The sequence below is a fragment of the Lepeophtheirus salmonis genome, chromosome 6 (assembly GCF_016086655.4).
Source record: "Lepeophtheirus salmonis chromosome 6, UVic_Lsal_1.4, whole genome shotgun sequence".
NCBI lineage: Eukaryota > Metazoa > Arthropoda > Copepoda > Siphonostomatoida > Caligidae > Lepeophtheirus > Lepeophtheirus salmonis.
The window spans coordinates 5,674,263-5,746,351 of NC_052136.2; the positions used below are offsets into that span (position 1 = coordinate 5,674,263).

The window sequence follows — 72,089 nt, forward strand, 5'->3', positions numbered from 1 at the left end:
AATATTGTATTCAGGTTGATTTTTGAGCGTGACATCAAACATAAAAAAAAAAAAAAAGTCATATTTGTATATTATTGAGGTGTACAATAAGTTAGAAGACCCATGAATCTTTCATGAATTCACAGGATGACTCAATCCTTCCAAATTCTTACTTAAATAAATGCATGCATATTTTACCGTGTCAATTAGAGCCATTATTTACTTGCAATCGATGTAGGGTTATTGATAAGAAATTGTTACAAAATGGGTCAGCTGGTTGCAATGCGACAACAAAAAACGACAATGAAGGCGAAAAGACAAAAGATTGCAGATCTTTCCCGCGTCCATCACTTATGCGTATATTGTAAATTGCTCTGTTAAACTTGCCCTTAAGACCAGAGGTGTGATACCCCCTAGACATAGATATATCAACATGTAAATATATATTAATATGATGAATAAAGAGATCAGTCTGCTCTAAGTAGGTACTTGAAATAGATACACTATATTTAATTGTAAGATAACTCAGTATTCAGTAGAACTTCGAGAAAACCTACGTACAAAATTATGTATTAAAAAAGACACCGACCAAGAGCTAATTGGAAATGATAAATGATTGATTTTCCATTTCAAAAGCTAGAAGAAAAATGTAGATGTGTCAAGGAATCTGCAATGTAGAAACGGTATAATTGAAATATAATAGACAGGAGGCTCATAAACAACAGCTTCCGGGATGACACGAATTGGAAGACACAACAAAATTGTCACTGAAGACTTCTTGACCTTTGTAGGTATTGAAATTGAAGCCTAGCCAACCAGAATGTGATGAAAAACGTTGTGAAGTCCTGGTTGGATACCAACTACCCCGAACCGGAATACTTTTGGCAACAAAATCAGCATCTGGCCTAAAGGCCATAACAACTCAAGCTCGTGAAATGACAATCTCATCAACTTCTGTTCTCCAAATTTGTAACCCCCTCATCACCGGATTGCACCATCACTCGGCATTCCGGAGAAAAAAGCCTGCAAAACCTCTCCAATTGCAATGTTGATTCCCCGAGGGCCTCGATTGAGAAGGAGTGGCCTGATATGCTCAATGACGAACTCATCTAGGTGTGCAAGACCTTTATAAATAAATTATATCTTGTTTAAGATATAAACAATTCAATCTGTTCAGATTTTAATGGAACACTCGATATATGAAATAAAAGAACGAAATTTTCTCATTTTCTATATTTTTTAAGTTAATTATTCGTTAATGCATCATTTGACTTAAAAAAATCATGATTTTTAATCAAACTTTTACGAATACAAATTTTAATTTTATAGTGTAAGTCGGATGTTTTCCTTCTTCGTTCTGAATTGTTATTTTTGAAAGCAAATCTGGTGGATGGAGAGAGACTGGGTTTAGTTATAAATATGTTTGTCGGGTTAAAAGGTACGAACCTAATATTTTTTTTTTTTCTATTTTGTAAGTGGAAAGTAGATAAACATTGGAGGGTGGGAGTTTGAAATCCAAAGCCTCTTAAAAACATGGAAAAAAACTGCATTTATCACTACGTTATCCCCCAAAAAGTAAAAGAAAATAATACTTTATTTTTTTGTAAGCCGTTGATTTTTCTATTACAATACTTAAAAGTATTCTGAACGTGGATTTCGTAGAGACATATGTTATTTTTGTTGGAAGTTTGACAATGTAAGGCAGATATATTTTTGAATATAAACCTTGGGTAGTAGAATTCAGCAACTATAAAAAGAGATTACGTAATCTCTGTGGTCTGAGGAACAAGTAACATCTAATCAACGATAACTCTACTTATTAGGTTTATTACATCAGCTGAGTTAATTGAATTGATTAAATTATTGGGGGGAAAAATATCCCAAAAGGAAGACAAAAGTTACTTATTTGAAGGGAGTTTTAACTGGTCACGTCATAAGTTGCATTATCATCGAAGGGACTTCAATTTGGGGGCACATAGTTGATATTTTTACTATATAAAATGGAGCATTTACAATCAAACTTGATGAAACTCCATCAAATGGCTTTGAAAATAAATAGAAAGTAGGGATGTATCGGTACCAAATTTTCAGCCGATTCCGGTTCCGATTCCAATACCCTCACTATGGACGACTTTGATTTCTTATTATGTATCAAATAATATCAAACACAAATGGCATTTTTTTTTTACGTTTTTTAATGTTTAACTTTTTATTCATTACGAATAGGAAAAAAACACATAAATATATCAATCCTAATTAGCTGTTAATAAATTTAAATTTAAAAAAGTCAACTATTCTCCTCAGAAGTACATTAATTTTCGTTGGATATTTAAAGTCAGCCTTCTCACCCCTGAGTAGGCCCATGATCTAATTTCAACTGCATCGGTGAACCCCTAATACAAAAACTATAAACAGTGATATTTAAATTAAATTGAAGTAATATATGTATATTGGATATCCCTCCTATATTAAACCTCTTGGAGATTTTGCAGTATTGCCTTCTTATATTATATGTTCGAACTTTACCTTTGTTGTATCTATTTTTTTCTTTCTCTTTATGCAGGAATGGTTGTAAAATTAATAAAAATCACATCGTATAATTAGGATTTGAGTAATTTTGAATAGGGATTCAGGGGTGTCCGCAAGAGTATATATATATTTTTTTTGGAGGGGGGGAGGCTTGGTTTTTGGAATTTTAGTATTAAATTTTTGTGGGGAAAAATCAAAAATTGATGGCTATTCTGAAGGGAAAAAATTTCAAATAATAGATTTTGGAGAAAAAAAAACCAAAATTGATAGGTATTCTCAAAGAAATAATTTTTTTGGTAAAAATATTTAAAAAATTAATAGCTATTCTCAAAAAAAATTCCAAAAATTATATTTGAAATATTAAATTTTTTGAAAAAAAAAATCAAAAATTGCTAACCATTTTCAAAAAATTCCAAAAATTAGATTTCAAATATTAAATTTTTGCGAAAAAAATTAAAAAATTGATAGAAAAAATTAATTGTTTTGAAAAAAAAAATCAGAAATAAGATTTCAAAAATAAAAATTTTTTTGGAAAAAAATACTAAAATTCACAGTTTCTCCAAAATTATTTTAAAATAATAGATTTAAAAAAAAAATTATATTTTTTTTAAAAAATTCACAACTGTTTACAAAAAATATTTATTTGGGAAAAAAATTTCAAAATTAAATTTAAAATTTAAAAATATATATATTATCTCTCCTACATGGCTCAGGTTTGAAAATCTAACAACAAAAATGTATCATTGTAAAGACCTCTTACAATGTTCCATATTTTGAATGTTTTAATCAATGAATACATTGAATTAATATTTCTACTTTTTTACAAAAGTGTGTACAATTCCTTCTAGTATAAAAGTTTAGAAGGATTATTATTTGGAAGGAGGGGATCTGTTTTTATTAACCTTTGACAATATTGAAAAAAATAAAAAATAAAATTTCAATAATCTTTCCTTAGACAAGTTTAACAAATGACCGTTTTTAAGAAGAGACTAATTTGACAATTTAACTTTTTTTAAAGAAGACAAGTTGGACAAATGACCTATAGAAAAAAACAAATTTGACTAATGAATATTGTTAATTTCAAGTTTTGATAACAAAATACAACAACAAATTTTGTAACTATACATTCATTTTTTGACAAAAAACGTTGCCTTTTCGATAAATATGACAAATTTAGATTTTAGCCAGGCGAGTCAAAAAATGTTCTGTATTTTAAATATTGTTTCGAACAAGTAGGGGAATGTTTCAAAGGATTTCGATAGACAGTTCAGCATAGTAAGGCTGTAAGAATTTTCGTGTCGGTCTTTATTCATTCGGACCAGTCCAGTCTAAGGACTGGTCCTTAGGAATGTCCATCTTTGGGACCAGTCCTTAATTATCGGTCCTTGTAATATTTCATAAAAATGTCGATGGTTTCTTAAGCCAAATAAGATATATCAGGCATGTGTTAAGATATGTTCACATATCTAGCCAAAAATATTCATATTTTCATTATAATACAGCATAATAAGGCAATTCAACGCAAATTTAAAATCTGTAACATTTACAATACTGGGTACTTTGTCACTTCTCTCAAAATCCAAAGGGTCAAAACATTTCATATTGCAGGCTTATTTTCATCCCAATATGTGTAACTAAAATATGTATATTCTATTATTGCGATTCAAATTGGCAATGCCTTGTCAATGTTAAGTTTAGTTTCTCTCTGAATATAACGTCCATAATGCAGGAATAACCCAATCAGATAATTTTATATTGTTACTAAGTTATAATATCATGTGTTATATCATATAAAAACATACTTTAAAAAAAAGAAAAAAACCCTTAATGACGTCAGGAGGGATCGATTTTTCCTTCGTTAAGGGGTAACAAGTGGAATTAGACTGGACCAAGGTCCTAAATATGTACTTCCACAACACTAAGTTGGTTAAAATTTTCAGTTTGCAGTATTGAACATCAGCTATGACAAAGGGAAGAAACAGAGCTACAGTAATGTTTTGAGATACGAGTGAAAAAACAACGTAGGAATTTATATGGTCCTGCATAGAGTGGGGACCCAAAACTTGCAGTAGTTTTTAATTACGCTTGTATCCCCGTTATTTTGAATTACAATTTTTAATTGTACAACCAAACGACAGTTTAAAAAACAATTTATGCTATCCCCCGTGTCTCCAAGTATAAAAACGTCGGAGCAACAATAAAAAACGCAATACATGTGCGATCTGTCAGAGCCGAGGCGGCTCCAAAGATGGTTGTTAGAGATGCCAACCGTCTTTGCATCCCCATACAGCCAAGAAGAACACAAACTTATGTAGGAGCAATATGACTAACTTCTGGCTTACCTGCATGTGGCTGTACTCCAGCATTGACCTCAACCCCCCTAGTTTTTACAGTTCGAGGTGTCTTGGAGAAGAAATTCTGCCGCACCTCTCATCCAAATTTGGAATCGCTCCATGCCGTCATCATGACAATGTGGTTCCCAATGACACGGCCGTCATTGTCAAGAGCTGCAAATCTGTTCCCCGGGGTGATGAGGCTCTTATTGATTGTGAAGGAGGAATTTGTATTACACAATGTGATTCAATCAGAATTGAATATCATTTCTCTAGTTAAAATGGTCGATTATTCATGAAAGAAAATAAACAAAATTTGATGTGATATTTTACCCCTTTTTTCCGTTGATACCTTTGCTCAATAATTTGTACTGTACTACTTTCTCTGTGGGTACATCTCATAGGAATTATGAGGACTAAGGGTATTAAGCAAACATGGTGTTTTTTTACCGTATCAAGCCCTATGAATTTTTACTAAAGGTCGCTAAGTCTATAAAGAGACATAAAGTTTCACTCATAGATAGATAATCCTGTCGTTTATTGATCCATAACTACATAGTATAATATACGTATAGTATCTACAATAATTATCTCATTTCAAAAAGATAATCTTTATCTAAAAACCATAGTGGTCAAATTGCCCCTAAATATGTAAATAGGACGACAAAAGGACACATTTGTAGAGGTTCTAGGACACTTTACTAGAAACCTTTTTGCCGAATGTTATTTTCCTGAAAGGATCCCTTTGCCGGATAAGAACTTTGACACCAAAAAATCAATAACCTCATCTTGAAGATGCCTGATTGTTTTTGCAAAAATGGACTAAATCGAGTATCGCTCTAATAGCACAGTTCAGACACAATATATCTGAGTTAGGGTGCCAATTAATTACTGTATTTGAAACTTGGATACACCGTTATACTCCCGAACCAAAAATACACTCCAAAGAGTGGACAGTAAAGATTTTTTTTTCAAATGAAGAGTTAATCAGCTTCGTGAACAATTGCAAATTACTATTTGGTCGGGTTACAGGGATGAAAGTATCGCTGGGAGAAGTCTGTATAGTTATAAGGAGACTATGTTGAAAAATAAAAACTCAGATAAAATGTCTTGGATATTTGTTAGGTAGAAAACTTTTCATACCACACTCGTATATTTGATGATGATTCATATTGCAATACTATTTAATAATTATCTATTAGCCTTTCTTCTAATGACAAACACTTCTTGATAATTATAAGGTCAGAGACAACCTCGGGATAAAGGAGTGTCAATCAGGACTCTATCAGATACATAGGATAACAGATTCAATATAAACGATTGATTCATTTCGCAATGTCTATTGAATCTCAGTCATTGATTAACTTTTTCCCTTCTAAAAAAAAAATTTCTCATTCAAATTTGTTTGTTTAATTAATTATTGGACAGTTGTCATGATTTTTGTTCTAATAACGGTTTGAGCCAACTGATGAAGGATCCGTATAAAGAAATGAATTAAAGATGAATCAATCAACACTTAATGATTACAATTTGTGGCAAATAATTAATTATTTTGTATTTTAAAATTTGTGAATTTATTTTACAAAAAATAAAATTTTTGAATTATTTTTCCAAAAAATTGTTTGTTTTTTTTTGTGAACCGTTGTAATTATTTGATTTGTTTTTTTCTAAAAATAATTAATTTCTCAAATTTTTGTGAGCATTTCATATTTGTAATTGAATTTTTTAATTTTTTGTATAAAATTCTTAATTTATAATTAAATTTAATACATAAACAATCCCCCCCCAGAAAATATATGTTTATATATATATGAGTCTATTAAGTACGCCAAATTTCAGCACATAATTCTTAGTCATTCATGGGACATACATACTCGTCTTAGACCAAAATTTTCAAACTTCGCTATGTCTTATTACAAGACATACTTTTTTATCCAAAGTAGTTGTCTCGTGAAATTTGATACTTAACTATTTTGAAGTGTGAGGATTCCAAAAATGAAGTCAAAAGTAGAAAATTTAAATTTCTTATGAACTCCATTTTGAATTTTTTGTAAATCTGAAATTATCTAGCAAATACTCGACCAAGAATTTAAAAACTTTGGCAAAATGTTCTCCGTAAGTAGGGATATCACTATGCTAAAAATCGTGTTGACTTTTTTATCATAGCTTCCAGGGTGGGATTTCAAAGTTAGGTTACTTTTCACCGAAAATTTGGTGTTTATAACTTAAACTTATTTTATGATTTATATACATATACTGAGAAAAGAAAAATGAACTACAGTAATTCAAATTATTGATTAGAAGTTGACAAATTAAAAAAAAATATGAGTAGTTTATAGTCCATCACTTGTTTATAATTTTAAAATTGTTTGATCATTCTTTTTTGAGACTTAGAACTTGTTGCTGCTCTTATAACGATGGCGTGCTAGCCTCTTTTTAGGGGGTTCAAGCCCCCAAATGTTTCATATAAAAAAATCTATATAATCTTTTTCAGGAATGTTGTCATTCGTCAAAGTGTCCGAGTCCCAAACTAATGTTTTCATGATAAGTATAGATTGGTTTAGGGCACACGCAAGACTACAAAAATGAATTCATAAAAAAGATCGTTGAACGCTCCGAACAAGATGTAAAAAAGAAGATATATTCGGAGAACAAGGACAATCATATTTGAGTACTCGATTGGATAAGGAATAAATCAAAGTGCACTTACTGTTAGTCCAGTAAGTAGAAACTCCAATTTCTTTCAATTTTTGTCAAATGAAAAGTGTTTCTTTTTGGGAAAATAAATGAATTATATATTTACTATCATAATTGTTTTGTTTTCTCATAAAGAAATAAAACAGTTGATTTGAAGGTCTATGTTTGTTTACTAATAAATGATGAAAAGATTAGTAAGAGTTTAAAGCTCTTACTAATAATAAATCAGTCTTAAATCAGTAATCACACACAATGGAGTGTATGCAAATGACTTTTTTTTGTCAATAATTATAAAGTCCATAGAGCGTTTTTTACTGACGTCGTAAATTGCATCATGGTTCAAAGAGACGCCATTTTGGGGCTCATAGATATAAGCTACCATATAAAATGAACATATTTTCAATCAATTTTCGATAAAACTCCATCAAATGGCTTTAACACGTCTGTTGTCTTTACTTTTTATACACATCCCTTGCCTTGCGGCTCAAAATGACCCGCTCTTAAATATTTACTATAAAACACCGTATTTATCTTAGATTCAAGATAAATAATATTTTATGAGATGAATCAACAATTAAATGAATATTAAATTTAAGTATTTATTGATTATATTTGAGCAATTACTATAAAAAGCAAGATATAATTCTAAGTTGCATTTAAATTTTTCTAAATGTCTTTAATTTATTTACAAACAATATGAAAAAAACAAAAAAAAAACACAATTGAAAATGTACAACAAAACTATAAAGTGCTTGAACATGTTGGACAATATATATACTGTCGTTTTTGAAGATGCGAAAATTGATGTCATTGAGTATGTTGGCCTACTACTCTCTACAGACTAGGAGTAGTCTCACCACAAAATTGATAGACGCATGTCAATGTCAATTATACAATGTAAGCTTTAAGTTCAGTCTTTTCAAGGGTTGTTTAATTCTCGCATATCTTGTAAAATCTTCCAAATTAGTCATTTACAATATGATTCGTTCAATATTTAGAGTGATGAATAAGGAAAATGTTGAAAGGATGTCCTTTAAATGGGCATTGACATATCTTCTGGGCCCAGAAGTCATTGTTGTAATGTTATAAGTATATAATTCCTACCATGGTTTCTATTTTGTTCCAATGAGGACAATTCAATATTACCATTTTTGACAAGGAAATATCACATTCAGTAAAAATAAATGTCTTCTTCATATGAAGATGAGGATAGTATTCATCGACATCAACTCACTCAAACAGCTGTTACATAACAACTACGTCTGCAAAACGGCTGAAACTTTGAGTAGCAACTGTCAACAGATGCTAAATAGATGTGAATAGTTTTTATTTAAGAGTACTGCCATCTTAGCTCACGTTGAGGTCGGAAACTTTTCAGAACACCCTCGTATATCCCATAGTTCACTAAATTCGTTAATATAAATGAAAAAAAGTGTTTTTTTTTTTTTTTTTACAAAGCTTGATTCCTTAGACCCCCAAAATGGCCGACGTCAACATGCTGATGTCACGCTCTGTTATGGAGGTTCTCAACATTTTCTTCTAATCATTCATCTTCTTCTTTCACCTTTCTATTCATTTTTCTTCACAAATGACAATATCCATCGTAAAAGGTTGGTTTTAAAGAAATGCAGCTTATCTTTTGCTTATTAAATACTCTTTTTGTCTGTGTTTTTTTTTCCTTAAAAATATATGTAAATGGACTTTTGTCATGGTATCTCGTTCATGACAGTTTTTAAAGAAAAGAAAACACTGGAAATTTATGATCTTATATCCTTATTAATTACACATTTGCAATTTATCAAAAACCTCACCATGGACTCAAATAAGGAGGAACACGGATGAATATTTTATAGTACTTTAATGCTCTCCCTTCAAGAATAAAATAATTTTGAAAATTTGTAGCTTTGGAAAATAAAAACTACAAAAAATATCGTACACGTCCAATGTCATACTTTTTACAACTATAGGTATGAGGGTGTCATTTACTTATTAGTACCCAAGGATAGTGACGCCATCTTGCTTTGATTAGTAGTTTGTAAACATATTCGCGAATCAAATCTAAAACTGAATATCTCTACACCATCTTGCAGATGTTTAATTTTTTTTTAGTTTACTCATGTTCTAAAGAGTAGCCCACAAAAAATTTTTCTTTTGATATTGCTATAAAAAAAAGACGGATGGATATTTTCCAATATTTTTTTTTTATTTGAAAGCCTCAAGATTCCGGTTAATGATGGAACACCACTTCATTCAGATGGCCGCCGTGGGTGGCCTTACAGTAGCCCAATCTTTCGACCCAATTTTTCAATACATTTTCGATTGTGTGAGCTGCAATGGCGACTCCAATTTCGTGTTTCAAATCGTCAATCGTCTCTAGATGGTTGGCGTAACATTTATCCTTGACAGTTCCCCACAAAAAATAGTCCAACGGAGTCAAATCGCAGCTACGAGGTGGCCAGTTGACGTTGCTGTTTCGGCTTATGATGCGATTGTCGAAGACAATGCGCAAAAGATCCACTGTAACGTTGGCTGTGTGGCACGTAGCGCCATCTTGTTGGAACAAAATGTCGTCAATGTCTTCCTTTTCCATTTGGGGAAACAAAAAATCTTACAACATGGCCCAATAGCGCTCACCATTGACCGTAACGGCAGCTCCTTGCTCGTTTTTTCGCTTTCGGCAACAGTAGCAATTTTTTCGATTGAGTGCACTGGATGAACATAGGAACGCGTTGTTTTATCTATTAATGTACCAGTTTTGTGCAACCGCTTCACAAATTTATCCTCAAACTGCCTGGAAGGCGCTTTATTTTGACCGACGTAATTTTCTTGCAGTTTCGTTTCAAGACTCTCCATTTTGGAAGTAAGTCTTCGGTATTTCCCAATTTTTTCGAGCGTAAACTTAACCATTTCGTAAGCCGGAGACCTTTTACAAAATATTAGACACAATGAGAATGTTACTACAGCTGTCAGACGTCAAAAAAGGGGTAGTTTAAAATGCAACCGCTAGATGGGCCACCCGTTATTTCCAACAATTTTTGAATTATCATTCCATACCACGTGCGATAGCAAAAATGCATCATGTATTAAAATTTAAATAAGTTCCTAACAAAATAACGTAGGGCAGTGAAACATTCATTCTTACAAAGAACAGTCTTGACTCATGAGACCTTCCTTTTTACGTCATACTTTTTTATAAACAAAATCAGTTTCGTGATGTCGTCAAAGAAACGTAGAGTGCCTTATTTGCTCCACGAGGGAGTTCCTGTTTTTGAGATATATGGTCAAGATTGTGGAAGTGAACAGGTCCACTGTTTTGAAGATCAGGATGTCGTTTGAGGCTGATGACAGCTATGAACGTAAGCCTGTGAGTGAGGGCCACAACATAATACTATTGGAGGAGTTCATGAGTGCCTTGGGGGACAGTATTGAGTCAAATCTTCAAACCCTAATGCGCAAGCTTAAAAAAACATAACGTTAGTGAAAAGAATGCCGTGAAAAACATCGGAATCAAGAACTTTGCTGTTATGAGCTGGCGTTTTCGGTAGCAAAGGTAAAGGCCACCAGTCCAATGCCAAAAACTGCTGCGGAGAGAATTTAGTCAATTGCTGGAGCTGGACATTGTGGTCTACTTTCTCAACAGACCTGAACCCACTTGGACGTGGGATTGGGGCTTAATTGAGGCCAAGGCATGTGCTGCATCCTCAGAAATACTGTAGAGCTGAAGGCATTCATTCAGCAGGGGTGGATGGTCATGGCTGATGATTATGCCATCAGAGGCCTTCCGAACTAGGGTAGAGGCTGCAATTGAGGCTAAAGGTTGACATTTGAATTTTAAGGAACAATGATGGGTTTTTTAAAGGTTAATAAATTTAAAGGTGTTTGCCTTAATCACGTTTGAGCTCTTGGTGATTTTATTAATTTTGTCCGCTATGATAAATTGTACACAAATTGTAGTTGAAAAGAATGGGCTAAAGTTATCAATTAATTTTGGGTATTTTTCCTGTTTATTTTATTTTTATATATACATATATATTTTTAGGATAGGTTGGGAGGTACAATATAAGTTAGAACGTGGACATGTGCCTATTTACTACAGCTCTAGACATGAGCATACTAATATTCATAGCTCCAAGATGGTGGAGAGATCCTGAGTCCTAGGTTTAATTTGCACATCTAATGACCTTGTAGAATGTACACGTCAAGATGTATTCGAGCAGTAGATAATTAATTTCTAAGAATTGTGCATATGTTGATCTTTAGACCTCAACAATCATCTCTCTAAAAATGAAAATGCCACCCAAAATATGTCATTCTATCAGTATAATTTTTGTTTCATTAATTTTCCTACTAACAAGAAACATTTGTGTTCAAAGAGTTCTTAAACACGTCCAACGTCGTTATCGTTATTGTATCTCGGAACCTTTCCTTCAAAAAGTGAAAGAAAGGGGTTTACAAGTTTGCCCACGTGTAATAATAATCTCTTTCCATCTCAAAATTGGAGAGCGCGTAAGCGGAAAGTTGAAATTCAATTTTTGCAACCTTTTAATAATAAGGAAATAACTGGAGAAGATTGTGAGTTTGTCTCGGGTGGAGTATTCGAGGGAAGGGAGATAGGATTGAGAAGATTGAGGCCAAGATACAAGAAAAAGTAGTAGTCCCTTACATAATGAGATGTGGTCTCCTCCACCCTCATCGACTTCGAGCCCCCCTTAATACTCCATAAGAAACAACCTCCTCGACATAATGAGACCTTCCATCTTACTTTGATGATCCCCAGTAAAGTACTGAATATCTCAAACAAGTTCAGATCCCTCTGATCCTCCTCCAATAATATATTCTTCCCTTCACTTAATTTAGTTCTTATTATTTAAAGGTTGCCATAATTGAATTTTAACTTTCCGCTACAGCTCAGCCAAGGAGCCCTCTGGAGAATATTCTACTCCCAGGCACATCTCTTTAATATATATATATTTTTTCTTAAGCTATTATTATTTCATTTTTGAGGAGGAAACATCCAAGTAATTGGGTAAATACGTGTGAGAGTGCTTATAAAAAATAGAGTACACCACTGAGGATTTCTTCAAGAGTTGTTTTTACATTATCAAACAATGTATATCTGTTTGTAGACTCAAAAATAGCACCAGACAATACTTGTAGATCTAATTTTTATTTCAAAAAATATCAGTTCAATATAAGTAGGTATTATCAAATTTTATGTAAGTTGGACCACAATTCAGAGTCCTTAATTGATTTGATTTTTTCAGACATATCTTTCTTAATCTTACTACATTTGTAAGTAATATTCAGGGACTTTTTAGACTTATAGATCCATTTTTTATTTCAAAAATTATCATTTCATGAATAAGTGTTCAAATTCGGGAAAAGAATCAAACTTTCATGTCTACCAATACTATTAATTAGCTGTAGCTAATACCCCCCCCTTCTTAACGGGTTATAACAAAGTTTGTCTGATATACATGCAGAACAGATTTACTAAAACGAACTAAAATATCCAAATTACATGTAATACATAAAATTAAAAAGATAAAATATGATACTAAGACAAGATTTTCGTAAAATTCTTAACTATTCTGTTAAAAACTCATCCTTTGTTGGATCCCATAGATGGAATAAATGCATTACTTATGATCCTGTCGACCCGTTCCTATGTTTAGAATTTTCAGTGATAAGGCTAAATATCTCGCAGATGCAGCCAAAATTATACCCCTCTCTTCTTCCACAACAATCGGTTCATATTACGTCAGCCTGCTCGCAATAAGAGCTTTTGAGTTTAGCAGAGCAATGTCAATTGCTTTGGTTTGTGTAAATCTCCTTTTTTCCTTCGTGAAAGTCCAAATAGGACAATTGCTTTCTGAAACTTTTCATCTTCATCCATCAAACCTTTTACATTTAATTTAACAAATTGTTTTAGAATGGTTAAAGACGGGCAATCTACAAAAGCATAGACTGTGTCATTGAATATCTTACTACAGTCCTTACAAGACCTCGAGAAAAAAATACAAAAAGCAGAAATCTATAATTGAACTCTGATTTTTTTCCCGACATTTATTCCTCTCAACGATGACTTGATTCTGCTCTTCTAGTTTGCAGAGAGACTCAATCGTCTTCTATGTATATAACATAGTATATCCATCTCACCTTCAAAATTAGGCATTACCATTTTCAAAATTTCAAAGGCATAATATAGAGACTTGAAGTCCTCTCTAGAGGAAATTTGAATCTCCCGTAAATTATTTTAAAAATACATAATAAAATAAATAGATATGAATTTAAATGGAATGGTATTAATTCCCCTAAACTTATACTATTTTTAAATATCGAGGGTTTTTCTCTATATAGCAGTATTTTATTTTCTCCTTCCAAAAATATATAACAGGCAGCTTGTTTATTAACTAAAATCACCCGCATAATGGCCTGGAGCAGTGGGACCGGAACCATAGAGGCAATTAGTAAAACGAACATATGTTATATTAATAAAATTGTAAGGCTGCATGACTATTTTTTTTTTTTGAGGTTGGGGGGGACTTTAAATTTTTTTGTACCCCCCTTCCAAAAAAAGGTCTGGAAACGCCACTAGTTCTCATTCTCAAGACAAATAAATCAACTACTGAAAATTCTCTTTCCAGGGGCGTCTGCCGGGAATTACGTACCATCCCCAAAAAAAAATCCAAATTTTCAAAAAAAATAATTTTCTATGAGTAGGTATGAATTTTTGAAAAAAATTCCAAAAAAAAACTTTATATTTCAAATATTTTTTCTAAAATTTTAAGATTTATAATTTAATTTTTGAAATTTATTTCCCAAAAAATTTAATATTTAATTTTTTTTTCTGAAAAATTAAACTTTTTGTGAACAACTGTGGATTTTTGAAATAGTTTTACAAATAATCCTAGCACCCCCCCCGAAAAAAAAAAAAAATATATATATATGTATACATATTCCTGCAGACTGCTTTCTGATTTTAAATTAGTTTTTTATATCATAAATATATGAAAATAATTCATTTGTAGTATGTCAGAATTTTCGCAAGTGTAAAAAACAAAGGGATCCCGAAGGACAATCTCTAGGTGACATGGATGTTGTTTTTTTTAAAAAGAAGCTTGGAGATACAATAAATATATTTATGGAATATTGAGCTTTGCACCCTTGAAGTTGAATAGTTATCACTTATTAGTTGTGCAAACATTTACTAATGATACAAAAAAAATATTCTAAATTTAGAACCAATTATATTTTAAGGAGCAATTTATTGCTTTTTTTATCTTTTTGAATGTGAGGTTATTTACTTTTTTGCCAATAAGAATTAACAAACTCAAATAATGATGATATCACATTTTTTTAGTTAAATGTCCCTGAATATATATATTAAACTATTATTTAATTTCCTATGAAGCATATATTTCAAGTCAAAGAGAGGGTCTATTCATTGACTTGAGCATTATCAAAACACATATCACTATAAGTGTTTTAACACTCTTTGTAAACAATCGTTTCACCTAGTGTTTATTAGTAATATTTAAATAATAATGAATAGGATATACATTTGTTAGATATATACACAGCGTTCTTGTATCACCACTCATTAAAACTCAAAGCGTGAAATTATTGCAGCAAATACTGATTCTTAATTCGTTGTATAATTAGCCACATATTTTATAAAAATTATATGCACATCAAATATCGGAAGAATTAGCAAAATGAAACACACAACCTATTTTCGATTATAATAATTTAGTTTTTGTCATTGGTGTATAAAATATGTTCTGCTGGTATCCCAAAATAAAAGACATCGAAGATAAACGTGGTAATCTGGAATAATTTGAAGAATGTTTAGTCTTTATTGTATCACGTAGCCTTACATGCGAAAATAAACATTTAAAAAAACCATAATCAGTTGGTATTTAGCCATTAAGAAGTGAGTAAACTAAAAAAATATACTTTCCCAAGGTGGTGTCACAGTCTGTAACTTGGGTTTCTAATATAAATAAATTAAAAGGGGTATTCCTTTATTTAAACTAGTCCCTTCTCCCATTCTAAAAGATATATCCTGAAGAAGCCTCTGTTAGTTTTTTTTTATTATTATTCTAACTTAGTAAATAACTCATAGTTATATTGAAATAAAGGTAAAAAGATTTAACATAGCATTGGGTTACCCTAAGGTTATAGAAATACAAGGTTATACTATTATGCATGTACAACTGATGTTTGTCTTCGACTGCGCTTTTAATATTGACGTCATAGTAGATGAGTGGTTGCGTGTTTTGTCAAAATCTGTTTTCCTTGCCCAGTAGTCGGTACGGTACATTAATTTGAAAATTCTAGCAATAGTGACGTCATAGACTATGAGTGGTTGCGTGTTTTGTCAAAATCAGCCTTTACAATCAATCAAATTGAAAATTCTAGCAAGCCAGATTACATGATGGTATAACCTTGTATTTATATTAACCTTGGGTTACCCCATTGTATTTCGTTGTCAGCTGTCGATTTTTCGACTTCTTTTAATCAAACGTGTCATTGTTCTGAACGTTGATCGGCTGCACTAGAATTTGTTCTTATTAAGCTGTGAGCAATTATCTGTGTATGACTATTTTGTAAGAATAGTCCCCCCACATTTGAGAAAAATAGGGCATGAGCACTATTTACTTATATTCGTCTGTAAACAAAGCACAGAGGGTGGCGACGTTTTGTGGCAAAATAATACAACTCCTTGAAAGAGGATATTATTTAATAAAAAATGACATGTACGGATGTATGTTTCTCACATTCCCTGTCAAAATTATTTTGAGTATGCACCATTTTTAAACAACAAGCTAAAGACTGTCGCACCACCTAGCAGATTATATATATTGTTTAGTTTGCTCATGCCCCATTTGTAGTGTTGGATAGGTCTAAATAAACATAAAAGACTGCAGTTCTATCAGTCCGCTCCTAATAAAATTTGTCAGTCCTAGGACTGGTCCGTACAAGTCTTTTATGGTAACTACTACATGTGAAATGACGTAGTTACTAACTTTGTCCTTTCAGGTGCTCAATATGACCTCTTTCAAAGGTACAAGATAGTTGAAGTTTAAAGTTGGAAGTGTGTTGCTATAACTTATTATTATACTTTCTAGACATCATTTATTATTTTCTTCGTTTTTACATTATTCAATTCTAGCTATGAGTATGATTGAAGAATAGATATAAAGATAGCTAGGACCGTAGGGCTGAAGCTATATTATAGGGCTCTGGACTGAAGGGCCGAGGTATCGGTCCTTAGGAAAGTTGAATGGTAAGAAGGATCTGATCGATAAAATCAAAGACTGAAAGGGAGGGGGTGGGGTATAATCGGTCCTAGGACTGATCCAACACTACCTGTTTGTAAGCTATCAACAGATTTAGTACCTTTTTCTGTTTCTTTTTGGATGAAAGGTTGCGATATACAATAAAGGTAACGAAGTGATATAAATACTATATATTGACATAGGAGTACACTTGATATCCTTTTCATGACCCCTTTCAATATAAGTAGATATTTAAACCCTTCGTATAGGATTTTACAACTATAATAGTATTGAAATGGGAAGTATATTGCATAGGTGGATTACCTGATTAATATGATGTTAAATAACAAATTATGTTTATTCCTAAAGTACCTATGTTGTTATATAGTTACATTGATGTGCTTACATAATGAGAAGGTAATTACAAATGCTTTTTAGACCCCGCCCTACCAGCTTTTTCCACTATTTTGCATATTTGTTTTATATGTACTCTGTAGGATGAGACATGTATATTTTTATCAAATTGTTATCCGATGTCAATAGCTTTAAAGGTCCATGGAATTGTTATCAATCTTTTGTTTAATTTGTATTAATTACTATCAGTCATATAATAATTATCAATTTAATTTTCTTGCGGATCGTAAACAAACAATACACATGCTTAACTGCATAGTAAGCAGAGTGGCTTGTAGATATATAGGTCCGACTGAAGTTAATATTTGTGTTACAAACACATTTGGCTCTACTCCATCTATATAACTCCTTTTTATAGCACAAACATGTTGCGATAAGTTCAAAGTGCGAAAATATTCGGGCGAGCATAAATGGACTTTCTTTCTCCGTGAGCAATTTTTTAGTATGAGTGTAGTTGTAGTATATCCTGAGTACCGTGCTATCCTAGTTGTCTGCTCCATCATTCAATATGTTTAAAAGGAATAAAAAGAATGAGGCGAAATTTTATAGGACAGTTACAGATGGGTTAAAAAAAATTTACAAGAGTAAATTATACCCTTTGGAAGATACGTATGAGTTCCATGATCTCATCTCTCCAGCTTTAAATGAGTCTGACTTTGACGCCAAGCCTATGGTTCTTCTCATTGGACAGTATTCTACGGGGAAAACAAGTTTTATTCGATATCTTTTGGAGAGAGATTATCCAGGACTTCGCATCGGACCAGAGCCTACTACAGATTGCTTCAACGTTGTCATGTATGGAGAGCAAGAGCAGGTAATTCCTGGAAATGCTCTTGCAGTTGACAACAAAAAGCAATTCCGCCCACTATCGAAATTCGGAGGTGCTTTCTTAAATCGCTTTCAATGTTCCACACTCCCAAGCCCAGTTTTACATAGTTTGACCATGATTGACACTCCTGGGATTCTTTCAGGTGAAAAGCAGAGGGTGGATCGTGGATATGACTTTGTGGGTGTGCTCAAGTGGTTTTCTGAACGTGTAGATCGTATTATCCTATTGTTCGATGCCAATAAACTTGATATATCAGACGAATTCCAACGTTCCATTCAGGCAGTTCATGGATATGAAGATAAGGTGAGAATTGTATTAAACAAAGCAGATCAAGTAGATCAACAAGAGCTTCTCCGTGTGTATGGTGCATTGATGTGGTCCATATCAAAAGTACTCTCAGTTCCTGAATGTCCTAAAGTTTTTGTAGGATCATTTTGGGACCAACAGCTTAAACATGATCACTATAGGCGACTGTTTGAGCAGGAACTTCAATCCCTCTTTGATGACCTTCAAACCCTACCACGGTATTCAGCTATTCGCAAATTGAATGATTTCATCAAAAGAGCAAGAATGGCGAAAATTCATGCAGTCATTGTAAGCTCATTGAGAAAGGAAATGCCAAAGTTTTGCGGCAAAGGAAGAAAGAAAAAAGATTTATTAAAGAGACTACCTGAACTACTGGAACGCGTTCAACGAGAGCACATGGTTTCTGCCACTGATGTTCCACCTCCAGAAGTACTCAGAGAAAAATTAGAAAACTGGGATTTCATGAAATTCCCTCTCCTCCGTGAGAAGTTAGTTGCTACTGTTGATGAAATGTTGGACAAAGACATTGCAGAGTTGATGACAATAGTTCCGGCAGATGCTAATGAGCCCCTCATCACAGGAGGAGCCTTCAATGACGTAAAAGACGTCAATTCTCCATTTGGATACAAAAAATGTGAGGGGGTGGACTTGGGTGCAGGAGAACCCGAGTGGATTGTAAATAAATCTCGAGCTAAATATGACGCCATATTTAAAGAACTTAGTCCGATTAACGGTAAAATCACTGGATCTTCTGCCAAAAAAGAGATGGTGAAATCTAGACTGCCTAACCCCGTCTTAGCTAAGATTTGGAGACTAGCGGACGTTGACCAAGATGGAGCTTTGGACTCTGACGAATTCGCCTTAGCCATGCACCTTATACATGTTAAACTCGATGGATTTGACCTAACTGATGACCTTCCCGAGCATCTCATTCCTCCATCCAAGAAAAAGTATTTGGAAACCGATGTGACTGCCATGTCTACAGGATTAGACAAACTGCCTTATATTGACATAAACTGAATTCTATAATATTCTTCCCCGCTGCATTTTATCTACTCCTAAGACTAAGGTTACTGCAGACATGTACAAAATCCGTCGTCGCCTCTCTCTTCAATGACTTAAAGAGCAATAAGTATTTTCATTTATTGCATATTTTAACACTAAAATCATACAATATTATTTCTTTGTACAGACTTAAGTCATCGTTGTTTTTGATCGTTCAAACGCATATTTTAATAATGGAAAAATCATGAGTCACTGCATCCTCAATTGACTGCTTGCAAAAACTATTAGATTACATATAGCCTAGATCTGTCAATTTCATTTGTAATAAAACTGCTTGACTTCCATGGTACATCCTAAATAGCATAACATGTCAAGAAGCTTTATACTAGCTTATTGATCTAATTGATATATTTAGACTGCTTGCCAGTATGTGCATTATTCATACTAAAAATTAGTGTAGCATTAAGCAAACTTCATAATATTTCTCTTGTCGACAAGACCCTTCTCAAAAATTTGTATTCGATTCTTCAAAAAGTTAAATTAAAACGATAGTTAACATAAAAAAAATGTATTTAACAAATTATATTAAGAAAAAAATATATAAAGGTGTATAATTTAAATATATTTTAGATTTGTTTCTCTTTCATTTCTAACTGCGCCTCGGCCCAATGACTAAGTTGTCCTCTAATTGTGTGTAAATTAGTTTTCCATCCATTCAAGAGGCTATGCAACTTATTCCAATGTTGTTTAGTGAATGTACGATGCATGGTGGAAGAAACGTGAACTACCTTGTTGGCTTGATCCAGTTTGGCTCGAACTAGTTTAGTCTTTAACACTACAAGAAATAGATAGTATAATATATATTATTAACCTTCGCAAAATAATACACAATTTTTTTGAATACAGTCCAAGATAAAAAGGGGGAAAAAAGGAAAAAGAAATATTCAATTACTTTTTAGAGGCAAGATGAATCAGTGTACTCATATCTTAGTTATCTACAAACATATGTGATTGATATTTTATACACATGATACGATATGCAAGGATGATTAATCCAGTTTGAAATATGATAAAAATATATTTTCAAACTGCACAATCCTTCGATGCATTTGTAAGAACATAATCATAGTATTGGGATCACACTATACTATTCACCTCCCTCACTCTTCCATAGTTATTTGATAGAGCATAGATATTAATGTATAAAATATGTCTTAAGGGAGCTGGAGTAACTTTTGTAGTTGCAACCTGAAAGAACTTTTGGGTACACTGTATAAGTTTGCCCGCACGTTATACTTTTTCTTTCGATCTCAAAATTGGAGACAGCGACAGCGGAAAGTTGAAATTCAATTATCAAAACTTTTTATTAATACAAAGATAACTTTGCTAAATGAAGGAAAGTGAAAACTATATTATTGGAGTAGGAGGAGAGGGACTAGAAGTCGATCCGTGGACTGAGGATGATGCCAGAGGAGATCACACCTCATTATGTTAAGTACTACGACTATTTCTATGATGTGATCTCCTCAGCCCTGTTTCCTCAATTTATGGATGGACTAAGAGTTCTTCTTTTCCCTCCCCTCCCGCCTGTATACTCCATCAGAGAGAAACTCATAAACTTCTCTACACATTGAGACCTTCCATCTACTTTCATGAACCTCCAGTGCTAATTGCCTCAAAAAGTCGGGGTGCCTCTCCACCTACTCCAATGGCAATAATATATTCTTCTTATATTTCCTTAGCATTTAGAGGTTGGAATAATTGATTTGTAACTTTCCACTGTCGATGTCTCCAATTTCGAGATAGAAAGAGAAAGTATGAGTGTGGTAAAAGTCATAGAGTATACCCCAAGCTTTTTTTATATTTTCAAAGGCTGTAATCATTATTATTTAATTCTTGAAGACAGAATATCTATCTATAATTTACCGGGAGGACATATTGATGCACCATTGTAAAATATTCCAAGCAGATATGTAAAAATAAAAAAGAACGTAGTAATTCTGACAATTTAAATGTTTGGGAGGAGAACAGGTTAGTTGTCAGGATATTTTATTATATCAGCCAGGAAAGGAAGGAAATAAACACAAATCCAACTTCTTATATAGGAAGGAATTACTCAGATGCGATCCACAATTCTACACCAAGTCACACGAGTACTTACACTTAGAACTCCCGTCTTTCATAAAACACATGCAATAGTTATTACTTTATACTTAGGACGTTCAAGAATGAAGTAAAAATAAAAACAGCTTTGGAAAATAAAAAAGCTTGTTCAGGTCGCAACTTACACTTCTAAGCATAGATATGGGAGGAGTAAAAAAAATATTATAACAGTAAGGTCATAAGGGAAATGAGTAATAAGGTAAGTTACAAATATAATTGTAGCTTGAATCTTTTAACCATGTACTATAGAAGTACATAGTTATGAAAAAGAATCAGCAATTTAATCTAGCAAACGTAAAAAAATTGGACCGAACTATGGAAAAAGTCCGGCACAGAGTGCGGTTTGCATAATACTATAATATTAATAAAAATAACGAGATAAGAATACGTGTAAAATGTATTCTTAAGTTAAAAGTCACCGCTTGAAAGACAAGTGCTCAAAGCAATCTGCTCCTATATTGATCTAAGATATAACTATAACTTTTGGACTCAAAAATACATTAACAAATTACGGGATTGTATACTCACAGTCAATAACAAAGAGTTCAACCTCATCTTCGTTTAAATTTAAGTGAGTTTGGATTTCATGGAAGGAGAGTTCCGTTTGAGTTTCTGCTAATTGCATAAAGGTTAGCAATTTCATTTTGCTCAAGTTATTTTCATGTTTCAATCCAAGGGAGGTTACGAATTCCTTGTGGTTCTTGTAAAAATTTTCGTAGGCATCCAATTTTTCAAAAACAAAGATTTTGAGCAAGTCATGAATGACCTCACCTATAAAGAAAGGGGACGATATAATTCATAACATATATAAGCATGTATTGTATTTTTGTAGCTAAATCCCATAAATGACCATTTTATAATAAAAAATACAAAATGGAAGTATTATGGGATGTAGCATTTTACTCTAGCAAACGTTAAAAATTGGACCAAATCATGGAAGGATCTGGCACAGAGTGCGATTTGCAATGAGCTAGGGGGGAGTAATTATTAACCTTCAAGAAATTTGACGGGAGTAAGTTGGAGTAAATGATCCAAGAGGAAGGTATGTGGATCCGCAAGAGACGCAATGATACATCTCTGCGCTTCTTCCCGCGCTTGGCTTGCGTTGTCCATTGTATATGTTCTTAAAAGTTCAACCATGACTTGAGAGGCTTCATCGCTTTTCTGGGCATTGAGGAGAGCTTGATGGAGGAGACGAAGGAGCTCTTGGAGCTGTTGATCGTTCGCCTCCGCGAATTGGGACTTGAAATCCTCAATGGAGGTATATACGGTCTGAATGGCTCCCACGCGATCCGCAAGGGACAGCACATGGAGATAGACGCAGATCCTCATGGGGGAACAAGAGGTAGGAAGGGCTTCATAGAGGGACCAAAGGACCTTGAGACACGTGGACCCAGCTCGCTCATCCGCCTTGTTCAACTTATCGCAAAACGAGAGGATGAGATTCTTAGACTTCTCGGGAGAACCCAGACTCAGGAGCGAGAGGATTCCGTTTAAAACAGATTCCACGGAGCCTTCCTCTTCTTCCGCCTTGAAACTCACGTCGCAGACGCCAATTATCTTGTGGAGATCATCGTCCAGGCCCTTGCCAGAGTTCTCTAACGCGATTTCGGCTCCAAGGCCGTGGAAGTAGGCGCGGAGCTCCTCGGCTCTCTTCTCGGGAGATATCTCTATGAATGCCGGCACGTTCATCATAGTGAGTCAAGGAGTGGGACCTTCTATGAATATATAGCTAGTAAGTGAGTAGCTTGATACCACGTCCAACGTGGGCAAGTAGTGACACAGCTACTACTCAAGCAAGCGCAAACATATCAAAAAGAAAAAGACTCAGGAGGACCAACATAAAGCTACAAAAACAGCCTTTTCTTACCACAAAAATGACCCAGTTAACAAGCATCGCATCACTAATCATGTCTACCAAATGGTTTTACTCCTGGCCATTCCTAAATAGCAAAAGTACCACGTGATCAATATTTGTACAAAGTAGTCGTTGTGGCGACATTTTTTCTTGTCCGCTAGGACTGTTGAATATTACTCCATAACTAACTGCGTCCCCTCTTTGAATTTACCCTTTTAATTAATTGAATATACAAGGTAAATTTTGTAAAGGGAGGAAATATTCTCCTTGACATAGTAAGGGGAAATGATGCACGTCATCAGTGGTTTGATAAAAAGCGACATCTGTTCTGGGAAAAAGATATTTCTACGTCCAATATCGTCGTATTTCCTGAAGATAACAGGCGCTACTAATTTGTTTTAAAGCACAATTGCAAATTGAATGTTTATTACGTAGAAAATCAAATTTATAACTTTATCTTTTAATTTAAATAAGGTCACCTATTGTGAATTCCAAATTCAACACAATGTGGCCCCAATCAGTTTCAGGGGATGGCGTTAATATTTTTAAAATTGTGTAATTAATTTTGATTCTTTTTTGAAAGATAAATTAGACCTTTTTGTATTTTTTTAATTCAAAGTTGAAGTTCAATTGTTAGTCCACATAAAAAGCAGACATTTTATGAATTGATAAAAAAAAAGTCTCAGAACGACGGCCAGATAGGATTTAAACATAGGACAATAATAGTTGATAATTTTAATTTAATAATCTAAAATAAAGGGATCGTAATATTATTTGTTGAATTGGAGAGAGCCGTCATGATATGATTTATTTAATTAATTTGGAATGGAGTAATAAAATATACCAAAGATAGCCCTGATAAAGTAGATGTTACTATGAGCCTGAGTTTCTAGTTGGTAGGCATGCTCGTAGCCACGTGCAAATCCGACAGATAAAGTAGCAGCAAAAAGCTTGAAGCTGCAAGAAAAGCATTCATAATGAAATCAAATAAAATATACTCTATACAAGTTGCAATGTCTGTACAAGTTACAACTTGTATAAGAAAATTTTATTATTTGCAATTCCCTCGTCTTAGATGTATTATTCAACGACAACATTAATACTATTATTTTCTTTTTGGAATTTAACTGTGGATATTTGAACTTTATAATGTGGCACATGCAAGTTATATTTTAGTAAATTGTATGAAAATAGGCTATAGTTTGACGGGTTAATATGTTGAGGATGGATGTTTTATCCTAAGGACTTGTACAAGTAGGAACTTGTACAAAGTGTCAACTTGTACACAAGGCATATTCTGAAGTGAAACAGATTAAGAGTCAAGGAGTGAGGAATGTAGTAGGCTTAGGCTCCGCCTCCGCTCGGAATTCTATTTTTCCTTTTCTTTTTGTTGTTTCTTGTTTCTCGTTCGTTGTACGTTGGTTGATTCCTTGGGCTTGTGTGTGATCCCCTAGCTCTTTTCTCCTTCCCTGGATCTGGCTTTTGGAACTACTTCTTGTACTACTACAGGAACGGGCTACTAGTGACTTACTACAAATCCAGAAGAGTGAGCCAGAATGGATCCGGCTTCATCGGCCAGCCTCCTAAAGCGGACTCTGGATCCTAATCTCCGCAATGAAGCGGAAGCGGAATTGAGCAAGATCCACAAAATCATCGGTTTCACTCCCGTGATCCTGCGCGTGATAGTGAGCCGTGAGTATGAGCTCCCCGTGAGACAAGCAGGGGCCGTGTATCTGAAGAACATAGTGAGTTCAAGCTGGCAGGAATCTGGAGAAGAAGAGAATGAGTTCAGCATCCACGAGCAAGATCGTGCCCTCATCCGTGAAAACTTGGTGCGGGCCATCGTGTCCGTGGAAGAAGTGCTGCAGAAGCAGTTGACAACGTGCCTCTCCTCCATTTTGAAGGTGGACTTTCCTGGGAAGTGGCCCCAGATCGTGGATCAGATAGCAGTGCACCTCCAGGAGGGAGAGGGCTCCATGATGGGCTCCCTCCTCGCACTCTATCAACTCGTCAAAAACTACGAGTACAAGAAGAAGGAGCAGCGAACACCCTGTCTGGACGCCATGAATCTTCTCCTTCCCCTTCTTACGAATCTATTTACCAATTCCCCACGCTATCTCCAAGATCCAGACCCCATACCCTCCAACATCTCCAAACTCATGCTGAAAATATACTTTGCACTTACACAGTACGTCCTTCCACTCCAAATCATTACCAAAGAGACCTTCACCAAATGGATGGAGATTACCCGTACCATCCTGGATGCTCCCATTCCACCTTCTACTCTAGAGGTGGAGGAAGAGGAGAGACCCTCTCTCATTTGGTGGAAACGAAAAAAATGGGCACTTCATATCCTTACACGTCTCTTTGAACGTTTTGGATCACCTGGAAAAGTGGGGAAAGACTACGTAGAGTTCTCTCAATGGTATATTAAAACATTTTCACATGGTATTCTTTCAAGCCTTTTTACTTTGTTGGATCTTTATAGAAGTGGGGTCTATGTGTCACCCAGAGTCATGCAACTGACTCTTAATTATCTCAACACGGCAGTTGCTCATTCTCTCACATGGAGAATCATGAAGCCATATATGCTTCAAGTTATTGAAACTGTTATTTTTCCCATTATGAGCTATTCTCGCCGTGATGCTGAACTATGGGAAGCAGATCCTTTTGAATATATTCGAATTAAATTTGATATTTTTGAAGATTTTGTTTCACCAGTCACAGCAGCACAAACCTTGTTGTATTCTGTTTGTAGAAAGCGTAAGGATATGCTTCCTAAGACAATGACAACTCTCCTTGGAGTTTTACAATCTTCTGAATCTACTCCTTCTCAAAAAGATGGTGCCCTACACATGATTGGCACCATGGGTGATATTCTTCTCAAGAAAAAAAATTATAAAGATCAAATGGAATCATTCTTGGTCAATGTTGTATTTCCAGAATTTGCAGCCTCTGAGGGTCATTTACGTGCAAGAGCCTGTTGGATGTTGCACTATTTATCAGATGTTAAATACAATAATTCTGACATCCTAGCTGAAGCCATCCGTCTGACTATAGTTTCACTCCTTGAAGACAAAGAAGTGCCCGTCAAAGTTGAGGCCGCCATTGCTTTAAAAAATATTCTTTCTAATCATGAAGCCAAGTCTAGACCTTATGTTGAGCCCAAGATCAGGGAAATCTCCCTTGAATTGCTTAAGGTTATACGCGAAACGGAAAGTGATGATCTTGCAAGTGTCATGCAAAAATTGGTTTGTACTTACACCGATCAACTTACTCCCGTGGCTGTGGACATATGTAGACATCTCGTTGAAACCTTTGCAAAAGTTCTGGAATCTGGAGAGAATAGGGATGAAAGAGCCATGATTGCCATGGGCCTACTTAATACAATGCAAACCATTCTTTCTGTCATGGAGGACAAAAATATCCATGATTCTTTGGAACCAATTGTGTTAGAAGCAGTGCATCATATATTCAAAAATTCCATAATGGAATTTTATGAGGAAGCATTTTCACTCACTTGCGACTTGACCAGCCTTAAAGTGTCGCCCAATATGTGGAAAATGTTGGAAGTAATATATGAGGTATTTAATCGTGACGGCTATGATTACTTTACGGATATTATGCCTACTCTGCACAACTATGTAACAGTCGACACGGATACCTTCCTTTCCAATCCTGACTTTATCACAGCCATTTTTAACATGTGTAAAAAGATGTTGGAAACTTTACCAGGAGAAGATCCCCAGTGTCACGCTGCTAAAATGCTAGAAGTTTTAATTCTTCAATGCAATAACAAAGGAGGTGGCATTATCAATAAATATCTTCCAGCAATTATTCAAATTACTTTTACTCGATTGGCTACAAATATAAGGACTTCCGAACTTCGAACCATGTGTCTTCAAGTTGCTATTGCTGCCATGTACAGTAATACAAATTTGTTCTTCGAGACCCTTCAAGGCATGACCCTGGCATCTGGTAGTAATCGCTCTTTTATCGAACAATTCATCGAGCAATGGATACATGATACAGACTGTTTTATTGGATTACATGATCGAAAAATTTGTGTGATTGGTCTATGTCAGCTTCTTACAATGCCCACGGTTCCTGGCGTAGAAGCCCAATCATCCAAGCTAATTCCAAGTCTACTTCTACTCTTTGACGGGCTTAATAGAGCTTATGAAGCACGTGCTAATAAGGACTCCTCCGATGACGATTCTGATGATGATGACGATGATGGAGAGGACGATTGTGATTTATTAAATTCAGATGAGGATGACATGGATGATGAGGGAGCCGCATACTTGGATCAAATTGAGGCTAAAGTCAAATCAAACTCGAGTGGTTTTGATGTAGGAAGTTTATAATTGTCTTCTTATTAATTCAGAGTTTAATTTAACGACATTTCTTTTTTATATATTATAGATCCAATGCAGTTTAGAGGATGCCCTAGATGACTCTGATGACGAATACTACTGCTATGAGGATACCCCCTTGGAAAGTTACACAACTCCATTGGATGAGGAGGACTCTGTAGACGAATACATATTTTTTAAGAACGTTGTCTCATCTTTAGAGAAAAAAGATCCAGCTTGGCATCACAAGCTTTTTTCTGAGTTGACTCAGAGTAATATAGACTCTTTAAATGAAATATTTTTACTTGGAACTCAGAGATTGGCATCGAAGGAGAGCGAAAACATTAAAAAAGCTGGAGGTGTGAATATACATGTATATTTTTGTTAATTTATTGATTCATAATTTTTATTTATATTTAGGCTACAATTTCAATCAGATGACAGTTACTGGGCAATTTAACTTTGGAGATTCTTCGCAGTTTCCATTCGGAAAACAACAATAAATACCCAACAGCGCGCAACACCATTAAGATTATTGAATCTATTGTTAAATGATATCAGCCCGTTTATATTTATATTAATATACATAATCAAGGGAGAAATTAACTATTATAAAATGCAGAAATGGAGGAATATAGTTATATTTACTAGAACTTCATGGTTTGGATTCTAAATTATTTTTTTAATTAAAAGAAAACGACGTGAAGTTATTTTTTTATTAAAAATTATACTACGGTTTTTTCTTGTTGGTGGTATTGATACTCTACACAAAATGAATATTTGTGTATGTTTGAGTGTTCCATAGTCAAGAATTTTATGAAATATTTCTTAAAATGATACGCTTCTTTAAATAATTATGTCAAGGTTTTGCGAATAGGAATAATAGCCAATATCTATTTGAGTTTATAACGATTAATAAAGCTTGTAGAAATCTACATAGTACATAATTTATCATTTTCTTTCTTGAGTTATTCGACTTCCATCATGAGAAAAGAAGCCTAGTCTTATATATTATTCTCTAGCTCTTAAATCTCTGGGGTTAGTCATGTAGGTAAAGGCCGCTGAATAGATGCGATAAAACCCTGACAAATGTGTACCGCTATATCACTCATTGGTGGTGTGGACATCTTCAATGTACATGAATCCTAGTCTTAATAAATGATATGGGCCATAACAGCGTGGCTTTTAACAACCTCCAATATATAACTAGTGATAGAAAGTTTTCTTGAATTCAATTATATTAGAGTAGATAAGTACTGCCAAGGAGTATTTTTAATTATAGGGTTGAATTTTCATTCAAAGGTTATCCCCTTGACTTTTGAGTAATAGAGTATAGTCTTCTTTAGACTAGATTATTACTAGCCTAGCCAGGATGAGGATAGATTAAAATATCTCTAGCTACGACGGCGCGGAAATGTATGTAGCACTACAAAAAAAAAGAGGAAAAAAGAAAGTGTTTGATCAAGAGAAAATAAGATGAGAAGAAGAAGTTGATATATCCAATGAGCGAGTGACAGAGGAGTAGCTGACCTATAGAAAGAAAGAAAGAAACTTGGTTGACTCTAATTGACTGGCAAGTGATTCCCGGTGTTACCTTTTATCGATTTTCACTTTTGACGAGGAAAAATAAGCCTTTTCTTATTTCTTGCATTTGCTGTTCTTTATTAAGATAGTAGATAGAAGAGGACTCAGGGTTTCTGAAAGGGAGAAATGAATAACGGAAGTCGAGGTAGAGGAAGAGGCTCAGGGGAACAGCCTGGACGACGAGAGTTGCGACGACCTATGGATGAAGTCGTTCGAGGTATGGCTAAATTGGATCCATCATTTGGAGGTAAGAGAATTGTGATTGGGGCTGTTTTGTTGATCCCTAATGTCTTGGTGTTTGATTGCATGAATAGACAATTTAACTGCAACTCCGGCGCCCAGTGCCGATGGGTGGTCTTCAGGAGTGAATCGTGGAGAAGAGGAAGCAGCCGTTGTGGTGAAATCTCGATTGAATGTCTCGGCCCACGAGTTTGTTCCCAAGTGAGAGTCCCTTTGATATATTGTATTAGTCTGAATCAGGACTCAGCGTTATGTTTCCTGCTTTTTGGATTCCTTGATTCAAGATAATAAATAAGAACCTGCTTTTGATTTCTTGATAGATCTACATTGAACATAACTGCTCAAGAATTTGTGCCTCGATCTCTGGCAAGAAATACAAGTACATGGGCCTACAACCAACAGCATCAACAACAGCAAATGTCTTCCAATGCAAGCTATTCAGCAGAAGCTGCACTTTCTGAAACTATAGGCACACTTACATATTCTCCTGGCATGTTTGACGTTTCAGCTGGTCACTTGGCAGATATAATCAATGCAAACCCAGATAGAGATTCCCTGGAAAAAATCGCGGATATTATCGTGGAAACGAGTATACGGGAAATCAATTTCAGATATACCGGTGCCCGTTTGTGCCATTATCTTTCCGCACTTGTAACTTCTCCTACTGAAGGACAAGGATTTCGAGATATTTTGTTGAAAAGGTAATCATGACAATGATTTCATATTAGTATCCTTTTCATATCGTATCATTCTTTCAGGTGTACGGACGAACATGCTAAACTCCATGATATTATTAAAACCAATGTGGTTCGCGTTAGGGCCTTCACATCATTTCTCGCTGACCTTTTCCTCCAATTGTCTTACTTTGTAGGAGATGTTCAACGACGCTATACATTCCTTGGAGAAGCCGTTTTAAAATCCTTACAAAAACTCTCAGAATTTAGAGAAAAAGAAAATCTTAAGTGCATAGCACAGACTCTTAAGGTAATTTGATTATGAGTATGAAAAATCAATTAATTCACTCTCCTTAAATAGATGGCAGGAAGTGTTTTAGAGTATGAAGAGAAGAATAGCGAATCATCAGATGGAAAAACACCGCTAATTGATAAGCTTATGGACTCTGTTATAGAAACATCCAAAGACCCCAATGTTGAGCCTCATATAGCGACAATGATGGGCAAGTTACCAGATTTAAGGCAGGCTAATTGGGGGCTTGGAGCCAATGGACAGGTTCCAGTTCCGCCTCCACATCCCGTGCCAACATATTCAGCTCCTCCAAATACAGCAGTATACAACTCTTCCTCGAGTTACAATCATAATAACGTCACTAAAAATGGAAATAATCAGGTTATTTCCTCACATAGATGCTTTAAGGGATTGCTAATTATATTTATATATTATTGTTGTTTAGGTTGACGCTGGAACATTTTATGCTCCTGATGGAACAGAATTAACTCCAGAGGAATATGAATTTATGAATGCTCAAATAGAGGACTCTGAATTAGCTGATTTTCCATCTGAAGAAATGCCGGAGGACATAGAGAAAGCATATGAGGAATTCCTCAATTCTCAAAACAAACGCTAAAATTGTTTTGTTTTGAGGTAGTACCAAACTTGCTTACTTACTTACTTCATTAATTAAGATAAATAAATGTTCTTCTATGTATTTGTATAAAAAATATTAGTAAGTACAATATTATCCACCAAAATGAACTTGTTAGTTTGGTTCCTTGTTTAATAAATTGTAAACAAATAACTAAACGAATCTCAAGATCCTACTGCTATATATGTACTATGTTTTTTTTTTCTATTTTTCGCCCCGTCTCCTCCTTTCTCTCATTTCATTTACATAATCAAGGACTGGAGACATAAGTGAGTCAGAGGTTGACTGTAGCACTTAATAAAAATGAAACAAGAGCTATCAAAGAAATGAAGTAAAAATAATAAACGAATTGAATTTGAGGACTGCAGTCAACTGCTGTCTCAATGATGTGCCCATCACTTCTCTCTTGTAGTCCTTGACATAAGATACCTAAGTTAATTTTGTTTTTTCATGTATATGCATTCAGAGTTTAAAAATCGCCCTTGATATATAGAAGAAGGATGCAAATGTTCCTGGTATTAGGAGGAAGATGCGATTCATGAATTTGCATCAGATTAATTAATTACTTATGATGATTGATCAATACTATAGTATTATTATTTTATCTCAAAGTAAAGATAATATCCATTTTAATACGGATTTTTTAAAATTTATTTCTTCCTACTTTTTTGCATAATATAATTATAAATAATTTCCTTACTTTTTTTTACATTTATTTCGTAATTAAATAGATTGTATAAAAAATAGTGAAATATATTATTCTTTATTTATGTAAAATATAACTCTTTTTCTTAATGTCCATAATATACAGCGTGAGTAAGCAAAAATGCATCATAGTGCATTAACAAAATCATCAAGGGCTCAAAAGTGAGTAGCACCTTTAGATGTATTAACTATTGAAAAAACACATCTTCATTCATTAAAATTCTAAATTTCCACCTTTAGCCTCAATTGCAGGCTCTATACGAGGTCGAAAGGCCTGATACAATCTCAAGGGAGTCCGTAAGACTATATAATATATATATTTTTTTTTTTTTGGGGGGGGGGATTATGTTTTTGGAATTGTTTTGAAAAAAAATTCAAATATTTTCTGAAAATTTCAAAAATCCTGTTATTCACAAAAAAAAATCAAATATTACATTTTTTAGTAAAAAGCAAAAGGGCGACATCATCTCCAGCCCATCCCCTGCGGACTATGATGACATACTTATCAGACATGACCATCCACTCTCTCTCAATGGAAGCTTTCAGTTCAACAGTATTTTTGTGGGTGACAGCATAGGACTTGGCTTCAATGGCCCCCCAAATCCTATAGTCAAGTGGGTTTAGATCTGGCGAGGAAGGACACCACAATATCCAGGGCCCGAAATTGGTTAAATTTTCCCTGAACCAGTTTCTTGGCATTGGTCAATCTAGAGGCCTTTACCTTTATGATGAACTGGTATTTTCGGTGAAGGTAGCTCTTTCACGGCATTCCTAATCGTTGTGCTTTTTGCGAGCTTGTGTATGAAGGTTTGAGGATTTGCCACAATAGTAGTCTCCCAAGGTACTCATGAACTCCTCCAATAGCTTGATGTTGTGGCCCCTTGTCCCAGGCTTCTGTTCATAGCTGTCATCAGCCTAAATTGCCTTACTGATTCTCAAAACAGTGGACCTTTTCACTTCCACAATCTTGACCGCCTAACCTACAGGAACCCCCGTGTGGAGTAAATTAGGCACTCAACGTTTCTTCGACGACATCACCATACTGACTTTGTTTACAAAAAATTGTATGACGTTAATTTGTTTAAACTTTAATGCATTTTGCTTACACACATTGTATATATATTGTCAAACCTGTATAAAGTAGTCAGGCAAGGGAAACTGAAAAAGTGAACGCTGACCTCTTAAACCAGATTCGGTATTTGAAACAATTCAAAAGGAGGATAAAATGATACAATCTACGTCTGGGCAGTAATGGAAAACATTCTTCCTCAGATAAAGAGGAAAGACAGACATATGAGAAGACCACAGAGCTGTCCCATTGATCTTCTAACAACAAAAAATAGACTTGAGATAAATAACCAATACAAGTTCAGTTACTTACACTTAAATGTCAAAAAAATATTACATTTTTGATGTTGAACAGTCTCTTCTTTATCCTCATTAGTCATTTGTGGAACAATATTAAATATACTTGGAGCAACAGTTCCAATCTCACCGATGACTACATAATTTCTTAGTGCAACACTTCGACATCTTTAAATAGGGATATTTTTAATTTAGACATGCGGTAGTACATGGCATTGCCTAGAGTTATTAGGCTTCGATAAATAGACAATAAAAATAGACTTTGGAATTTTTTTGTAATCTGCTTTGGTGAGTACCTTAGCTCGTTGCAAAAAACTCATCTAAAGTCAAATTATATATCAAGTAGTTCCCTTTCATATATGAGTTGAACTAAATCCCTGCGTGATTTAATTCATTTTTACATGGCAGTGTTTCCTATTTATGTCACTCTTAATCTGATATACATACAGTATATGTAAATGAATTATGCATGACATTCATCAGAGAGCAAACTTTACACACACTCGATGCTCCATCCCTGCAAGATTTCCTTTATTTGACTACGTTGTTATTTCTTGGATCAAAAATGGTGTTTCTTTTTTAAAACATCGAAACATACAGATAAACTTTGCCTTATTAATATAGATAAGTAATACTCAATGAATTTGTTCAGAATAACTAAGAAAAAATGTTATGTAACATCACTGTTAATCCATTCAACATTCACTACAAAAAAGACACCAGGCAACTACTAATACGTAAAGTTGACATGTTTGTCAGACCCCGTCTGACCTCACTTTTCAGACGTAAATTTTTGTGAGTCTTGGTTTTTTATGTTGTATTATAGTTATGCAAGTTTTGTCTATGTACCTTATGGGGTGAAAAATGTAAATTTTACGGTTTTTCGGGTTACTTTTTGGGGTTGAACTAAAATTGCAAAGTTTCACTACAAGCAATACCATTGAATGGCTTTAATAATTGAATTTCAACAATCCACTGTCACCAAAGGACGTGAGGGCAAATTCATACAAGTTACACGGATTTTTTCATGATTATCTGATGTACCGAATGATCCATTATAATCTGAACACTTTGGGTTTTAAACTTCAACAAGATATAATTTATTAATGAACAATAGAATTGAAACAAAATTAATACTATAAATGGATGTGTGTCTGAGCTCTTTTAACCATTAATGTTGCAATGAGGGCTTCAGCTGGCAGCAGAAGATCTGGCATCCGCTGCAGATGTAGTACTCTGTCATAGCGTCCCAGTGCTGGCTGACAGTGGCTTGATGACCTAGATGTTTGAATGAAATACACTGTAGTCCTTCTCCTCGACATGCACCACCCCTAAGGTAATGTGAAGGGGGTTGGCATCAGCGATGTAGGGGGCCGAAAGTATCAAAAAATTACATTAGAAAATAATGATTGACAGCAACGACCGTGGTCAGCTGAAGCTCAGCGCCTCATACAGGCTCCTCCGTCAAAAATACAACACTTTTTAAAAATTACAATAATTGTTATATTTAAAAGAATATCATCAAATTTGGACACCTTATTTGTCTGTATAGCCACCCTTTCGCATTATTGACTAGTTATAGCCTGGTGCAGGACTTGGCACAGCAGTTATTTACAAAGCTTGGGTCTAAGTAGACTCAAGTAGGGATTATGGTGGCCTTCAGTTGGTCTTTGTTGTGTTTTTGACACCCGAAAGCTTCCCCTTGAGGTGAGGGAAACAGACGGAGCTGTGAGAAGGCAAAGAGTCTCGATTTTCAAGCTTGTTGAGGATGATTTTGCACCGGATTACACGCTTTACTCAGTTCAAGCTCTGAAGAAGAGTTCTCCTTTAAACATTCAATTTTAAGTCTTGCTTCACCAATCAGTGTATGGTTGTCTGCCTGCTATCAAATTCACGAGCAAACCCATTGACGGTCAGCTAGCCTCTTCTGCTTTCAATGGTGTCTTAACTACCTCAACCAATTCTTTGGCCTTGACATGGACCTTGTGGAAGCTTTTGGTGTGCCTCTCGTGGTCAACCTGTTTAGAGTGAAGTGGTTACAGCCCAGCACTTTAGAGATCTCTGTGGGTAATTTTCCATCCACGGATAACTCTGGAATTGCTGCTTTGTGTTGCTCCATGTTTTTGGTTATGAGTTATGACGCTCTTATCTATCGGTTGACTTTGCTTAACTTTTTTTTTTCAGTTTCTGTAGACAATTTTTAACAATAAATTATTAGGGTTAAGCATCGAACATTGCATTTTAGACAGAGGGCTCTGCATTAAAAAAGAAAAGAAAATATGAGTCTACATATTTGTTTGGCTGTAAATCCTAAGCATTTTTTAGAATGCGAGTTTTGTTGTTGTGGGCAACCTAAACAATGTTTTTATTGCAAGGTACTACCGCTAGGTCTTATTAAATGTCAGACAAATCAGTAAAAATAATGATGCTAAAAACAATGATGTAAGTCTTCGATATATCCATTTATAAGATTTGTTCCAAGCATAATGACTTGACGTTATCATATATCTCCATTCCTTTTGGGATTCTTTGTTATATGAACTAAAACTTTATACTAAATTTTTGTGATTATGTCCACAAAAGATTTGAGCCCACTACTCAGTCGATTTTTAATGGTAAAATTGTGCCAGCCTTTGATAAGATTACTGATTTTCTTTTTTAGTTCCAGCCAACTTAATTCTGAGGGATCGGAGCCCACCCATATAATGCCTAAAACAGTTATCAGTTCTTTGATAGAACAATATGGCATTTTCAAACCTCTTTCCGAATGTCATATGCAATCTGGAGAATTGCAGTCTCTGATTAATTGATTTTGAATCCCACTTTTTTTCCCCGAATATTTAAAATAAGAAAAGACAATTTCGATTTTTCTTTGTAATTGAGCTTCCCAGCTCGGTTCTATCTCATGATCATATAATCGGCATGAATATCTATTAGATGTTCGATATTTCCAAAACTGACACCGTTTACTAAATAATTTTTTGTCATGACTCTTCTATTGCAGCTACAAAGATTAGGACCGAAGGACAACCTTACCGATAACTTTTACTCAAGTAAATTGGTCTGCTCTCTTAACTTGCAACAATCACTTTCAATGATTATGTTGCTAGCAGTGCCCTGATCGGGTTAAAAACGGCTCGGTAATAGTATTTTCACCGGTCTCAAAATGTAAGAGTGAGAAAGGGAATGGAATGCTTTTGCAAAACTATCCCAATAATAGCTCCAAAACACTTGATCCTATCCACTACTTCAATCACTGTTTTCAAATTCCCGGAAATGTCAGATATTTTTTTTTAAAGAACCCTCTTCTTGTTATTTAGAGTAGGTTCAATCTAACTTTTAAGCACCCCTAAAAGTATTCTGTATGTTTGATTTCGTGTAGTGATCGACTTTCAATTGTCAAGGTTTATGTCATCTCTCTGTAAGGGGATCAGACAAATTAGTCATTTAGTTATAACTTGTGGCAGATAGATATCCCTTCTTTTCCATTTTATAAAGATACGGGACGATCTCTTCCCTGTATGTCGTAAATATCTTTCTCCCCAATCCCATCTGGCTCCGTGGTCTTGTTGTCTTTAAAGTTTGTTCCAATGTGTTCAAATTAGTGATGGGATGATTCCACAAAAAATTCCCAATGCAGTTTCCGATGCAATTCTAGTAAAAAGTCCCAAAGCGATTATGATTCCTTAATATTCTATATTATACATATTTAAAGAATATTATTTAGCTATAAATTTATGAGAATTACATACAGTTGATAAAATAAATCGTCTTCCTTTAAATAATCTTAATAATATTGATAGTGAGCTTAATTTTGCTGCATGAGTAATTTCGAGTTTCTAAAAAAAAACACCAGAGGAATTAGGAGCTTTACTCGTTACTCGCTTGAATACTCGTTACTCACTTAAATACTTGTTAATCGCCTGAATATTTGTTACTCACCCTAGCACTTTTGCTCGCTAAAAAAACTTGTTATAGAAAAAATCATATTTTTTAAAGAATTAGTGAAACTTGCAATTTAAAAATTGTTTTCCTAATTTATTTTCCAAGATTACCTTAAAAATTAGTTAAACTATTTGAATCATAGTCATAAGTGTAATTCAACATTTTATAATGTTTACACATCAATATTTTACGGTATCTCAACACTAATGTAAATCTTGCAATACTGACTTCCTTTTTCTGGGAAATTTAGAATTCAGATGTTTTCCCAGAGGCAATACTATGTAGAAACTGGTATCCGGAAAATTCCTACGTGGAGAATTCCTACCTATATTAATAAGCCAATTTCAATCAAATAAAAAGACAAAAAATAAAATAAGTCAATTTTTTTCATATCTATTTACATTGTATATTCTAAATTTATAAAATATAATATATACATATATAAACAAGAGATAATAAAACAAAACAAAAAAACATGTATTAATTTTTGTTTAGTGTTAATCCTATAGTCCAAGATTTTCCATCAAATTGTGGAATATGTTCGATCAAACGAACGAAGGATTACCACGGACAAACAAAAATGTGGAAAGATGGCTCTGTCGGTTTTACTCCAAAGTTGTTTGATGCCATCCAGTTCTCTGAAAGTTTACCGAACTTTAAAAGATGAAGAAAACTTGATCCTTCAACATCTTACAAGTCGCCCTCTGCCTGTTCAAAGCAGACAATATTGTGATTTGAACCAACTTATTGCGACTATTTTAATGAGCATGAGAATAGTTAAAATTTTGATTAGTTAGGAGTTATTGCTCATAATATTGCATTTTAAATATTTATTTCTTTTAAAATGGATATATGTTGATGTTTTTTATTATCCCATGTTTATATTGCCTGTTAATTTAGAAAATACAATTTTAATAGAAAATTGATATGCTTAAAAAATGGACTCACTTTATTTTTTGTCTTTTTATTTGAAATTGGCTTATTAATATCAGGTAGGAATTTTCCGGATTCCAGTTTCTACATAGTGTTGCCTGTGGAAAGACATAAATTCGGAATTCTAAATTTCACAGAAAAAGGAAGTCAGTATTGGAAGATTTACATTAGTGTTGAGACTTGGTCCAGCATAGAATTTTTTTTCGGTTCGGTCTGAAGTGATTTTTTTAGACCGATTCTTCGGTCCAGACCGAGGTCTAATACCGTAGACGGATTTTTTTTTGGTCTCACGTTATGGACAAATTTTTTTCCGGTCTTAATTTATGAACCGATTTTTTTTGGTCTTACCCTGTGGACCGATTTTTTTTTGGTTTCATATATAATGAGAGGCCGATTTTTTTTTAGACCAAGCTAGACCATTGATTTTTTAAAAAAATATCAAAACTACACCACGATATGTTCTAGAACAAATTGTTTCTTCTCAGTTTTGGAGCATTTATTATTATCAATTATTTTGTTACAATATTTATAAAATCATAAGATCCAAGTAATAAATTAAAATGGTCGTTTTTTATATCTTGACGGATATATTTAATAATTTTTTCTTATTAACTTTGAAAAGTAATAAATAGTTAAATACATGTGATAGATAATAATACATAAGAATCGTAATCGCAAATTAAACATTATTTCCCCGATGCCGATTCCAGAAAAAAACTCCCGATTCTCCGATTCTGATTAATCGTCCGATCACTAATTCAGATTATATCTCGTTAGAGAATAAATATGTTCTTTTCCTTTTCTTTTTAAGGAAATTACTTCTGATCCAAGCAACAAACTTCTGGAAGGTTTTACAAAATGCCCCTGCAATGTCCTCTTGCTTTTCTTAAACTTTACCCCCATACTCTATTCTCTTTATTACTGAGGCTGAGTAATTATTTTTTGTTGATAAGGTTGTTAATTCTAGGAAGGGGATTATTCTATTTCGGCCCTCGCTTCTAACTCGACGATCTCTGCAATCCGGAAGGAAACATAAAACTCAGACGTTATATTATCTTGAAAAAGTGAGCCCATATTCAAAGTCGTGACCGGTAATTTCATTCCCTGTAAAATTCATTCCCGGATATTTCATTCCTACTTTGAAGATGGATAGTTAGTGACGTCATACGGTTAATGTTTCTACACTAGTTAGAGGGAGGGCTCGAAAGTGGGCAGTCGGTACTGGATAGGAGTGATGACTCGAGATGGATATGAATGAGTTATGGGGATTATGGATTAGAAATGACGTCATGATACATCTTAAATATTGAGTAGGGATGGAATCCCGATCCGTGGATATTATTTATACCTTGGGAAACAGAAGTAAATCCCGTCATTACTCTTGTCCTTGTTCGTCGTCTATCACTACTCGCTCCTGCTCATCCATCGACCGTCATCAATTTCATAATCTTCCCTTCCTCTTTTCACAATTCAAATCTATGTAAACAATAAATAAGTTTTCTCAGGCCCCTCAGGATCACTTACTCTCCCCTGCTTCAAGTTCAGCTCTGGATTGAATCCTACAACAATCATCATCATTCGACATAGGAGCATGCTGGGACTCGTAAAAGAACTTTAGAATATATCCTTCATCCCCTTCTCATCCAATCACAAATGCTCAAACTCTAATACGTAGGTTTCAAAGCATTTGGAAGGAATCGGGGAATACTGTTGCTAAGGTACGTTGTGAAGAATAATTGAAATTCATATGCAGTCCCTTTCTTCATCAAAAGGTCATGAAGAGGATTGTATTAGAGTTATAGAACTAGAACAAGATGGGGATCTCGTCCATACGTCTTCATGCATTTGTGAATATAATATATAATATTTACCGAGTGTTCCATTGAAATCTGAACACTTATCCTTAGTATCAAGAACCCCTTCTAATATGTTATAATATACCCCGGTTGTACAAGGGTACTACTTGTCCAAAAAGTGGATCATTACCCACCACGTCCTGAGCATCAAGGACTCCTTTTGATATCCTATAATGCACTGTACCCGCAGGTAGTGCAAAATAACCGATGGTTCCAAAAGTGGGTCATTACCCCCTTACTTCTTTGAGCATCAATCTCCTCTTTCAATATCCTATAATACACGCCAGCTCATGGGTTGTGCAAGTGAACGCTGGTCGAAAAAGGTGGGTCGTTATTCGCAGAACTTATAAACTTCTTTTGGCATTATTCTTATTGGTGTATGTAAAGGTATGTGTAACTTTGGTAGTGGTTTATGGCCGTCATGTGGCCCCTCTGCAAATGGAGGGTTCGGGAGTTTTTAAATACTAAAATGTAGGCGAAAAAGGAGAACAATTTGAATGAACATGATAAAATTTGGGTATATCAAGATGACTACAGCAACAAGTAAATATATAATAAAAATTTACATAAGAATTGTTGATCCTATTTAACAATATTCGAACTACACGGTTATATATTTCATATAAATATTATTAGTGTGTTCAAAATAGACATAAACAAAAAACTGATTTAAATATACTTTTAAACATCGAATGTAATACTTTTAAAAAGTCATCTTTTTTAATATACCTAACATATCTGATATTACCTTAATACATCCTAAACATAAACACATTCACCAAATAAACTACTTTTTCAGCATGTTGTGCTATTATGGCATTTGCTATTACAGATGTGTCCCTTTTTTGCAGATGAACTTATTTGTTTGAAGTCTGTGCAATTGCTCCACTTAAAGTCTTGTTCATTTCCATCCGATAGAATTGATGTGGTCAGTCGCAATGCAACTTCCTTCTCTCTGGAACTTCATCAACACTGAGGAATGACTCCTTGCAAGGCTCAGACTGCTTACATTGAGCTGTTTTAATACATCATTTTTGTCTCTAATCTATAATATCCGATCTCTGCTACATGGATCACAACAGCCAAGACATAGTGGGGATCTGCTTTTCCACGGTCGATACTTGGAACTTGGCATACTGAACCAACCACTATATATAAGCCAACTTGCTTGCCTTGGTGTCACTCTGCTACATCCAAAGAATATCTTGAATGTCTCCATTTGCTCTCTCATATTATTTTAGAGATTGTGAGTGATGGGAATTTTCATACACAAGTTCAACGCGTCGTTCCAGGGTTGTAATATACTATTAGAAGGGATTCTTAATGATCAATGAAGTGGTGGCGGTGGCTAATGGCCCACTTTTTCGACCAGCAGTTCAATTGCACAACCCATGGGCTGGGGTGTATTATATGATATAGAAAGGGTTATTGCTCAACCTGTGGATAGAACAAGTAAAAAGAGTCTCGAATGAGGGTTTCCATTGCCAATGATTTGGTAGCGGGTTATGAGCCTACTACGGGCCATATTGAAATATTTTTTTGTACTTTAATATCTTATTTTTCAAGCATTATTTATTACTAAGAAAATATAAACCAAACTAGAAAAATTGTTTACAATGCAGGGAAACTGACGAAACTTTGACGACGACGAAAATTTGACAAAAATCATAATGAAAACGAAATAAAAGATAACTATGACGAAACAATGACGATGTCTGACAAATACAATATTATGATGCAGACGAAACTCTGACGAAGACGAGACGAGACTGAAATTAGCTGACAAAGTTAACACTGCTTTCCATGGAGCTCTTTTTGTCACTTTCCTCACAGCTATGAGCTGTTCTCACTCATTGGATTGCCAATCAAAAGTCTTATGTAGACTTTATTTATTCTCTACAGACACACAGAAAAATTGTAAAGACAAAAATAGAATAATCATTCGGAAGCAAACACATATAATTTATATTATTGACCTACACATTTTACAAATGAATCCCAACTGCTCAAGTGAGGGAAATTGAAAGGTTTCGTTAAAAATACAAACAAGTCGGTGAGTAAAAACTGTATATATAAAAAAGAGGAGAGTCACAAATTTCTATGTGAACTGACACTAAAGTTTTTATTCTTTTTATCATATCTTTGATTGAAGGGGGATTAAGAAAACATAAAAGGTTATGTGATTTTATGCTATAAATGCTGCGTAAATTTAAAAAAATAGTGTCATCCATGAATTTCTCAAAGGTAATTTCAACAGATGGTTGAGAAATCCATGTATCATCTTAGGTTAATAAAAATATTATTTAGTGTTATTATATTAAATAGTATTCTATCAGCCTTGAGTTTAATCTCTTTTGGACTTATTAATGTTATACTATTATCAATAATATTTGTAAGTTTATCTGTTTTTAATTGTCATTCTATAATTTTAAGTTGTTATACAGAAAAATACATCAATTCATTCAATACTGAAAGTATGTTGTTCAAAATGATAATATAGATAAGTTAAATAAACAACAAATATTTTGAGGAATGAGTAAAAAATTAATCGCCATGATATATACTCTCTATTTATTGTTATAGATAACCGATATTATCAAGCATAATTAATGTTTTGCAATGACCTTCATTAAAATAGGACTTCGTCTAAAAAATATTTAATGAGCGTACATAAATAATTCTGAATGTTATTTTGAACAAAATCTCAAACTTCAGAGAAGTTATTTTGAAAATTTTACTTTATAATAACAGTTTGAATCAAAAATACACTTAATGTTTTCAGAGTAAATAATTAATTAAATAAAAGATTTAAAATTTTATTAACAGAATTAATACATATTCATACGAAATTTAACTTATCACAAGTTTCACGTTGGCATCTCCATATAAAGGGTTATATTTATCATATAATTCCTTTAAATCATTTACATAAATGCGATGAAGATTTTCAATCATTTCAATGGAGGGGTTTGGATCCATTATCACAGGTATTGGCTTACCAATTACAACATGTAGTGGAACACGGAGAGGAAGGAAACCGAAAGAATATTGGAATATCCCTCGACCAAAAAATATAAGTGGAACAAATCCAAATATTCTTTCGAAGAACAATTGAATTTTCTTTAACAGTGGATGTTCAAACTGATGATAAAGTTTATTCTCTCCAAAAGTGAAGGACGGGATGAGATCAACACCAGTACGAATAGCCATTTTAATAAAACCTTTTCTTTTCTCCAAATAGAGTGTATGTACGTCCTTATGATCTCCGAGATTCATTGCTTCCATAGCACCGCCAACGATAAGTACATGGATTAAACCCTTCCCATTTCTGTAAAATAATTATTGGAGTAAACAAAAGGAGTTTATGTAAAAATCCCTATTCGTCCCAACGAACCTCAAAGCAATTTCCATACTCTCTTTTGAACAAGAGACGGATCCAAAGGACGTATTTAGTTCTCTAATGAACGGTATAATAAAAATACCGGATGTAGCAATTACTCTAGATTTTATATTCGGATAAATATCTATTAAATCCTTGTCATTCGTTCCAAATGCTGCAAATACACCTGAAGCCATAAAACCGTGCGGATGACTTCCAAGCAAATAACCTAAATAAAAATACGTATTATAATTATTCAAGGCATCTTCAGTTACTCAAATTTTGCATTAATAATTTTCCTTCGTGCAATACATTAGGAGATTTGATAATAAATCAAGAAAAATCCTGGTGAGTGTGTAGTTGAAATGAAATAATAAATAATAGGTTTCAAAGGCTTTAGTCACTCTATTAGTAGTCCAAAATGTGTATGACGATAACAACAGTTTAAAATTGAAAACAAGGTTAGTGCATACTGAGTTTGCACAAACAAATACGAAGTACTGACATAAAATTAACGTACCTTTATTCGGATCGAGATCAGTGGTTTTGATAACTTTGACAGGGAAATAATCCTTGAAATACTTCCAAATCCGCCAATTTCGAACATTGAGACATATACTTCTAAGAATTGAACCAATGGAAGATTAACTCTGAAAAAACCGTAGCAAATATCTACCCATGAATATTCCGCCCTCCATTGAAAGGAGTTCGAATGTCATAGATTAGCCATGCGATGTACGGCCAAAATATCCATTGTGCTCGAGAGGTCCACAAAAGATACAAAAAGAGGATATAACCCAGAGGAAATCCAATGACAATGATGCTGGACCAAATTAAAGCTGCAATTGTTTGCAGACGGCGCTCAAATGGAATGGAAAGTGGAGCAAATTTAATGCCTAAAAGTTGAAATGGCTTCTGGGATCTTGATTTATCTTTGTCAAGGAAACTGAAATTGAATTATCATTGAATGAAATATTATTCGTTTAAATAATTATTAATGTTTTACCTCATATTAAAAGGTGTTCATAGATCAAGGTCTTATTAGTTACTTTATAAGCTATTACTTAGTACTAACACAACTGTCATTGAACGTCAGAATATATGTACTATTGTATAAGATTATGTATATGTGTATTGCAACTCGGAAAGAAAACTTATATACTAATCTTTATTAGGCAATACTCACAAAGAAGTATAGAAGACCAACAAATATGTAATTTAAAAAATATTTTATGACTAAGTATATAAGATAAAAAAGATAATTATATTAAAAGCGATTATTAAATAATATATAAATAGAACGTGCAAATATCATTGCACGTTTTACTCCAGTGTCGTTCTTTTTTTTAATAACAATATCTGCTAAAACTATAGCTAGTTAAAGAAAAAGACTTTTAATAATACAGATAGCTTTTCTATCTACACGCAACCTCGACTGTCGAGAAGAAAGAGAAAATTTTTTAAATATATATTATGTAGAGTTGAGTAGTTTATAAAGAAAGAAAAAAAGAACGCGAGGAGAAGGCCCTTTTCTTGCCCCTCAGTGGGTACGATACATTAAATTGAAAATTCTAGCAATAGTGACGTCATAGACTATGAGTGGTTACGTGTTTTGTCAAAATATCTTGCCCAGCAGTCGGTATAATACATCAGATTGAAAGTTCTAGCAAGTCCGATTACATGATGGTCTAACTTTGTATTTCTGTTAACCTTGATGTAGACAAGGTTTTTGCAAAAACACTTTTCACTCAATATGGACACCTATTTTATCAATCACAGCCTTTACAGGTCACCTGAAGGTCATTCAGAAGTTGATGAAAAACTCCTGAGACAAGTTGTACCATGCAACTACTATAGAGGACTTCAGTGTGTCCTTCATTTGGTTGTGAGGTCCTGTTGGTTTCCCTTTTCAAAGTGCCCCGTATAGAAAAGTCCTGTGCTTTCAAATCTGGAGAGGAAGGGAGCCATATATCTTGTGACCAGAATCGAGCTATGTTATCATCGCAGAACTTTTGCACTTGATGGACGTGGGAGAGGTGGTGCCGTCCTGAGTCCACACGTAGTTACACTCAAGGTAGTTGGTCTTCAGCCATGGTAAGATGGTGTACCTAAGGACCTTATAGCAGGCATCCTGGCCGATTTTCTGTCCAGCCTCGAAAAAGAACAAAGGTATCTTCTTTCCATCAGAGGCCACAATGCCGAGGACCATTGTTTGGGCCGGATATTTGGGGTAGTAAACTCTTTGGACCTATTCCTTTGTTTCCGCAATTGACCCATTTGCCTTAATTAATGTAAGGATTTTCTTGCACCTCTCGAGCCTCCTGGCTTTCATGCCCTCTGTCAGAAGTTGGCATGGGGTCTTTGTGAAATAAACTAATACCAAGTTGTGTTTTGTACCATCGAAATTGTCCTAGATACCACAGAGCCGATTCATCGATTTAGTGGGATCCTCCTTTATATTCTTCTCCAAACTTAACTTCGTATGCCTTCCTGACATCCTACTAATGTCTTCTCCATTTTTTATTTATTTTTCATTTTGGCCTACTTAAAAGCCAGGCTCATAGAACACTTAACAATGTCCGTAATCTTCATCACATCAACTCCAGTATCTAATAGATCTGCGATGCGCTTCCTTTTTCCGTTTTACTTGCTCATATTAATAACCTCTTGAATAGTCCAACTCTAAAGTTTGCCTGCAGAGTGAAACTATGTGTGTTTTGTGTTTGCATTTTTTTTTTCTTACTCTAGGTATTGAAAGACAATCTGTTTTTTTTTTTGTGGTTTAATATTTCATTTTTTTTATAGCTTCCAAATAAAGAAACTTAAGGACTTTTTGATATTTCAATTTTCAATGCATCACAAGAATGTGTAAGCAATCTTTCTACAATATAATGTCTACAAGCAAGCTACAACAACCCTCCCTTCAACAATTGTTGAATATACAGGGTTCGGAAGCAAAATGTGGACTATTAATAAATGCTAATTTTGTAATTAAAATAGAGAGGCTTTATAATTTTCTCCCGCATATTCCGAATTTCCTGTCCTTTCTGCATTAGTAAACAAAAATAAACATTTCTCAAATCTTTCATCATGAGTGAGCAAGAAGCAAAAAGGCAGAGGATCTCAGATCTTCTGGATGCCAAAATTAAGGGGGCAGAGATTAGGGACATTGTGAGTGCTCCATATATGAAAAAAAGGGAAAATACCTCTCAAAGAAAGAAGGAAGGGGGGGACACAAATTGAAAAGGGATTCTGAGTTTCTGGGTGACCTGAAGAAGAAGATCAAGAAGGCCCCCACAAAATCCATAAATCGCCTCTCTAACGAGTTTGACGTGGACTAGGTGACGATCAGGAGGACTGTGAAGGAGGACTTGGGGTTGTCCTCTTACACAACAACCCCACACCATTTGTTGACGGACACTCTGAAGGAAAGGAGACTGCAGAGGTGCAAGAAAGTTCGTACGTGGATCAAGGCAAATGAATCCCCAGTAAAAACTTTTCACCGTGGACCAGGTCTACAACCGTCGGAATGACCGTTGGCTCGGGGGATCACCCGATGAGGTCAAGGGGTGCTCCATGCAAAACATCCGCCCACAACAATGGTCTCGGGGTCGTGGCGTCCGACGGCAAAAAGATGCCTCCCTTTTTTCTAAGACAGGGGAGAAAATCGGCCAGGAGGCCTACTACAAAGTGCTGAAGTTCACCATACTGCCATGGCTCAATGCCACCTACCCAGAGGACAACTATTTGTGGACCAAATATGGTGCACCCTCACACATATCGGCCAAATGCCAGAAGTTCTGCGCCGACAACATGGCTGTTTTTTGGGACAAGGACATGTGGCCATCATCTTAGACTGATTTGAAACCGTTTGACTTTGCTGTGTGTGGCACTTTTGAGAGGGAGACTAACCGGTCATCTCACCCGAACGTGGACTCTCTGAAGGCCGCCATTGTGAAGAAGTGGAACAACTTGTCCGAGAAGTTCATCATTAACTCCTGCAAGGCTTTTGGCCGCCGTGTGGTGGCTGTTAATACTGCTGAGGGCGGCCATATTGAGTGAACTTGTTTAAAAAGTTTGTGTCTCATAGTTTTGTTTAAAAAAATTTTAAAATTATTTATGAAAATATCAAAAAATTGATATTTTTCTAAAATCAGTCATTCAGCCCACGTTTTGCTTTCCGACCCCTATATATGCAAGCAACATATAGTTTCCCAGTGTTCGATGCTGTTGTATCAAAAACAATTTTCATAACATTTTTTGTTCATTTTAATAAATCATATGTGACCAGAAACCTGTATTTTCGACTTTGGCACATAGTTGAGGGGTCAAAAAGTATACCAAAAAGAAAACAAAGAAAATTGGATTTTTTGTGAAAGAACATTGATAAAAAAAAGAATGTGCCAACGCTAGATATTCGCCAACTTTTATGAAAATTTGGATTCAGTCTCAGTATATCAAACTACAAGACTATTCAAATTGCGAGCAAGATCGAAAGAGGTTGGGACAGAGCAATCATCCTAATGCATGTGTCATACTTATAACTCGAATTTAAAGTTGAAAATAGGTACTGTTTTTTAGAGGCTCATAGCTTCAAGACAGATATAGTCCGAAAGTTTAAAAGTATCTCATTTGATAGCTGAAAGTTTGAACTTTAATTTCTTTTTAAAAAAGCCTTCTCAAAAACGTTCTATAAATTCTTGTTAATTTGAGATAAGACTACCCCAATATTTCAAGAATACAGCTTATTTTTTTTATCATAGATGAAAAGTCCATATATTTGTGTGCTATAGCTAAGAAAAGAAGAAAAGTGGAGGAAAGAGAGAGAAAAATAAAAGGAGGCGGTAGAACTTAAAAAAGTGTCTTGAGAAGAGGATTAGGTACAACCATCAAACTGTTGATGAAATTGATTAAAGACTATATTAAAATTTTAAAATAATAGGAAAACTATACTATATTAATATGCTTTAAAGTCAATAACATATTTACTTATTCATTATCTAGATTTTTGAAAAGTAAAACTGCTGCAACCAAAGAGTTGCATAATCCAGATCCATTTATATAGAATGAAGCTTAATGTAATTACTAATTAGACAATATATCCTTTTCTTCATTGAAACAATTACATACATATTACAATTTATAAAAATCTACAACATATACATTACAGGGTAGAACAGCAAAACGTGTACTGTTAATTAATGTTTATTGTTTAATTAATATGAAAAGGTTTAGTGATTATATTTTGATATTCTGTTTCCACCGTCCTCTTTACATAAACAAACTATACCAATAATTTATTCAATACATCATCATGAGTATAGTTGATAATATTGTAGAGAATAACGCGTGCAGTAGAAGGGGGAGAAAGACATATGGTATTATTGTTTAAATACTGATGAGATTATCATCTGCCTGCTGTATTATGATTATTTATATATATTATTTTATTATATGATTTTTGAGGGTATAACGGAAGAATTTATTAGCAAAATGTTTAATAAAAATATACTACGTATAATTGACTTAGACGGTTTTTATCCGTTACAGTGGATTTGAAAACGTCACATTCTATGAAATTGTAATTCATTATTAACCATATTCTCAGAATAATAACTAATAAAACGACAAAGTAAGAGTATTTCGAAATATATTTGAAGTTCCAAGTTCAAAATAGAAGGCTTAAATTAAATATAATCTACATACTAAAAAATAAACCATCATACATTTAAGTTAAATATACAAAATTAAACAATTAGAATCATATAACTAATAATAACAATAAATTATAAACACAGAATATTGAAATAATAGATTGATCCAAATAATATTTTCTTGTTCTAACATCGGAATTCAGTTCAATATGTCATAACTTTAGGTTGCAAAACACAAGCCAGGCGTGGGGTTTAATAAAAATATCATCATCCTTTTTCCTCATGTGCAAGTTGCATATACAATTGTGCACAGGATAGAAAAATCTCTACCGATAATATCTTAATTATTAATAATAAAGTAAATGTCAAAATCATAAAATAATGTTAGATTTAAATCCATATCTTCTTCCAATCTTAGTACGAACAGCTTCAAGAATCCCACTTTCATTTATTTAATGTTTATCTAGGAAAAAAAAGTTAATCCATGCAGTCAAATTTTAAACCTTAATTACTTATCTTAGATATAAAAATTATGTAGTAATATCCGGCGATATTACTCCTTATTAAGAGCATCAAAAAAAGACCCCTGGTGATTTATGCTTGTATAACAACATACTATTCCAATGAAGGATACACACAATTACTAATTATAATGCTACACCCAATGTAACTACCTCCGTTGTTGTGACCATTTAAGCCGTTGTTTTTGCCTTTTATGAGTTTTTCGAACATCATTTCTTGGAGCTTATGAACCATAGCTAATCCTTAAGTGACAAAAAAGTAATATTTATAGACTATGTAATATTGGAAAACCTAATGAGCATACCAAAGTATTAAAGCGAAGTAAGTAGTCTCAGACAAACTAGTTGCAAACCATCCAAAGCTACTACCCCCGTTGTTGTGACCATTTAAGCAGTTGTTTTTGCCCATTACTGAGTTGTGTATCATAATTCTTGATATGTTTAGCTAAAATAAAATCATATTTTATGGTTAGATTTAAAAAAAAAATTGAATACTTACTGTGAGATAGTACAAAATTCAGAGTTCCATTTCGATATTCGTAAATACTTTTTACTGATAACATGATCATCATTTGGTGTGGATGACTCAAAACATTTTTATATGTACATCAGTACCAACATCCTCCATTAATTTAATGATGGTTCCTCGGGAAGGGATATGTTTACCCTTGTATTTCTCCATAAATTTTTTGAACGTAGATGATTAGCAATGGATAAGGTTATATTACATGCAATAAGCATCGTTGTGAGATCAAAGTTAAAGTCTGACTTGATGTATTCATCGTCAAATTGATTTTATAGATGAATATCCATACTGTTGTTATGAGATGAGGATAATGAGTGGCGTGTAATTCTAGACAGGGGACTAAAGGCACATTTATATCGACAAATCCGACAAACCATCTGTTTCTCATCCGGTAAGTATTTTCCAAATTCCTGGGCCTCCATTTTCATAAATCCAGACAGAAGGCGACGTCATTTTGGAGATTTTATTCAGTTCTCTATCGACTATCACCATCTCATATTATATTAATATTGAATAATAAAGGCGGGAATGATAACGTTCATGATTGATAGAAGAAGATGTATATTATTTAATCAATGATGCCATAAGTCATTCTTCTTTTCTCCTCGCACGCTTTTCTATTCTTACCAAAATTATCACCCTTAGCCATAAGTAATTCTTCTTTTCTCCTCGCACGCTTTTCTATTCTTACCAAAATTATCACCCTTAGTTATTATGAAGAAATAATTCAGCTCACACTTGTTTATCTTGGTGAAGCACCTCTGAAATTAAAAAAAATAATCAAAGACTCTCAAGGAGCTCTTCAAAATGCTCGGTGTATGGCAAAAATGCTACACTTGCTTAAAACAATACTACCATAAGCTCGAATAAATGTATTGCCTCAAGGAACAGTTTTTTTATCCTGGAAAATTGAAAAAACTAAAACAATTTGTACTTTTCTTTGTATATCGTTATATTCCTTGGTGAATGACTGATCAATCTTCAACTTTTGCTCCTATAAATGATTTAAATCTAATTCCTACTATCCTAGAATATCAAAATGTAAAACCTACTTTGTCAAGAGTCGCTATTAAAACAATGCATATGTTTGAAAACCTATCTGTTGTAAATGATGCCATAGAGAGGAGTGAAGCCTTGCAATGGCTATATAGGCAAATCAAAAAATGAGCAAAACTTTCAAAACATAGAACAATTAGTCGATAATTATCGTCGTCGCATACCAAACCAGCGAAAATATAAATGATGGTATCTAACTCTATGTGAATAAGAGAATCCTTTATTGGAAATATAAATTATTCAGATTTGTTAAGCACTACATGATTGTTTATGTCATTGAATAAAATTAAAATAATCCAAAATGTTTAATCCAAATGTGCCAATGTAAGATATTGTCCAATTTTCACTAAATTTTGGAGAGTTGCTCTGAAGGTAAAGTCTCAAGACCAGAACAAAGGCCGATCACATCTTGTAACTTTTTGAAAAAAGATGGGGCAGTGCGATCCCCCTAACATACATTTAACAAAATGGTTATATAATTTATCCCTATCTTCAACACCGAGCTCTCAAAAAAACTTTTTATCTTTAAAAAAACCATATTTTTTCTTAAAATTAGATGTACAGGGTCGTCCGAAGGGAATGGGAGACCCCCCCCCCAATTAGGCATTTTTGTTTTTTTACTAGAAAATTTAATTTAATTTTTCACATTTTTTTTCCAAAAAAATTAATGGCTTTTTGAAATTTTTCTCCAAAAATTTAATATTTGAAATTTAAGTTTTCAAATTTTATTTTTTGTGAACAACTATTGATTTTGAATAATTTTTTCTTAAAAAAAATAAATTATTAGAAACTTTTTTCCAAAATTTCTTATTTTCTGTTAATAGCTGTGAATTTTTTTAATTTTTTCACAAAAATTTTATATTTGAAACTTAATTTTGGATTTTTTTTTCCAAAAAAAATAATTTTTTGTAAGCAGGTATGGATTTTTGAAATTAAAAAAAAAAAAAATTGTAAGCAGCTGTGGATTTTTGAAATTTAAAAAAAAAAATGTAATATTTGAATTTTTCTTTTTAAATTTAATATTTAAAAGTTTCTTCCTGAAAATTAAATTTTTTGTATTTTTTTCAAAGAAATTAAATTTTTTGTATTTTTTTTCAAAAAATTTTCAAAAAAAAAAATATAGATATATATAACCATGCTGACACCCCTGATATAAGTAATGTAATTGACTTATTTATATTTAATTTCTGAACTTTTCTTGCTTCTAAAATATTCTTTACTTTCTACAATTAGTCGAATAATTGTTTTAATTATTTTAAAGTTCGAAACATTTCATACAAGGTTACATTGCATATTTATTAAATATTTCTATAAGAAAATTAAAAGTTAAACGGAAAAAATTAATCAAAGTCGAACCTTTTTTTTCGGCAATTATTTAAATTGTAATATATATTATAAACGTTTCGTGAAATTATTTTTCTTATCTTTTCGATGTTTTCAGAGTTCTGTTTAATTCATAAAGTAGAAAAAATAAATTGGACTTACATGCTATATGAAGGGCTGAATTGGTAGCGAACTTAGCGAAATAAAATGATACTATTATATGAATACTCATGGTCTTTTACAGATGTAGAACTATGCAAACGAATCCAAGTTGCTATAATTATATCTTGAGTGAATTAATAAATTAGCTTTGATCCATTTGGTTCAAATAGGGAGTTAGGAATTAGGAATCATGCTTCTAATCGTAAAGTGTTGATAATAAATATTTTAACAAAGGCTAAAACTATAAACCGCCCAGATACAGTCCTGGTTTCAACGATGTTAAATCAAATAATATTTTAATACCTCAAAACCCGACTTTTTTTTACTTCGATTCAAATCACATAGAATGATTTATCTGCGACTCATCATTTCAAATTATTCGATACCCACTCCATGCCTGTTAAAATTAAATTATATTAGATAATCAGGTATGTGTGTAGTAATTTATTGAGATATATATATTAGGTTGGGGAAAAAATAATTTCACATTTTCCACTTATTTTAATGCTTTATAATAAGTGTTACAATAGTTTGATTTAAGCCAAGTATGTCCCGTTCTGTATGATAATTTGTTACCAACAAAAATCCAACTTCATAATGTCCCTATTGGGGAAAAAATTATTTAACAGACCTCTATTGAGGGCAAATTTGCCCCCCCCCCCCACGCGTTTTGACCATAGAAAGAACCAAGTGGTAATCCCTTGGAGATTTGTCCAGACTGTAGGGTGGATGCATAAGTACTTCCCATCCGATCTCCCGGAGCTTCATCAAAGATATATGCGGCCTGGCGTTGTCTTGATGATTTTCTACTACAAATGGTTCAAAATAGTTTTATGATCAATTTTGAGCTGCTGGGTGATGCTTCGACTGCCAACATGACGGACTATCACGATATTTCCCAATATTTTATCAACTTTTTCGACGACCATCCTGCCAGTGCATGGTGCATCATTAACCTCCGCTACACTAGAATGAAGTCGCTCTAACCACTGTTGTGCAACACGAACCGAAAAAATATCGGTCCCGTATACATTCCAAATTTTCTTGCTAACTTTTGACGCGTTTTTCCCTTTCAAGTAGTAAAAATTTAAAATATTGCGAATTTTTTCCTTTCAAACGTCAAAACTCGACGCACGATAACTCAAGAGTGAACTAGCCAAGTTCACAAGTTTTGCATAACACACTCCCACTGGTCAATGAAGCTCATCTCCAAGTCAAAAAATTTAGGTAAGTTAGCAGCTGTAAGAAAACAAACGATATCACGGGGAACGGCCCCATTTGAAGAATAAGAAAGTACTATCTCATCCGGATAATGCACTGTGTTACAAGTAAATCAAAACAATAACAAAACTAGATCTATTGTATTTTGTATACAGATTTGGATCTCAGCGAATACTGGCTATTTCCAGACCTAAAAACCAATGAAGAGGCTGAAACTGAGTACTATTTTTAGGGAAAAGATAAAGTGTTTATTAAAAATGGCATTTAAATGTTTGAGTGGCGCGAGAATGACTGTTTTGCTCTTGATGGAGATTATATTGATGAAAACCAATTTTGAAAAAAAAAAACAAACAAAAAACAAAAGAAAAACCGTGTAACAAAAATCTTTGTTAAGCTTGGGACTTTTAGCCCATTCGTTATAATTCAAGATTTTTGACTATTTTCACAATTGCCAGGACTTTCTACGGAAGCCAAAAGACAGTTTAAATTCGACCACTGCTGCGTTTTTAAAGACCAAGAATCCATTCTTATATATCCCAAAATATATAAATTTATATTTAACAGCGTACATCACATAAACAATTCACAAAAAAGGACAAAGTGCTTCCGTAGAAGTAGATATTGCACAACCCGTTGGCCGGGGATGTATCATAGCATATTAAAAGGGGTCCTTTTAATGCTTTAATCATACAAAAATCAAGTAAAATGAAGAATCACATACGGAAACTGCTTGGCAAATGAGGTTCGGTCTTTAGGGATCGGGCCTATACAGAATCCACCTCTAGTTTATATTGTATTTACAACCTGAGACCCGGGGTGGGGTGTATTTTTGGATGTTAATAGGTTTCCCTGACGCTCAGGCAAGTGGCTACGAGACTGCGATTTCAGCGTCTGACCCTGAATAGAGCAACTACTTACTTATCGCTTGAAAGATGAGTGCCATTATAATGCCCAAATATCAGTATAAACATAAAACCAACATGATAATGATTCTTAAAATTTTACAGTCCTTATTTTATGTTTAATATTAAGCAGGTGGAACAGTTCTTAATTAATGTACCGGGCAACGCCAGGCAAACCTACTCTAGTTACAAGTAAAGTGTATCTTTATCATCAAAAATAGTTATAATTGCAAACATTCGATGATACTTTGTAATAGTAAATAAAATGACACAATGACAGGGCCAGATTTATCATAATGACTGAAGGAGCTGAAACCCTAGAGCCCTGTACTGCACTTACCACAAAAAGTGTTTCATAGGTCCAGCGTTCCCCAACCTCCACAGGGAAATTGCTGAAACCTCCAGCACCCTTCTCCCCCTACACTATGGGGACTCAGCATACCGTTGATCCGGCCCTCGAGCTTGGAGTTCACCAATTGTCTGATGTAGAAATAACTTAACATGATAATTAACATCTTAAAAATATCTTTCAATTATAATCCAATCACCTCAAGTGGAACCCTCACGATACTTTTAATAACTGATTAAAAAGGAAAAACAACACGGATCTACTGAGGAAGTAAACAAAAAAAGTATGATCTCCATCTCTCAAGTACTCCCTGTCCTAGGTAAAAAATTAGGTAATATTAGGTATATTCAAAAAGATGATTTTTTGAAATGAATACATTTGATGTTGAAAGGTATATATTCAAAGTAGTTTTTTGTTTATGTCTATTTTGAAGAAAGTAATAAAATTTATATTAAAAATGCAACCATATAGTTCGAATATAATTCAATGGGATCAACAATTCTAATGTAAATTTTTATTAGATCTATACTTATTGATGTAGTCATCCTGATATACTCACATTTTATCATGTTCATTGAAATTGCTCACCTTTTTGGTTTAAAATTAATTATTAAAAAACACCAGAACCCTCCAGTTGCAGAGGAGCCGCCATAACTGCCGAAGGTCATAAACTAACACAAAAGTTATACATAATTACAGAGCTCACTAAGTATAATACCGAAAAAAGTTCAATCCCCTGAGTTATGTAAATACCCATACCTTGAACCTGCGGTTGTATTGCACAACGCGTGGGAGGGGTGTATTATAGGATATCAAAAGGGGTCCTTGATACTCAGGATTGCGGGAGGTGATAGGTTTTGATCCACCTTTTGGACCAGTGGTTCACTTGTACAATCTGTGGGCTGGGGCGTATGGTAGGATATTAGAAGGGGTCCTTGATAATCAGGATAGTGGAGGTGATAGGTTTTGATCCTCCTTGTGGACAAGAGTTTCATTTGCGTAACCCATGGGTGGGGTGTATTATAGGATATCAAAAGTAGTCAACTCAGGATAATGGTGCTGATAGGTTTTGATCCCCATTAGAGACCCGCTGCCAACCTGCGGAACCTCTTGGCTGAGGTATATTTTATAAAATAGAATTGAGTCTCTCGTTACAATTTCTTATCATACAATAGTTTGATTGTGTGAATACAATATAAATCTCAATGAAAATAAACTAGAGCATCAAACTGCTTATGAAATTGTATGATAATCAAATCCTTAATGATCAAATTGCTTAGCAATGATTTTTAAATAATAATAATCAAATTACACACAATAGTTTCATCTGAAAATATACATGAAGCACTTGAAGTTGAAATGACCATTGACTACCTTATTGTAAATTTTATAGATTGCCCAGGCATTTTGCACATTAACCACTCTAACGGGCATTTTGCAAGATGCCAAATTTTCCACATTGTCCGTAACATATATATGTAGTTGTCATTGTATTAAATTACTATAAATTGAAATGAAGTATGTGAATCAAAAAAGATTTTGGAATCAATGATATGTATAAACAACACTTCACTGAAGATATTAATTCAAGACTTATCAAAAATCAATCTTAAAGTATTCATACTATGTCGTAATGCCTAAGGCATGCAGTTATAATATTATTTGTAATTGATATTGCCATTCAAAAAATTATTGCTTAAAAGAACGATTGAGTCTCATTTCATCCCTCAAAAATAGGAAATTATATTTTGAAGATCTGGGCTTTCAATAGTCAATGTAAATCCATTAATATATGATCATCCCCTATTTATCTTATCGAAGTTACATCCTAAGAATTTGGATAAAATCTCTAATACTTTATCCGACATAATTTTTTCTGCCTTTAATATGATAAACCAACAAATTTTCAAATAAAAAAGTAAACAAAAGGATGTTTAATTTGAAGAGTGATCTTCAAGTCGCTAGTGATTTTGTGATAAAACTTTTATTGCTTGTGATACCGAATTCTTGGTCATTGACAATGACTTTGAATGAATTGGGAGTTTCAAAAACACTATGACGCAACCTTTTGGCCAAAAAGAAACAGAAGAATGCTCAAAATGATCTGGTAGTTAGCCAAATAAGTCAATCACACCAACTGCTATTTCTCTCTTTAAGTAATCCTAGACTGTAATTGTCATATTATTTTTCCACAAATTTTTAATTGAATTACAAATTTCATATTATTAAAATCCTACATAGTATTTTATTAGATACTAAATTATAATATTGCTTAGTAACATTTTATTATTATTATTTTTGCATACAAATTGATATAATTAGGCCTTTCATTACCTTATAAAATTATACAAAGGTACTCGAATACATTGGTTAATATTGTAAAAATTGTCAACAAATAAATGCAAAACACACATTAATGACATATTAAACTATTAATAAAGAAACATAAGATAGAAATTTAAGCATGAAACATGAAATTAATATCGTCACATTAAAATAATTTATTATATATACAGAAATACTTCAGTACACTGCAAAATAAGAGTAATCAAGCCATCTCCTCCTCTTCTTCTTCCTCAAACTCTCCTTCGTCTTCAGCTGTAGCTTCTTGATATTGCTGGTATTCTGATACCAAATCATTCATATTACTTTCAGCTTCAGTAAACTCCATCTCATCCATACCCTCACCAGTATACCAATGTAAAAACGCTTTTCTACGGAACATGGCCGTAAATTGGTCAGATATTCGCTTAAATATTTCTTGAATTGCAGTAGAATTTCCAATGAATGTCGCAGCCATTTTGAGGCCACGAGGTGGAATGTCACAAACGGCTGTCTTAACATTATTTGGAATCCATTCAACAAAGTAAGATGTATTCTTGTTTTGAATATTTAGCATTTGTTCATCAACTTCTTTCATTGACATACGCCCTCTAAATATAGCCGCAACAGTAAGGTATCTACCATGTCTAGGATCGCATGCCGTCATCATATTTTTGGCATCAAACATTTGCTGTGTAAGCTCTGGAACAGTAAGGGCTCTATATTGTTGACTTCCTCTAGAAGTTAATGGGGCAAATCCTGGCATAAAAAAATGAAGACGAGGAAATGGTACCATGTTTACAGCTAACTTTCTTAGATCAGCATTAAGTTGACCAGGAAACCTAAGACAAGTAGTAACACCTGACATTGTCAGTGAGACCAAATGATTCAAATCCCCATATGTTGGCGATGTCAGTTTCAATGTGCGGAAGCAAATATCATACAAAGCCTCATTATCGATACAGAAAGTCTCATCAGTATTCTCTACGAGCTGATGTATAGATAAAGTTGCATTATAAGGCTCAACAACAGTATCAGAGACTTTAGGTGAAGGAACAACAGAATATGTATTCATAATTCTGTCAGGGTATTCTTCACGGACTTTAGAGATTAATAGTGTACCCATTCCAGATCCTGTCCCCCCACCCAAAGAATGAGTCAATTGAAATCCCTGAAGACAGTCACAAGATTCTGACTCCTTTCGAACAACATCCAAAACAGAATCAACCAACTCAGCCCCTTCCGTGTAGTGTCCTTTGGCCCAGTTGTTACCTGCACCAGATTGTCCAAAAACAAAATTATCAGGTCTAAAGATTTTTCCATAAGGACTCGAACGAACAGAGTCCATTGTCCCTGGCTCTAAGTCCACAAGCACTGCTCGTGGAACATACATTCCACCAGATGCTTCGTTATAGTATACATTGGTACGCTCCAACTGAAGGTCCGAAGTTCCATGATAAGTTCCTGTTGGATCAATGCCATGCTCATCGGATATGATTTCCCAAAACTTTGTTCCTATTTGGTTCCCGCATTGGCCTGCTTGCATGTGAACTATCTCTCTCATTTTTATTTGATACTTACGACCTCCAGTAACTCCTTAGCTTCTTAAAGGTGTGATCACTGAAATGGTACGCACAGTTTTAATTTAGCACCCACTTATTCTTCCTTTTTATTATTATTATCCGGCCTTCGGTCCATTTTGACTGCAATACCCCCTTCTTTTTTGAGGACCTTTTAACAAAACCTCTCCTTTTTCAATAAATTCAACTATGAATTCTTCTTTTTCTAGAACAAAAAGATAAGAAAAACGTAGCGAAATTAGAAAAAAGAGAAGGTGCAGATGAAATTGGAACGGTTTCATCGGTTTAATGTTCGAATCAGTGTGGTTTACTCACAAGTTCGAACCATATCAATATAAGGCACCGTTATTATAATATAAATATAATATCACCGTTATGTCATATAAAAAACAGAAGAAAAACAAAAACATTTCTGATTAATAAAAATTCTCTTATGAATAGCTCATTCAAAGCCTCATTAGTCATTACCACACGCCACCCCACCCACTACTGTCGATTTTACGAAAATCTTTCATTTTCGAAAAACCTCATTGTGCACCACTTATTCTTTCCCTTCATATACATTTTTCGTTAAAAAATTAGGGAAAAACACTTCTTTAAAAAAATAAAATTAAAGCGTAAAACCGATTTTGTCATATGTAATTCACAGATTGAAAACGAAGCTAGTATGGCAAACAATTAATTATTTATTTCTATAGAGATCTTCGCTTGAGCATGGAATTCTAGATACCTGGAATAAAGACGGGATTTTTCCTTTTCCCATATGAGTCAACATGTATTTTATGTGTACAATAACATATAAGAGGGGCTAAATATATTGTGTTTAACGTTTCAAAAAAAGTAAATATACAAATTTCAGCAAAGATTGGTATTCCTCATATTTTTTAATACAAATAAGTAACCCAGAACAAAAAAAGATAAATATAACGATATATTTAAGCACTTTCTGACGATAATTTTTTATATTTTCTTTTAGTCATTGATCCTTTGGAATTTGTTGGCCGCATTGCAATATGAATACAGTTATTAATTTGTTTGGTATAATTTTTGGCCAAAATATTGAACATTTTCCTAGAAAAAGATTTGAAAACATCTTGATACAAATGACTATTGAAATATTTACTTGCTAGTAAGCTAGAAAAACTGGAATCTTTGACTAAAACGACACATATTTCACTAAAGAGAAATCCAGGATTATTATTTTCCATAGGAATATAATTTACTTCATTATTAAATTGATATCAGATTAAAAATTCTCCAAGCCTGTTGTCCCATGGTAAAAGTAAGATCTAATGGAGTGTATAGCCCGCCTCGATTAACCAAATCAAGAAAATTAGATCTTCTAATGTTCAGCTCATCATTAGTTGAACTTTCAGCTAATATAGTAGGAGCATCCTTCGAAGAAACTAGCATCGAACATCAGCCTTCACATTTCAATTTTTTAAAGAGATCTAGATAAATAGCCAGATATATAAAAAATGAGAGCTTCATAATTATCTTCTTCTTCTATATTGACTTCGCAGTCTTGAATAAGATTAAAGATACTATCTAGATCCTTGGAATACGAATTTTGAGCTTCAAATGATACATCTTTATCATTGCCATTTGCTTGATTTGATTCATATTAAAATAATTAAATCGGGCAAGAGATAGAATTCGTATCTTTTTTTCAGCTTCAGAAATCTAACCTAATTAAACAAAGTAATTAGCATCCGATAACTGCCTATACCAGCTAAATCTTGGCTTCAAGAAAATCACTCTGGAATGGTCCAAAAAAGAACATATTTAAAACTACATTCTTGAATTAAATATAAATTTATTCCAATAAGTGACTTAGTTGAGAGCTCAAGAGCTGCAAATGTTTCCAATGTTAACCCCATCTTGTGATCGTTGCTTTCAATTTTCCACTGAGTTAACCAGCCCATTTTTTTTTTTAAACTCACAATTTTTATGGTTTAAAGTTAATGGTTCCTTAGAAGAATCACGTTTACGTGTGCCAGCACTTGGTGTCCTGCAATTCACAATATTCCAGTATTTTCTAATTAAAGTTCAGAAGTTTTTGGTGTCTAACCATTCAGGATTCTTTAACGAGTAATAATTCAATGCTCCAATAGTACTTTCATGGAATATAGAATCCGCAAGTGGAACATTTGTTTTTTCAATTGAAGATGGGAACAAAGCTTTATCATTAAATTTGTCAGCTAACTTGTTTCTTCCAGTTTGTATTATTCGATGAGATGATAGAAATTTGGAAATCCTATTTCGAGAGCCATAAATATTAGTTTTTTTTTGTTCTTTTTTGGACAAATATCTTGATGAAGGTTAAATGATGTCCTCAGACGTAAGCATTTGGCTGTACAAAGATGGACTAGAGCTATGCCAAATTAGTGATATGACCAAAAAGTCGGGAGAATCTCTTCTTTGATTTGGAGGGATATTGAATTTTTTTAATTGTTCAGAAATGAACACTACCTTTTTTTGTTGGAATCGGCAAACATTGTTTCAGATTCTTCAATCAATTTAGAAAAGTTGTCCAATATCACAGCTTTTTCTATCTTCAATAGGTAAAATGTCCAAACATTTCAAATGACTCACAATATTGCGAAGCAAAGATACCGAAGTTATCATTGAGATATACAAATGAGATTGAGATGTATGATTTCTACGTACTATACATCTAGAACACTGAATAACTCTTATCAATGAAATTCTTTTCTTAGAGTAGGAGACGAAGCAGAGTGGACTTTCGAGAAATTCAATGAAGAAGATGTGGATGGAGGATGAAATGTTCTTCAATGGGTATTCCAGTTCATTATACTGTCGTTTTATGGAGTTCCTTAGTTCTTATATGTAGAAGTATACGATGATTCTGTAGAAGACCTGAAGTCATTATCATAGACCTTGATGTGAACTTCAATATGAACGATCCTTCCATTAAAGGAGATGAGACCCACCGAGTGAAGCGGAAAGAGGGGAGATCCTCTGAACAGACTGTGACATTCAAGAGAGTATCAGGAGTTTGGATTGGATATCTAAGTGGAAAAATGAGAATTCCTAGGAACGGGAAGGATGGATGGATGCAGATCCATGTATACGATTGATCCGTAGAAAAGATACATCCAGATGGCTATGAATTAAATATCTTCCCACGCAGTTCCATTCATCTCTTCTCTCATCTGAGGTGAGTCATACGTCATTCAAAAATACCCTGCCTTTGTATATAGTTGTCAGCTGTCCATTCTCTAGTCTCACTGTTACGTCATTATGACGTAACCTGTACCAATAATTTCAAATGTATGAACATTTACTTTAATTAATATATCAGTAGAACTCATTGGTATGACTCATACCTAAAGGATAATTTATTATTTTTGATAAATAAAGGAAGTAATAATTTTACTCCACTTATGATCCGTCTTCAAAAGGACAGGTATTCAATTTCCTGTTGATACCTCTTAGTTTCGTTATGAAGAGACTAAAGAGGATAGAGGCGACAAGATGTTTGAAATAACAAGCAAACAAAAACAATGTATATGAATGAATTTCAGAATTCACGTAACCTCGATCAATAAATATAGAACTTAAATACTCTTCCTAGATGATTAGGCTTATGTATTTTTGTTTTAAAATAACTGTTATAATTTTTTAGAGTATAATTATAATTCTGACTCTGTCATCTATGGTTTTTATTAATATTTTATGTTTCTAGTTAAATCTAAAGAAAAATATATAACCTCGTGCAAACCGTTAACTTCTATTAAATTACATTAGGCGAATCTCAGCCAAAAGACGCGAAAATAATAAAGTGCGCAAGAAAAATTAATAGCGCCTATACATTATTTTAAACGAATCAGAATTAGATAAGAAAAAACATTCTTGATTGGTATACACGTCTCCTCATATCCCTTATAGTCTCTAGTCGTATATATATATATTGGCCGTCTTATTATTTCTATGAAGACATTTTGGTTATCATATAGAATAAAAATGTATAGCTAGGCTTTTAATAAATATTACTAAGCAATATTATAATTTAGTATCGAATAAATACAAAATAATATTTTAATAATGTGATATATACATACTCGTATATATGTAATTCATTTTAAAAGTCGTGGAGAAACAATATGACAATAATGGTATGGGATTAGTAATCCCGGATTACTAAGGTTAATAGAAATTTCTATTAAACTTGGGAATTACCTAAGAATTAATAGCAGTTGGTATGAATGGCTTATTTGGCTAAATACCAGATGAGTTTGTGCTTTTTTCTGTTTTTGCAAAGACAGTGTTTAAGCTTGAATGACTAGATATATGGATGAACGGAAGTTTATAAAGTCAACAAAACCTTAAAAGTCACCTTTTTCTATCAATAATAACGAAAGACAACCCCTTTATTAGGCCTTCATAAAAACATTGATGAATGATATAAATGAATAGCTGTTGTATTTGAATTTTTAAACAGGGAGTGAGCTCCAAGTCTTATATTGGAATATTTTGGATTTAAAAAAATCATGTGAATACTGTTACATTAATATAAATATAACCAAGCCCAACGCAATGATGGGTAAGAGCAAATAGAATAAATCCCTGATAATAATACTGAGGTTTGGTGATGGGTCTGAGTATAAAAATCTGTATAAGTATTTTAAAAACAGTTTAATAAATTTTTTATAGCAGTATGGCAACAACATATTTGATATACAAAATTGTATTTTCAAAAATAAATCTAAAAATACCTCCCCATCTATTTTTTGTGATATTTTTCAAATGGAAAGTTAGTTAATTCTCAAAACAAACCTATAGTTTATCTTTTTCAAAGAGAAAATTTATAGGCTAAATATATATGCTCTGAAAAACTATAAAACCCATTTCCGTCATTCAATCTTCTAAATACATATATAATTAAACGCAACATCGGAAGAACATTAAAAATTGTCATTTAAATCTAAACATCTTAAAAAAAACGCGATTTGAACAGTGTTCCAAAAGCTATTTGACTTTAACATGAAGCACAATTTTTGTTCATAACTAAAAACTAAGTAGGTACAATACTATCTAAATAACATATTGAAAGCATTAATTATGTCTTGTTTTGTATAATAACTAGCTAAGAATTACCCGGCGTTGCTCGGGCTAAGGAGGGAGAGAGAAATTACATTGAAAATGGTCAAATTAATTAAGAAAATTAAAAAAAAAAAATTCAGAAAATACTACTATATACTAATAATTATAATATGAATGTTTGGTTATTGTTGAAAAAGATCCTGATAACTCTAATTCTATTTCTCTTGGATTCTTATGTTAAGTAAGGTAATTTACAACTTCTCATCATAGCATTAAAGACGCAGCACCCTCGATTTAACGGTTTTAAAATAGAATGGGTAACATAGCCACATACAATATAAATGAGCGGCTCCAGACCTTTAAGTGAATCTAATTCCATTGCAGAATTGGAAGATATAAGGCTGATAAATGTAGAAACATATTCTTCTTGTAAAATTAGACTCTTTTGTATCGACTAATATTGATTTAAAAATTAAGCAAACTTGATTTTTTTTTTCACACTAAAAAAACTGTGGGCAACTGATATAGTAATTTCCACCAGCAAGTTGCTTATACCACAAAAAACACCTTTCTATTAGGTCGGAATTAATTTTACGAAGAAAAATAAACTTAGCTTTATTTTTATCGAATAAATATATGACTAAATTGGCTAGTCCTATGGATGTTTGATAGGTGACATGAAATGTCTTGGAAGATAAACCACCTCCATATTTCTTTGAGAGTGTCTCCTATGTTTTAATCCATTATGCAAACTTAATCAAGAAATCAATTTGTTCCCACTTATTTACAGAAATTGGTTTTGGATTAATCATCTCTCTTTTTGACGTACATAGTATTAGACTTCACATTTATGCAATTCCAAAAGCGCTTAAGAATATCCATACCTTGTGTTGTTTCTTTGAAGCTTCTGAATTGATCATCCTTCGACACATAATGGTCAAGTGCATTCAGAGTGGACTCGTGAAAAAACCTTACAGAAAGATCAACCCTACAATTTTCAATTGGTTGAGAAGCAATTACTTTTTGATTAAGTTTGTGAGATAATTTCAATCCCTGGCCTAGCTCCATCTAGTAGATTCGGCTCATGTGCCCAAATTATATCCTCATTTTAAAAAGATGGACATGAAAATTGTTGTTTGCTAGTAAAGTTGTTATAAATTTTTTCGAGGATATGTACCAAACCGAATAACATAATGATTTTGTTTTGGAAGTGTAAAAAGGATTCAGTATATATCTAGGAAAAAATCCATTTCCTAGTTCATCCACATAGAATTTTCTGTTTGAGGTATGCGCATCCGTAATGGTTGCAACGGGGATATAATATAGTTTTAAAATGGACGATTTAATATTTGTGATTGGTACCATAGCTACCATGTCACTCTATTTCCCAAGTATACTCTTCACCATAAAACAATGTATGGTTTTAGAATAGTTTCCATTCCTATCACGTCTAAAAAAAATTGCAACCAATAAATTCAACTCTCTGTGAGGAATAGACTTCGTCAATTATTATACAAACATACTTGTCTTTTATATCCAACAGTTTAACTCTAGATTTTAAATAATCAATTGTTGAGATTGGCAATCCTTTTTGAATTGAGAACACAGATGTTAATCTTCTTATACGCAATTGAGATGGCAAGTAAATAATTCCAGATTCTCTAGTTTGATTGTATAAAACTGGGTTTGTAGTGTGCCAAAGTATTGAAATTCCAAAAAATTCCGGAGAGTATCTTCGTCCTTTTACAGAGTGAAGGTGAGGTTGTTGTAAAATAAGAAGAATATTTGGGCTGATATGATTTTTCGAATTAAAGTCTTGAAGATTTACTGTTTCTTCCAATATCTGAATGGCATATTTTATGTTTGAAGCTGGTTTGGGTTGATTGATTCTATTTATTATTTAAATATGCTAAAATGTTATTGATATCAGAATAAGGGCTCAAACTCTTTATTGAACATATAATTTTCCCTTTGACAATAGTTAAAGGAAGTCCTTTTGAAAAAAGTGAGAAAGAGAGGTAATTTTTCACTTTTAAACCAAACTAAACATAAGGAACAAGATCTTGTGGGTGTACAGTAACTTCGTATAAAACATATTCGTAAATGGACAATTCGTATAAAACATTTACGTATAAAACCATTTCCTATATTATGAAGTGTCATTTTGTACCCCGAATGTTTGGTGGTGTTTTCGGGTACTGCCAGGTTACAAAATGGGATGCAACTTACCGCCAATACTTGAAAAAAATAAACAATTAAGAACCCTCCCTCAAATTGGTACACATAACGGAATTCAACTTACCATCAATATTTGAAGAAACAACTAAGACCCCCTTACAACCTCCCGAATTTGGGGGTGTTTTTGGCTACCACTGGGTGGAAAAACTGGATACAACCCACCACCGATACTTAAGTAACTACTTAGAGCCCCTCACAAACCCACAATTGTACCCCGAATGTTGGAGGTTTTCTGGGTTTAGTAGTTCTCAATTTTTATTGGCTTAAAATTATAATCTGCTATATGTTCCTCCTATATGTTTGGGGTACAATTGTGGGGTTGTGAGGGCTTTTAGTAGTTTCTTCAAGTATCAGCAGTGGGCTGCATCCTGTTTTGCGACTCCGCGGTACCTCAAAGCAACCCTAACATTCGGGATACAATTGGGGGGGGGGAGATTGTTAGCGGCTCTTAGTTGTTTCTTCAAGAATCGATTTGAGAATCAACGTTGGGTTGCATCCCATTTTGGGATCTTGCAGTACCCAAAAACACCCCTAAACATTCGGGGTACAATTTGGCGGTTGTGAGGGGCTCTTAGTATTACAGTATCCGCAGTGGATTGCATCCCGTTTAGGGACCCGACAGTTCCTGAAAACACACCCAACATTTGGGGTACAATTGGGGGGGGGAAAGGGGCTTTTAGTAGTTACTTAAGTATCGCCGGTACCCGAAAATACCCCAAACATTCTGGGAATAAAATGATAATTCATAAAGCTTCCTCACAAATTTATACGAAATGGTTGTATACGAAATTGTTGTTATACGAAAATGTTTTATAAGAATTGTCCTTATACGAATATGTTTCATACGAAGTTACCTATTACCAATCTTGTGATGATAGAATGATAATGATTATTTAATTCCTGAGTAGTAAACAACCTTTGCTAAATAGATTCAATTATATTCAAAACCTGATATAATATTTGCGTGTAATCATAAAAGACGTTGCGTAACCCTGAGAATTTGTTGCGGAATTATGATTGTAAGTCTTTATTGGACTCAGAGTAGAATTGGAGATTGACATCGGATTAATTCTAGTATATTTCCTTTTCTTATCCTTTTCTCCTTCCTCTCTTGTCACAGCTGACTGTAGCTGATCTAATTAAACGTCATGAATATTATTCTTTCTCGCTTCCTAAACATTCTTCAAATTGTCAGGGTTACCATTTTGATTTTAGGTTTCTTTTTTTTTTAACATGCCCATTATACACTGGATTTTCATGAATGATTATAAATAATACTCAGGTTTGACTAATTTATATGAAGAAAATCTAACCTAGTTCTGAGACACACTTAAATCCAAATGAGCCATTCCTTCCTCAATCAATGTAATCATCTTATCACTTGAATGAAAGATCTGTTAGTAGTTACTAGTTCACATTAAAGAGACGAGACAGGATGTTTGATATATATATATAAACAACAACTATGTATATGAATTATGTTCAGGATTCACGTAACCTCGATCCAAAAATATAGAATATAAAATGTACCCTTTGTATATGATTAGTGTTACGTATTTTTATTTTAAAATAACTATTATATTTTTTTAAAGCATAATTATGATTCAGATACTTGAAACTATGGTTTTAATAAATAATTTATGTTACTGGTTTATTCTAAAGAATAATACATAAACCTGTCCGAAACGTCGTGACGTGTCGACTTGTATTAAATTACATTTGATGGATCTTAGTCAAAATTTAGGATAGTTTTTTTTCTCTCAAATAATTAATAATAGATTTTATCTTCTCCTGAGCCAACTCTTCGTCAACAGAGCCTATCAATGACTTGATTCCTTATTGATTAACTTAATTCAAAATACTTAATACATATAGTTATTTTAAGATATGGTTCAGCGAATAACTTTTATGAATGGATATGCATAACTAGAAGATATAGTTTACCACCTACTGTAGTCAGATGAACTATTCAAAATGATTTTTAACAAAACCCATTTTTATTAATTTATCGCACTAATTTGTTCTATTAGGACAAATCTATAGAAATCATCAAACTCGCTCAAGGTTTGATAATTTAATTAATGAAATATATAATTGTACTCAACTAACAATCTATTTATTTTTATAGAAATAAGTAATAAGTCATTTACACCGACGTAAATTTAATGGGATCTCTTTATTATCATTCCAAAAATACGATATAATTTAACTTCTTTACTTAGATGTGTATTCTTTAGTTTTTAAGCCATACGTCCAATTAAATTAGATAAATAAAAGATTTATATTCCTGTATGCATGATGAAAAAATGGTTAGCTCCTCCATTATTTAGTGACTAACAGTTTATGAATTTGTCATTACTAAATTCAGTTTATGATAAATTAAAAGGTATAGTTTGATTTCAACATAATAAATAATGTATTTCCTTATTATTATTTAGATGAGTGGTTCTCAAATGGGGGAATGCATACCCCTTGGAGTACTGGAGATTTTGAAAGAATATATTACAAGTGGTACATAATTCGATTTTTTTTTTTTAAATGTAATATTTTCAAATTAAAAAATAAAATCAGCTAAGGATTATTGAAAGTTTAAAAAAAAAAATGTTCCATGTACCAAGTATCATAGAACTCTGTCTACTCCAGCTACCGAAGGGACTGGACTACAGTCATCTATAGTTAAATATCTTGAAACAAGGATCAAACACCTACACAGCATAGAGTGTCATGTCAATCTTATAATTGATGAGGTCTACTCTGCAGAAAGACTTGAGTTTGTTAGAGGTAAATTATTGGTCTGCAAGAATAACCAAACACCACAAACAGTCAACATTTATAATCAAATCTGTTGGAGGAAACTATATGGATGTGGAAGCTCTTATACCAGTTAAGAAAATTAAACGCTGAATTCCTCTACTGCAAAAATACTCTAATTATGAAAACCCTCTATCAAATCGGATGTATCGTTATGACCATATTAGTTGATAACTACCCAGTCAACAAGAAGTTCTTCACTCATTTTCTTTGTGGTGGTGAGCTCCAGACTTCAATTACTCACTCATACAACATCAATTGAAAAGTTCATCTCATCTTCGACCCTGTAGACGATTTAAAAAATATTTATAACTGCTTTCAAAGGTAAGAATACTTCAGCATTCACCTGAACCGTCTTGGAGTTAAATCATCATTACACCCTAACTTTGCTCATATCAAAGAAATCCACCATTTAGAGTCAACATTTAAAGTGAAGCAGGCACACAAGCTCTCTCATATCCCTCCATCTAACAGCTCTTGAGAAGAAAAATGTGAAGTTAGCGGATGCTGTTTTTCATGAGTCCATCATTGGAGCTCTCAAATTCTACACATGTAAAAGACCAGAATTCAATGACATAGCTTAGTTGGCTGAGTTTGTCCGGACTATGTGGAACGTTTTAAATGTAAAAACTCAATGGTTGAACAGCAGAAAAGAGATACAACTAGAACACCGGTCACATAAGAAAACCAGCTTGGATCTTTCCTCAAGGAGTTTGCAGACTTTCTCACTGCATAAGAAGAGAGCGGCGAAAGAGGCTTGACTGCAGAAACTTTTTTTGCAACCAAACATACATTTCTAGCTGTAGCAGATCTTGCCGATTCTCCACTTGACACTGGTCTTAGGCTTGTGGCGGAATCTAATGAAGAACAAATTAGCCTCACCAGGTTCATTGCTAGCATGAACAGAGGAAGTATGTCTACCCAAAGAGATATATTATATCTCAGCTGCCTCTATGCGCACTCTCTGTTCATCTTCATTACTTGCATTATAAGAAAAAACATTTTTGATTGAAAACTCTTTCCCCTGTAGTCTTTTTTGTTGACACGAGTTAAGAACAAGGAATTTGTCCATTTGTCATATTTTTATCACTCCCTTGATTGATGACTATATTCAGATCAACCACGCGGTCCCCTAAATTTGTTGAAAAAGGAAGAAGGTTGGCTTCAGAAGCTTTCCGATTTTCTTACAAACACAACTTTGAGTACTCAACCATGGGTCAATATCACAATTTACCAAACTGTTGGTAATATTTTTCTTACATGTATTATATTGATATCTATATTAATAAAGCAAGGTTTGTTTGTATGATTGTACATTTGAATAAAAAAAAGTCATTTTTGATATTAGCGTGAGTAGCTAAGGCTCAGTCAGGTAGTCCTCTAGAGATTAAAGTACTCCTTGGCTCATAACGTCCTATAATAATTATTTTTTTCGCAAGCTGTTATTATTATTCTCTCATTATCGAAGAGAGAACATCCATGTTTTGAGTAAGTACGTGTGAGTGTGCTCATGAAAAATGGTTTGCAGGGCTGCAGAGTTGGTACATAAAATACCCGACTGCCGCTTCAGTATTTTGAATGTTACCGACTCCGATTCCAACTCCAATGCACAGCGTTATTTTTCAATAAAATGTATATAATATAAGTATTATTGAGTCATTGGAGGCTATATACATTTAATTTATAGCTATAGGTAGTTCTTAGTTATATGTAGTAAATATTTGGAATATAAGATAGATGAACAAGAAATGAAATGGATCAAAATCTATCTATTGCTAATATATTCAAAAGTTTTGGAAAATAATTTATCTTCTCGTAACGGAGGAACGACAATACATTGAATTTAACACTGCAACCTTACACTTTTCTCTGATGACATTGACTATTCACAAGTCACACGGCTAGTGACTATGCTCTACCTATCATAATAAATTAGACTTTAGAAGTGTGTGGGAATTTTAATTGAATGGACTATAGAACACGTTTAAAATTTGGGAGTAAACTTATAAATTATTTAACTTAATAAGTTTGATAAATTAATATTACTGTATACCTATAATTTTTAACCATTTTGAAAATAAGTGAAGGAATACTCAATATAAGCCTTAGGTTATAAATAAGATTTGTTTATAAAAATTATGACAATTTTTGTTGCCGGAATTAGAGTCGCAACAAATTTTCCGACCAAAAATAGGATCGAATCTGATTGTATGATAAGAAATTTTCACGAGAGATTTAGCCAAATAATCCTCAGCCAACAGGTTATGCAGGCCGACAGCTGGTCTCTAAGAGGGATCAAAAAGCTATCGCCACCGCTATTCTGAGTATCAAGAACCCCTTCTCATATACTAAAATACACCCCGGCACATGGGTTGTTCAATTAGACCGCTTGCCTACCAAATGGGTTATTATTCACCAACACGGCTTCCTTGATCATTATGGACCCCTTCTAATATTCTATAAATCACCTCGGGGCCACTGGTTGTACATGTGAACTACCTTGCAATTAATTGTCCACAATCATTTTACCTGAAAATATAAATGACCACTCTACTTGAAAATTTATGAACTGTCCGGGCATTTTGCACATTGCCCTCTCTAACGAGCATTTTGCACATTACCCGTAATATATATTATGTATATATATATACTTATTTATAACGAGGGATCTACAAGAAAGTGTATTTCTGTCCTTTTGAAAAGGGAGCATAGTAACTGAGTAACTTCGTTTATTTATTTAAAAAAATATATATATTATGAAATAGCCATGACGTAACATGGGACACAAGGAAATTGACAGCTGAAAGCAAAATACAGTGGGTATTTTTGTATTAGCGAGGTAACACCGTGCCATCTATCTAGTAATTTAGGCCTAAAGTTACAAAACATTTGGGAAAAATGGATCTGTTACCTGGAAGTGATGATTCATTATCGTATTAACAATTAACACTTTCTCTCATGAATTAAAAATAGGTGAAGTATAAAATTTTCCATT

The 72,089-nt window shown here is 33.6% G+C and overlaps 6 protein-coding genes and 1 long non-coding RNA gene across 8 annotated transcripts; 3 read left to right on the forward strand and 4 right to left on the reverse strand.

The window, feature by feature from the left end:
- The first annotated feature begins 17,493 nt into the window (after positions 1–17,493).
- Positions 17,494–20,000, forward strand: LOC121119183 (EH domain-containing protein 3). The gene is made up of 2 exons (XM_040713796.2): positions 17,494–19,503; positions 19,564–20,000. Exon 1 carries the CDS (start codon positions 17,745–17,747, stop codon positions 19,389–19,391), a length of 1,647 nt encoding a protein of 548 aa, XP_040569730.1. The 5' UTR covers positions 17,494–17,744; the 3' UTR covers positions 19,392–19,503; positions 19,564–20,000.
- On the reverse strand, positions 19,929–23,412 carry eIF3m (eukaryotic translation initiation factor 3 subunit m). The gene is made up of 3 exons (XM_040713797.2): positions 22,532–23,412; positions 22,068–22,310; positions 19,929–20,211 (listed from the first exon to the last, which is right to left on the reverse strand). Exons 1-3 carry the CDS (start codon positions 23,232–23,234, stop codon positions 20,003–20,005), a joined length of 1,155 nt encoding a protein of 384 aa, XP_040569731.1. The 5' UTR covers positions 23,235–23,412; the 3' UTR covers positions 19,929–20,002.
- Positions 23,413–24,596: 1,184 nt separating this feature from the next.
- Positions 24,597–28,699, forward strand: msk (importin-7 msk). Its single transcript, XM_040713795.2, has 3 exons — positions 24,597–27,749; positions 27,823–28,111; positions 28,173–28,699. The coding sequence occupies exons 1-3, from the start codon at positions 24,954–24,956 to the stop codon at positions 28,253–28,255; spliced, it is 3,168 nt and encodes a 1,055-aa protein (XP_040569729.1). The 5' UTR covers positions 24,597–24,953; the 3' UTR covers positions 28,256–28,699.
- On the reverse strand, positions 28,627–29,479 carry LOC139905745 (uncharacterized). The gene is made up of 2 exons (XR_011780774.1): positions 29,347–29,479; positions 28,627–29,282 (listed from the first exon to the last, which is right to left on the reverse strand). It is a non-coding gene; the product is annotated as an uncharacterized lncRNA (long non-coding RNA).
- Positions 29,350–31,956, forward strand: Paip1 (Poly(A) binding protein interacting protein 1). Its single transcript, XM_040713799.2, has 7 exons — positions 29,350–29,583; positions 29,651–29,777; positions 29,897–30,277; positions 30,335–30,560; positions 30,612–30,923; positions 30,988–31,178; positions 31,646–31,956. Exons 1-6 carry the CDS (start codon positions 29,463–29,465, stop codon positions 31,159–31,161), a joined length of 1,341 nt encoding a protein of 446 aa, XP_040569733.1. The 5' UTR covers positions 29,350–29,462; the 3' UTR covers positions 31,162–31,178; positions 31,646–31,956.
- A 10,829-nt stretch (positions 31,957–42,785) lies between these two features.
- On the reverse strand, positions 42,786–55,340 carry LOC121119678 (2-acylglycerol O-acyltransferase 1). Of its 2 annotated transcripts, XM_040714412.2 has the most exons (6): positions 55,276–55,340; positions 55,068–55,222; positions 44,039–44,308; positions 43,883–43,983; positions 43,378–43,591; positions 42,786–43,311 (listed from the first exon to the last, which is right to left on the reverse strand). In XM_040714412.2, exons 2-6 carry the CDS (start codon positions 55,082–55,084, stop codon positions 42,834–42,836), a joined length of 1,080 nt encoding a protein of 359 aa, XP_040570346.1. In that variant the 5' UTR covers positions 55,085–55,222; positions 55,276–55,340; the 3' UTR covers positions 42,786–42,833. The 2 variants fall into 2 exon arrangements, with proteins under 2 accessions (XP_040570346.1, XP_040570347.1); XM_040714413.2 differs by lacking the exons at positions 55,068–55,222; positions 55,276–55,340 and adding an exon at positions 44,369–46,017.
- A 1,958-nt stretch (positions 55,341–57,298) lies between these two features.
- LOC121119525 (tubulin beta-4B chain) lies at positions 57,299–64,174 on the reverse strand. Its single transcript, XM_071889677.1, has one exon. It carries the CDS (start codon positions 58,960–58,962, stop codon positions 57,625–57,627), a length of 1,338 nt encoding a protein of 445 aa, XP_071745778.1. The 5' UTR covers positions 58,963–64,174; the 3' UTR covers positions 57,299–57,624.
- Positions 64,175–72,089: the final 7,915 nt, after the last annotated feature.

Excerpts from the sequence above, each read along its gene's own strand:
- LOC121119183 (XM_040713796.2), top strand. The coding sequence starts at position 17,745 with ATGTTTAAAAGGAATAAAAAGAATGAGGCGAAATTTTATAGGACAGTT.
- eIF3m (XM_040713797.2), bottom strand. The coding sequence starts at position 23,234 with ATGATGAACGTGCCGGCATTCATAGAGATATCTCCCGAGAAGAGAGCC. Across the intron at positions 22,311-22,531 it reads TCCCGTCAAATTTCTTGAAG|GTGAGGTCATTCATGACTTG; the intron begins GTTAATAATTAC and ends CTTTCTTTATAG. Across the intron at positions 20,212-22,067 it reads TGAACTCTTTGTTATTGACT|TGTTAAAGACTAAACTAGTT; the intron begins GTGAGTATACAA and ends TATTTCTTGTAG.
- msk (XM_040713795.2), top strand. The coding sequence starts at position 24,954 with ATGGATCCGGCTTCATCGGCCAGCCTCCTAAAGCGGACTCTGGATCCT. Across the intron at positions 27,750-27,822 it reads CAAACTCGAGTGGTTTTGAT|ATCCAATGCAGTTTAGAGGA; the intron begins GTAGGAAGTTTA and ends TATATATTATAG. Across the intron at positions 28,112-28,172 it reads AAACATTAAAAAAGCTGGAG|GCTACAATTTCAATCAGATG; the intron begins GTGTGAATATAC and ends ATTTATATTTAG.
- Paip1 (XM_040713799.2), top strand. The coding sequence starts at position 29,463 with ATGAATAACGGAAGTCGAGGTAGAGGAAGAGGCTCAGGGGAACAGCCT. Across the intron at positions 29,584-29,650 it reads ATTGGATCCATCATTTGGAG|ACAATTTAACTGCAACTCCG; the intron begins GTAAGAGAATTG and ends TTGCATGAATAG. Across the intron at positions 30,924-30,987 it reads CTAAAAATGGAAATAATCAG|GTTGACGCTGGAACATTTTA; the intron begins GTTATTTCCTCA and ends ATTGTTGTTTAG.
- LOC121119678 (XM_040714412.2), bottom strand. Across the intron at positions 43,984-44,038 it reads GGAGGGCGGAATATTCATGG|AAGTATATGTCTCAATGTTC; the intron begins GTAGATATTTGC and ends TTCAATTCTTAG. Across the intron at positions 43,592-43,882 it reads TGATCTCGATCCGAATAAAG|GTTATTTGCTTGGAAGTCAT; the intron begins GTACGTTAATTT and ends ATTTTTATTTAG.
- LOC121119525 (XM_071889677.1), bottom strand. The coding sequence starts at position 58,962 with ATGAGAGAGATAGTTCACATGCAAGCAGGCCAATGCGGGAACCAAATA.